Source organism: Schistocerca piceifrons, chromosome 5, assembly GCF_021461385.2.
Source record: "Schistocerca piceifrons isolate TAMUIC-IGC-003096 chromosome 5, iqSchPice1.1, whole genome shotgun sequence".
Taxonomy (NCBI): domain Eukaryota; kingdom Metazoa; phylum Arthropoda; class Insecta; order Orthoptera; family Acrididae; genus Schistocerca; species Schistocerca piceifrons.
In genome coordinates this window covers 256,185,235-256,257,323 of record NC_060142.1, presented here as the reverse complement: position 1 = coordinate 256,257,323, position 72,089 = coordinate 256,185,235, and the positions used below count along the sequence as shown (strand labels likewise).

Genomic DNA, 72,089 nt, shown 5'->3' with positions numbered 1-72,089 from the left:
GTACATTTGTACAGGTAATGTGTTTAAGCGGTTAACTTGCAAGATCACGAGTTAATGTAAGACTGAGATATGCCACTACAAATGTGAAATACTCGTACATTAATAACCGGTAAACATTACCAAAATGTTGAATGCAAGCACTCATACGTGCATGCATTGTGTTGTACAGGTGCCGGCTGTGAGTTTGTGGGAAGGAGTGCCATGCCTGTTGCACTTGTTTGATCAAAACAGGGGCGGTTAATCCTGGTTGCGGATGGCGCTGGAGTTGTCGTCCGATTATATCCCATATGCGCTCAATTGGTGACAGTTCTGGTGATCGAGCAAGCCAAGGAACCATGTCGACCCTCTTTGGGACATGTTGAATCACAACTGAGGTATGTGGGCTAGCGTTATCCTGTTAGGAAAAGATACCTGGAATAGTGTTATTGAATAGCTGCACAACAGGTTGAATCACCAAACTAATGCACAAACTTTCGGTCAGGGTGTGTGGGATAACCACGAGATTTCTCCTGCTGTCGTATTAAATCGTATACCAGACCATAGCTGCAGGTTACGTCCACTGTATTTAGCACGCAGACAGGCCTTAACGGGCGACCATATAACTAACACATGGCCATCACTGGCATCGAGACAGAACCACCTGTCATCAGACAACGCAACAGACTTTACCCTGTTCTCCAGTGAGCTCTCGCTTGACAACACTGAAGTCGCAAATGGCGGTGGTTTGAAGCCAGTGGCATGCACGCAACAGGGCGTCTGGCTCGGAGCTGTCGTCGAGATATACTATTGTAACAGTTCTTTGTGTCACTGTGGTCCCAACTGCTGCTTAAATTGCTGCTGAAGATGCAGTACGATGCGCCAGAGTCTTACACCGAACGCGATAGTCTCCAAACTCAATGCTACCATGCGGACATCTGAAGCCCGTTCTTGTTGCAAACGTACATTTCCGTAACCACCACAGACAGAAATCATGTGCAGGGACTATATTTCTGCCAAATCTTTCTGCAGTATCGAGGAAGTATCATCCCGCTTCTCGTAGCCCTATTACACGACCTCGTTCAAAATCAGTGTGGTGTTGATAATGGCGTCTTTGTCGCCCTGAAGGCATTCTTTATTAACATCAGCTCACCACGTCCACTCTCAAAGGTAAGAAACGGTATCGACCGTAGTAGCGTGTTTTTAAAGCAGACCTGAGTTTCATTCTCATAGAGGTGCTACTAACGCCAGTCTTTTGAGGCTGGTGCGAGATTTAAATAGACATCATCTATCAGATGTATACGTGTGACTGCCAACTTCCGTTTATATCGCACATTTCCCTCTTTGTATTGTAATGTTATTTTCGTCCGTGTATTTATGAAGCCTGTCTAAGCTTTGTCGCCAGTTTTCATATATTCAGGCTTTCACTGTAATGAGACATTACATTCTATTTCTCCGAAGATATCAGTGTGAAGTTCCCTGTTGAAAATCATTTTTAATACTATTGTCCTGTATATATACACTCAAATATTCATATACTGTGATGTAACTCCTTCGGTGTACTTGTGGAGACTAATATAACTAGCGTGACGAACACAGTTTACGGTGATGTGTTACAGATTTGAATACTGTAAAAGAATTCAAGGTATTTTAAAAGCTTCATTCGATTTCAGAAGACTACCCTTCGAGATGAAGGGTCAAACATGGGGCGAATTCTTAACTACGCGTAAGACTATAAAATCTTTATTTCCAAAAGAACGATCTGATTTTAAAAGGCTGTAGCTTTTACATGTATGATTGTACAAGCTTGGAGTATTTTACATAATTGTGTTGAGGATCAAAGATTTCATTAACCTGTAATAAATTTTCAGTTAGCATCCTCCGAAAATCATCAAACTCGTGTAGTACTTTTGTTATCGTTAGTGGGTTACTGCATTCACTTTTGTTGCTGTTCAAATGGTTTAAATGGATCTGAGCACTATGGGACTTAAACATATGACGTCATCAGTCCCCTAGAACTCAGAACTACTAAAACCTATCTAACCTAAGGACATCACACACATCAATGCCCGAGGGAGGATTCGAACCTGCAACCGTAGCGGTCGCGCGGTTCCAGACTGAAGCGCCTAGAACCGCTCGGCCACACCGGCTGGCCTATTGTTGCTGTGTGCCTATAATTTTTGAGTAGGAGAGGCGCAAGGACGAAGCCTGTCACAAACCACCACAAAAATGACATGCATACCTTGAAATTAGGGCTCTAGGAAGTCAGTGGTGGAGTATGGGATCTGTACGCCCTTATGGCTGATTCTTCGTTGATACAACATGGTTAAGTGATGCTCTTATAAGCAGGTGTTGGTGCGGTCGTGGAGAAGTCCATCAAAAAACGAATTTGTAGGCGTGTTCTCGCTATTGCGGGAAAAGCCAGATCCCAAACATATAAAGGTACATGATTCCTTTAGAGCCACCTTTCCCGCAAGAAAGAACAGGATGCAAGTGTTTTATCGGGAAACGGCGCATGAAGGACACGCTAACCATTTGAGAGCCTCTCGTGCTGCACGATGGTAAGAGAATGCTGTGCTGCCCTTATTCTTGCGTTGTTGTGGTTCATTTCTTCCAGTTATATGGAACGTATCCTCATCACCGTGCACTAAATGTGAAAGGTAATTGCTACCATATTTATTCACATAGGTAATTAATCCACGAAGTCTCTACAGATATTTGTTTATGCCATAAAGGGCTTGTACCAGCCGAACTCTGTGTGGTTTGAATCAAAAACATTGCTGTAAAACTTTTCGAGACATACACAGAAGGAATGGCCGAGTCTTACCTGAAACGTCAATTAGGCTTCCGTGGATTAAAAGCAAACCTCTGCATCACGTGTTCTGCGCCTTGTAGAAGCACGGGAGAGTATGCTGTAGATTTTACCTTAAAAATAAAAGCCAGTGCCTTCAAACCACTGATGCTATTGTCGAATACTTTGAGCTGTAATATGTGCAGCACCGCACTATCCATGGAAATTACGTTCGTGTAGTTGCAAATGAATTCCATCAGTCGAAACGGAGAAGGAAAATTACTTTATTATGGTCGTCTTTGTGTGATGCCCACTGGGTAATGAACAAGCGACGATAGAGCGAAGGAGCCAACTGCACCAGGAGACATCTGGCGGCTACCACGCCAACCATTAGCTTGAAACTGGCGTCTAAGTAAACTTTCAGTTTCGATGCGTAAAATGAAATTTACCACAGGCTTCCATCTTCGTTCACGTAGCTTGCATTTAAAGCAAACTTGATTTACACCCTCACAGTGACACTATTTGCGTCACTCTTAGGTGACTGGTGCGAAACAGATATTATCTTTCAGACGTAGAAACACGCCTACCAACTTTTATTTATGTCGCACAACTCCTCGCGACTTTTGCTGTCAGTTTATAACCACGCTGTATTTTGGATTGATAGACCGTTTTAGCAGTTTCTGTCGTAGGTGGAACAGAATCTAACTGCAGAGAAAAACGGAGCAAGTATCTGAAGTTTCATCCAAACGCTTCAGTAATTCAGCACATAAACTAGAATGAAATGAATAGGGTTCACGATGTTAGGCAAGAGGAAAGCTTTTCAAGATATGAAGAAATGATAGGTGTCATGAGATGTAGTCTTTCATGAAAATGTTTTGTTTTGTAGAAACAGAAATAAGAAAAGGAAGTTGTAACAATTTTTGGAAAATGATAAAGGAGATTTTACACGAAAAATAGCAGACAAAATATAGGAACCTAAATCTACCAGTATACAGAGTGTTCAATAAAATTATTAGCAGCTATAGAGAGAAAAAGAAACAGAAGTTGGACAGTAATAAAACAAAGAAGATACTGCCTCTAGACGTGTGTATTGGACACTGGACTAGTTGATAATCCTGGAAAAAAAAAAATGGAATGGAGCAATGAGAATCATTTGCCTTTTAGCCAGGAAATTTTGGAGAGCTTTCGGTTTGCTAATAACAGCCCTTATAAGTACAGCATTGACTCAAACAGTGGTAGAATGTCGTCGCATATTCAGATAAAGGTTAGAGATTGCGTTATCACCACTTTCCGAAATTCAGAACTGAAAAGTTGTCTGGCAAGGAACTTCTTTATTACCAAAAATTATCCTCAGTAGCTGTAAAAGAAGTTTTCATAATCTGTGAGTGTGAATGTGTGGTGTTGGAGTATATGTATGGTGCGCCACCTTTTCTTTGTACTGCTGTTGTTTAGTTCACCTAGACACCATATTGAAGAACGTAACAGAGAAGTTTGTATGTAGGCGGAGTAATAAACTACCTCAAGTTATAAAGTATAATAAACACACCACAAGGGAAACTCTGCAAATAGATAATTAAATCATAAAATAATTACAAGGACTAATTATTGATGAAGGTGGAGAGGACGAGATGGTAGGTTGAATGCAGGGTTGGACTTGTGTCTTAAATATTTTTGTAGGATTAAAAGCATTGATAACAGAGCAAGACGCAATGGAAGTTGTTTAGATGGCGTGAGGAAAGTCTCAGAAGCAAAATGGACGCGTACCTCTGAGTATCCTAACGCACGTGAAACCCAAGAGGAGGCCAACACGCAGCAGCCGTGGGTCAGATGCTTGACGATGATGACACAATTTGCGACACAGATTGACTGCTCTCCCTACTACTGACTTATTTGCTGTTGATTATTATTGCCTGCCTATTTTTCGACTTTGAACAAACATCAAAATCTCACCGTTCAGTGTCAGTGAAATAACAGTTTATAACACACGGGAATACTGTGCTTCCACATGTAGACCTCCTGTACCAACTCACGCTTAACAATTTCATCAGTCTTCTGACTGGTTTGATGCGGCCCGCCAAGAATTCCTCTCCTGCGCTAATCTCTTCATCTCAGAGTAACGCTTGCATTACACATCCTCAGTTATTTGTTGTATATAAGCAAATCACTGTCTTTCCCCACAGATTTTACCCTCTAAAGTTCTAGCACTGCTGACATTATTCCCAGATGCATTAATACATTTCCTATCATTCTGTCCCTTCGTCTTGCCAGTGTTTCCATGTATTCCTTTCATCACCTATTTTGAGGAGAACCTTTTCAATCCTTACCATTGCACCCGATTTTCAACATTCGTCTGCAGCACCACATCTCAAACGCTTCGATTTTCCATTCTCTCCTAGTTCCGGTTACCACACTTCCCATAATTCACTAACGCACAACGATGTGCTTCACGCGTACATTCTCAGAAGGCCAATTTTTGATACCAGTAGGCTTTTGATGGCCAGGAATGTTGTATTTGACCATGCTAGTCTCTTTTATATGTCCTCCTTGCGTCTTCTGTCATGAATAATTTTGCTTCCAACGTATCAGAATTCTTTAACTTCTTCTACTTCGCGATACCCAATTCCTATGTAAAATTTCTTGCTATTCTCAGTTGCGCTACTTCTTGTTACTTTCGCCTTTCTGCGATTTACTCTCCGTCCATAACCTGTGCTAAGTAAACTGTTCCAATAGATGTTGTAATTCTTCTTCACGATCACAGAGGATAGCAACGTTATGAGCGAATCATATTACTGATATCTTGTCGTTCCGAATTTTAAATACATTCTGCAACCTTTCTTTTATTTCTGTCATCGCTTCTTCGTTGTACAGATTGAATAGTAGGACGGAAAGCCTACACCTCTGTCTTACACCCTTTTCAATCCTATCGCTTCGTTCGTTGTCTGCCAGTCTTACTCCTCTTGGTTCGACCACGTATTCTATATTACTCACCTTTTCCTACAGCTTACTGCTATTTTTCTCAGAACTTCGAATACCTTGCACCATTTTACATTGTGGAATGCTTTTCATAGGTGTCTCGATTTTCCTTCAGTCTTGCTTCTGTCACTAAGTGCAATATGAGAACGTCCTCTCTGATGCCTTTTTCATTTCTAAAGCCGAACTGGTCATTATCTAACTAATCCTTTATTATCTTTTCCACTCATTCTAGACATTATTCTTGTAAGGAGGTTGGATGCATGAACTGTTAAATTGATTCAGCGATAATTTGCGCACATATCTGTCCTTGCAGTCTTCCGAATTGTGTGGATAATATATTTCCGGAAGTCTGCAGGTACGTTCCCAATCACATAAATTCGACAAACCAACTTGAATAGTCTTTTGGTCACCACTTCCTGAAATGATTTTAAAAATTTCGATAGGTTGTTGTCTACCCCTTCTGCCTTATTTCATTTTCCAGCGCTCTTTCAAACTCAGATTCTAATACTGAATCTCCTTTGTCGTCCCTACAGACTTCGATTTCTTCTTCTACTACATCATCAGACTCGTCCTCCCCTCCTCCACACGAGAAAGATATTATGTGTTCTCTACCCACCTATGTGCCCTCTCCTCTGGGATTAACAGTGGAAATTCCATTGCTCTGTTAATGATACGTCCCTTGCTTTCAAAGTACACTACTGGCATTAAAATTGCTACATCAAGAAGAAATGCAGATGATAAACGGGTATTCATTGGACAAATATATTATACTAGAACTGACATGTGATTACATTTTCACGCAATTTGGCTGCATAGATCCTGAGAAGTCAGTACCCAGAACAACCATCTCTGGCCGTAATAACGGCCTTGATACGCCTGGGCATTGAGTCAAACAGAGCTTGGATGGTATATACAGGTACAGCTGCCCATGCAGCTTCAACAAGATACCACAGTTCATTAAGAGTAGTGACTGGTGTATTGTCACGAGCCAGTTGCTCGGCCACCGTAGACCGGACGTTTCCAATTGGTGAGAGATCTGGAGACTGTGCTGGCCAGGGCAGCAGTCGAACATATTCTGTATCCAGAAAGGCCCGTACAGGACCTGCAACATGCGGACGTGCATTATCCTGCCAAAACGTAACGTTTCGCAAGGACTGAATCAAGGGTAGAACCACGGGTCGTAACACATCTGAAATGTAACGTCCACTGTTCAAAGTGCCGTCAATGCGAACAAGAGGTGATCGAGACGTGTAACCAATGGCACCCCATACCATCACGCCGGGTGATACGCCAATATGGCATTGACGAATACACGCTTTCAATGTGCGTTCACCGCGATGTCGCCAAACACGAATGCTGTAAATAGAACCTGGATTCATCCGAAAAAATGACATTTTGCCAATCGTGCACCCAGGTGAGTACACCATCGCAGGCGTTTCTGTCTGTGATGCAGCGTCAAGGATAACAGCAGCCATGATCTCCGAGCTGATAGTCCATGCTGCTGCAAACGTCGTCGAAATGTTCATGCAGATGATTGATGTCTTACAACCGTCCCCATCTGTTGACTCAGGGATCGAGACGCGGCTGCACGATCCGTTACAGTCATGCGGATAAGATACCTGTCATCTCGACTGATAGTGATACGAGGCCGTTGGGATCCAGCACGGCGTTCCGTATTACCCTCCTGAAACCACCGACTCCATATTCTGCTAACAGTCATTGGATCTCGACCAACGCGAGCAGCAATGTCGCGATACGATAAACCGCAATCGCGATAGGCTATAATCCGACCTTTATCAAAGTCGGAAACGTGATGGTACGCTTTTCTCCTCCTTGCACGAGGCATCACAGCAAGGTTTCACCAGGCAACGCCGGTCAACAGCTGTTTGTGTATGAGAAATCGGTTGGAAACTTTCATCATGTCAGCGCGTTGTAGGTGTCGCCACCGGCGCCAACCTTGTGTGAATGCTCTGAAAAGCTGATCAGTTGCATATCACAGCATCGTCTTCCTGTCGGTTGAATGTCGCGTCTGTCGCACGTCATCTTCGTGGTGTAGCAATCTTAATGGCCAGTGGTGTGGTTTTTGAAGTTTCCTTTCGCTGAATCAGTGCCCCCGATGATCATTTCTATTTCCACGTCTTTCCTACAGACTTTTCGCCTTGGATGCCGGGCAATTGCTGTTTGTTTCATTCATAAGGGAATCACATTGCTGTATTCCTGTCTTTCGCTGAACATATTTGTACTTTCTTTCTTCGCCGATCATTTTTAGTATCCCACCAATTATACTAAGTTCCTCGTACCTAGATTTGCCTGTTCAACATCTGTAATTGCCGTTTTTAGAAAAGTCCACTCGTCTTCTGCCTACTCTAGTTTTCCTTATTGTAGTACCCACATCCTTAATGAACTTAAAACGCATCTCGTCATTTTTTCGATATTTCAGTATCACACTTCCTTCCACATCGATTCTTTCGGACGATTCTCTTGCAAGTCGACTCTACATCATTACTAAATTGTTATCTGAGTCTATACATGCACTTGGGTACGCCTTAAGACCAAATATCTAAATTTGGAATCTCCATCTGAACATGATGTAATCCAGGTGGAATCTCCTGGTGTCTCCCGGCCTTTTCCAAGTGTATCTCCTTCTTTTATTCGTTATCACCATCCAAAATTTATTGCTGAACTAATTAGCTTTTCTCTTCTCTCGTTCCTGCTGCCAATATCGTATTCGCCCACATGCCTCTCTTCTATTCTTCCACCTACGACCGCGTTACAATCCTCAATGACTGTTAGATTATCATCTTCCTTTAATACTGAATTATCCATTCACTGTCCTCATGTACTTTTTCTACCTCTTAATCTCCTAATTATGATGTTGGCCTGCTTATTATTTGACATGTCGGTGTTGCTTTGCTGTCGAGTCTGTTGAAAACAACCCTATTACTGGACTGTTCACAGCAGCTCACTCTCTGTTCTACCTTTCTATTCATAACGATTCCTACCCTTGTTGTACCATTTTCTGCTGTTGTGTAATTTCTGATACATGAATTTAATGCGCTGCCCCTGAAGTGCTCGATTTTACTGCACAACTATTTGCTACCCTTGAGGTCGTAAAATAACTTGCAGTAATTTTCTTCTGTAATATATCGTTACTGGCACACATGTGATCATTTCTGCCTCTCATTCAGAGTTAAGGGTCGAAAAATAGTTGTGCAGTAATATTACTCTATAGTATATCTTTACTGCACACATATAATCATTTCTGTCTTTGTTTCAGCAGTCAGTGGGGATATATAAACTGTAGCAGAGATTCTAAAATCAGAGCAATGTCTGAGCCAACCGAAGATCAGATGAACATCAGTTTTTGTGAAAAAAGATTATCTATAAAACAGCAACCAAATGAGGTTTATGGTGCTCCTCGATGATACACTGTTCGTACAAAACGTTCTCGGACTAATACGGTGTATAAGCGACATTACCGCAGTAACAACGATGATCGTTGAAAAATTTTCGAGGTTTTTAGCCACATTGCTTTGTGGCAATAAGTGTAAGGGTGCTGATGACCTCGCCATTGAGCGCCCAAAAGCTCCAAACCCACACACTGAACTAATAACTGTTAACAACAGATGTGCATTCGAACAGTCAGTTGTGAGCAGGCAGCGCGTACTGGGTGTGCGACCGTAGTGTGCCAGAGTTGATGTGTCACAGACTCCAGTGGAGAAACATCTCTAAACCAAGTGTGCAACACATTCTCCAGAATGTTTCGATGAAGAAAAAAAGTGTGTGCGAAATTTATTCGCACTCCTTGACTCCTGAACAAAAGCGACCTGTAGACACCTGCCGCGCATTGATTGAAATGCAAAACGAGGACAATTCCAGTCTGGAGAAAATCAGCACGGCTGATGAAAGTTGGTGTTACCACTACGAAGCTACCAGAAAACGACCAAGTGCAGAGTGGATCTCTGGTGAATCGTCAAGTCATAACAAAGTGCGAATGTGAAACACGATTTCAACAACACCCTAAGAAGGACAGTTTCATATGGTTCTGTGAACGCTCTTTTACTTGTATTGTTATACATTCGGGTGACAAAAGTTGTGGCATAGCGAAACGCTCATATACAGATGGCGCTAGTATCGAGTACGCGAGGTGTAAAAGGACGGCGCAAATGCGGTGCTGTCGTCTGTTCTCTGGTAATTCATGTGAAAGGTTTTCCAACGTGATTATGGCCACACGAAGGGATTTAACATATGATATTAGATTTCGGAAACCGTTAGTGAATTCAATATTCCGAGATCCACTGTGTCAAGAGTGTGCCGAGAATACCAAATTTCAGGCATTACCTCTCACCATAGACAAAGCAGAGGCCGACGGCCTTCGCGTAACGAGCGAGAGCAGCGGCGTTTGCGTACAGTTGTCACCACTAACAGAAAAGTATCACTGCGTGACATGGTCGCAGAAATAAACAAGGGACGTACGACGGACGTACCCGATAGGACAGTGCGGCGAATTTGGCGTCAACAGGTTACTGGCAGCAGAGGGCCGGCGCGAGTGCCTTTGTTAACAGCACGATGTCGCCAGCAGTGGCTCTTCTGGGCTCGTAACCAGACCGGTTAGATCTTAGATGGCCGGAACACCATGGCCCGGTTAGAAGAATACCAATTTTAGCTGGCAGGAGCTAATGGTAGGATTCGAGTGTGGTGCAGACCCGGTGAAGCAATGGACCTAAGTTGTCAACAAGGCAATTTTCGAGGTTGTGCGTATGTGAGCATACCTGTGTCCTCATCGATAGAAATAAAGAGCATCTGACGAGGTAATCGTACAGGTTGGTTAAACAGTAGAGTCAAACATCTGTGGTACAAGAGTAATCTCATATCGTGTGTGAGATGACCGGAATCATCCCCAGAAGACATTTAGCTTTTGGATTGAAGTGGCACATGTCACATTCATTGAAACGGAATGTAAACTATAATGCTGAATTCTAGCAGACGCTGTAAATTCGTATGCAGCTTTTCTTCACACTTAAGTTACGATTCGTAAGTCATATCAAATGTCAGAGAACGGGTTCCGTTTGAGGTCCCGTTGAAAGTAGAGTGGTGTATGGCAACAGTGTTAGCATGTGATCCCTAGACGCAGCACCACCATAACATAAACGTGATTATACGTGATAATACCTGAAGGTTTTTATTCACCTGCAATGCTAGGCTTTGGAGGATTGTGATAACTATCGCAGGTTCTAGAATCTATAAGCCCAGTGGCTTCTGGTGTTCGCTTTTGGTGGAGATATTTGAGTCGTTTTGTAGGAAGTGCAGTGTTTGGCTCCAGACGCCACGTACAGATATTTGTAGGTACCTCCTCTGTACTGTACAAATCGCCTATACTGCATCACAGCTTGTAGTCATCAATCGGTTGCAGCAGACAATCGAGTCTCTACTTATTAAATTGAACCAACTCACAAAATGCCTTAGAATTTTATACTAGGTATGAAGAGAAGGAAAACTTTTTACACGTCATGTGGCACACAACGCAGAGTTGATTTGTACATAACATAGGTCGCAAACACGTAAAACGAAAACAATTATTTCACTCACGTAAAGAGATTCATCCAGTACGAAGTTCATCTCAATTTTAGTCGGTAAAGATGTATGAAGTCTGAGTGTGGTAGGGAAACTGTAAAAATCTGAAAAGTGAAATGCAAAGGTTCAGACTAGATATCAGCGACGTGAAATGTAAAGAAGATAAGAATTTCTGGTCAGATATTAGCAGAAAATGTTAGAACGGAAATATAATTCAGGACGAACTGGAAGGTATGGCTGAGAATCAGCTACTGTGAGTAGTATAGCGTTATTATCAGAAACCACAGCAAACCAGCTCCAACAATAATACTTCAATACACGTCCAGATGTCGGAACGAGAAGATGAAGTGAGGGTATATGAGGATACTTAACAGGTAATTAATTATGTAAAAGGAAGATGATAATCTAAGAATCATGGGGCACTGAGTTCTGAAAGGCTGTAAACACTAACGAATATCATAGTAAGAAATTCATTCGAACAACTGAAAAAATGGAAATGACATAAATAGGACAGACAACCGCAGTCACAAGGGAGGTAACTGCGAAGGAACCGTGCGTAACAGAAGAAATACTTCAGACGAGCGACAAAAGATGTGTCATAACGTTTTGGGGAAGACAGGAATTCAACAATATACATCACTTAAGAATGAAATAAACAGGAATGTAGGAAAGCCACAATGAAATGGCTGCAGGGTAAATGTGAAGAAAAAGAAGTGGTCTTTAGAAGAACTGCTTTAGCATAAAAGAAAAGTCAGAACAAAGTTCGGAGAAAGAAGGAAGGGCCTGAGCATTGGGAGTGCAGCTGGTATTTCACCGCTAATGTAGAGGAGAAATCAAACAGGTACAAACAGTAAATTAAATTCCTGTACGAGGCAGTGGACTTGTTTGATTACATGACAGAAGAAGAAACGTGAGTCCATATGGTAGAAATAGAGGATCCTGTAACACCGCCAGAATTAACAAGGTTTTGGAAGACTAGCCGAGATGTGTAACATTACAGCAACAGGTAACCTGTCGAAGAGATATCGGCCTAATTACTTGGGGCCAAAATGTCGACTGCTTCATTCTCAGGTACTTAGCTGCGATCATTGATGCAATCTCAATATAATGAACTCTGATGTAACATAAACAGTTTTGGTAGAGAGGATACTTAACGCTTGTACACCTGGCTGTAGACGGCAGAAGCAGAAGGCCTAGGGAACTACCTCTATACGTAATAGAGCAGTTTAGTAATAGTCGGACAGTGTTTTCCCGGTGACGGCATCGTACCAGTACACGACATGCGCTTGGTTGCTGCAAATTTGTTTTGTGTGAAGTTATGAATTGCTGCACCGTGGAAACGCATTTAGCGAGGACCTTTATTCGGATGTCACTGTGAAGAGCTTGCGGAGCAATACTAGAACCCAAAGTGGAACAATACAAGTACTCCTCGGACTATAAGCGAAAAGCAGACATACTGATGCCAACGACATTCCTAACTTGTAACCTGTCTATTCTGAAACGTTACAATACTCTGTGTAACCACTGTATTAAGGAGATTGATAATTAAAGTATATATTAATACGAAACACGCTTTTTGATTTTATACAGAAGTTTTCACGCAAAATGTACGTCGTACACCAGAACTGCATGCATATAGTTTTTTTAAAAAGGGTCTCAGTCTCATCATATTCCAGTCTTGAGAAATTTTCTGGAATTTTCAACACATATATAGAAAAAGAATATTGCAACAATAAATACCGAAGTGCTGGCAACCAGGACTTTCGAAGTTGCAGGTCAGCAGTGTCTAGGCTTGTTGCTTTACAGCTCTCAGATTTTCTTGTCACTATTTCCTGATCTCATATCGTAATATTATCGCGACGATATGGACTGAGTAAACGAGGCCTATATATTTATACATAAGAGTTTCTGATTCTGTCAGTTACATCCCAGCAATACAGCTTCACTCGTCATAGCTCTGCCGAATTCAGTACTTCTGTACTTTCTTACGCTATGCACTGTCCGTCATAAAAGTCATTCTCAGTCCCAGTGACATCTACATCTACATCATACTCCGAAAGCCACCTAATGGTGTGTGACGGAGAGTACTTACGGTACCACTACCTGATTCCTCCGACCCTGTTCCACTCGCAAGTAGTGCTTGGGGAGAACGATTGTCGGCAAGCCTCTGTATTGGCTCTAATTTCTCGAACTTTCTCCTCGGGGTCAATATGCGAGACGTATGTGAGGGGGGAAATAATATGTTGTCCGACTCCTCCTGAAAAGTGATGTGCCAAAATTTCAATAGCAAATATTTCCATGATGCCCAACACCTCTCTTGTAATGTCTGCTAGTGGAGATTGTTTAGCATCTCCGTAACGCCCTTTCGCCAGCTAAAAGATCCCGTGAAGCAACGTGCCCCTATTCGTGGGATTTTCTCTCTCTCCTCTATCAGTCCCATATGAAAGGGATCCCAGATAGACTAACAGCACTCACGAATCGGGCGAACAAGCACCTTATAACACACTTCTTTCGTGGATGAGTAACATTTCCTTAAGATTCTTCCGATTAATCTAAGTTCAGTGTCTGCTCTCCCACTATCATTTCACTTAAGGTCGCTCTGGGAAGTTTCGCCTAGATATTTTACAACATCCACTGTCTCCGTCTGTTTGCCATCAATAATGTAGCTGTACAGTAGTGGATTTCTTTTCCTTTGTACGCGCAATACGTCACATTTATTTACGTTCAGGGTCAACTGCCAGTGCCTGGACGATTCATCAATTCCCTGCAGATCGTTCTGCAAATTCTTGCTATCTTCTGGCGTTGTTACTTTGGTATAGACAACTGCATCATCTGCAAAAAGCCTTAAAAAGCATCCGACGCTTTCTACTAGATCTTTTACATACACACCAAAAAAAGTTTTGCATCACCTGGTTCCCAGAACCCCTGAAGATAGACGTTGATTGTGAATATTGTATCACAGACAGTCCCTTTGACTGTTCATAGATGTCACTAAACCCACCCAAAGGTGTAAACAACCATGAGTGAGCAAAGTTTTGCATCACCTGGTTCCCAGAATCCCTGAAGATAGACGTTGATTGTGAATATTGTATCACAGACAGTCCCTTTGACTGTTCAGAGATGTCACTAAACCCACCCAAAGGTGTAAACAACCATGCATGAGCAGCGCCTATTAAACGGTGGGGTTCCGACAGCCGATCAGTTCCGGCCATTCCACCAGGAAGGAGGTACATGGCTCGTGTTGTCTACAGTTCAACCATGTCTAGACGGTTAATATCGCGGTTCGATCGCGTCCGCATCGTTACTTTGTGCCAGGAAGGGCTCTCAATAACGGAAGTGTCCAGGCGTCTCAGAGTGAACCAAAGCGACGTTGTTCGGACATGCAGGATATACAGAGAGAGAGGAACTGTCGACGACATGCCTCACTCAGGCCGCCCAAGGCCTACTGCTACAGTAGATGACCACTACCTACGAATCCTCGGAGGAACCCTGAAAGCAACGTCACCATGTTGAATAATGCTTCTCGTGCAGTCACAGGACGTCGTGTTACGGCTCACACTGTGCGCAATAGGCTGCGTGATGCGCAACTACACTCCTGACGTCCATGGCGAGGTCCAACTTTGTAAGCACGACACCATGCAGCTCGGTACAGATGGGCCCAACAACATGACGAATGGACCGCTCAGGATTGGCATCACGTTCTCTTCACCGATGAGTGTGGCATATGCCTTCAACCAGACAATCGTCGGAGACGTGTTTGCAGCAACCCGGCCAGGCTGAGCGACTTAGACACACTGTTCAGCAAATGCAGCAAGATAGAGGTTCCCTGCTATTTTGGGGTGGAATTATGCTGAGCCGACGTACGCCGCTGGTGGTCATGGAAGGCGCCGTAATGCCTGTACGATACGTGAATTCCATCCTCCGACCGATAGTGTCACCATATCGGCAGCATATTGGCATCGCATTCGTCTTCATGGACGACAATTCACGCCCAAATCGTGCACATCTTGTGAATGACTTCCTTCAGGATGACGACATCGCTCGACTAGAGTGGCCAGCATGTTCTCCAGACATGAACCCTATCGAACATGCCTGGTATAGGTTGGACGACGTGACTCATCAACCATCTGAGGTATCTACGCCCAGTCGCCGTTGAGGAGTGGGACAATCTGGACCAACAGTGCGTTGATGAACTAGCGGATAGTATACTACGACGAATACAGGCATGCATCAATGCAAGACGGCGTGCTACTGGGTATTAGAGGTACCGGTGTGTACAACAGTCTGCACCACCAACTCTGAAGGTCTTGCTGTATGGTGGTACAACATGCAATGTGTGGTTGCCATGAGCAATAAAAAGGGCGGAAATGATGTTTATGATGACCTCTATTCCAATTTTCTGTACAGGTTCCGGAGCTCTCGGAACTGAGGTGATGCGAAACTTTATTTTGATGTGTGTATATTGTAAACAGCATCGGTCCTATCACACTTCCCTGTGGCACTCCGGATATTACCTTTCCATCTGTCGATTTTGTTCCCTTAAGAACGATTAATCTCTGCACGCATTCGTCAATGTTTCATTTGTCTTTCTTTTGCAAGGGTCCCTATTATACACGGAGTTATTAAATGTTTTGTTGTTAGCCAATTGTTGAGCATACACTGTCTGTATAAAGTATCGGGCCACCTTTTTGTGGAAACTAATGTGGGGTGTCCATTGTTCGCCTTTGTGACGGCTTGAAATCTGCTGGGCAGAAACTCAGTGAGGTACCTGAATGCCTCTCCATGGATAGCAGCCATTCTTCCTCAAAAACCTAAACCAGAGAAGGCAGTAACGTTGGACGCTGAGGTCTGGAGCGAGGTTGACATGCTGACTCATTCTAAAGCTGTTGAATCGGGTTGAGGTCTGAACTCTGGACGGTCCAGTCTATTTCAGGAACGTTATTCTCCACCAACCATTGCCTCAAATATCATACTTTATGGCTGGGTGCATTGGCATTTTGGTACAACCATCGTCTAACTACTCATCCACTGTGCACAACACAATGCTCTAAAATCTGTTCATATTCCCAGGCAATTAGCATTTTCTTAAGTGCAAAAAGGAGATAACACCCTAATCACGAAAAATACACCCAGACGGTAACACCACATCCTTTGTACTTCACTATTCGCTTTACACACGAGAGCACGCAACGTCCTCCAGGAATTCGAGAAATTCTTTCCATCTTCTTACCACAAGGTATGACATGATTCATTAATCCGAATCACTCATTTCTAATCAATCAATATCCATTGGCGTCGCCCTTTACACCCTGTCAAGCGTCGATAAGTGAAGCTACAGATATGTGTGACTTACGAGAAGCTGCTCGACCATTGGACTCCAACCGCCCCTACACGCAGTCACTGCGCTAGCCGGACTCCTGGTAGCACTCTGAAACTCACGATTCCACCCGCTGATTTCATGCAATGTTTTATAACCACCTTTCGCAATTCTCGACGCCCCCGTCCGTTAGTAAATGAAGTCCGCTCGGTGTGGTTGTTCCGACCGATTTCCACTTCACTATCAAATGACCAACAATCGACTTGGAAAGTTTTAGGACGATGTTTACTACTGGCCATTAAAATTGGTACACCAATAAGAAATGCAGATGATAAACTGGTATTCATTGGACAAATATATTATACTAGAACTGACATGTGATTACATTTTCACGCAATTTGGGTGCATAGATCCTGAGAAATCAGTACCCAGAACAACCACCTCTGGCCGTAATAACGGCCTTGATACGCCTGGGCATTGAGTCAAACAGAGCTTGGATGGCGTGTACAGGTACAGTTGCCCAAGCAGCTTCAACACGATATCACAGTTCATCAAGAGTAGTGACTGACGTATTGTGGCGAGTCAGTTGCTCGGCCACCATTGACCAGACGTTTTCAATTGGTGAGAGATCTGGAGAATGTGCTGGCCAGGGCAGCAGTCGAACATTTTCTGTATTCAGAAAGGCCCGTACAGGACTTGCAACATGCGGACATGCATTATCCTGCTGAAATGTAGGGTTTCGCAGGGATCGAATGAAGGGTAGATCCAAGGGTCATAACACACCTGAAATGTAATGCCCACTGTTCAAAGTGCCGTCAATGCGAACAAGAGGTGACCGAGACGGGTAACCAATGGCACCCCATACCATGACGACGGGTAATACGTCAGTATGGCGATGACGAATACACGCTTCCAATGTGCGTTCACCGCGATGTCACCAAACACGGAAGCGACCATCATGATGCTGTAAACAGAGCCTGCATTAATCCGAAAAAATGACGTTTTGCCATTGGTGAACCCAGGTTCGTCGTTGAGTACACCATCGCAGGCGCTCCTGTCTGTGATGCAGCGTCAAGGATAACCGCAGCCATGGTCTCCGAGCTGATAGTCCATGCTGCTGCAAACGTCGTCGAACTGTTCGTGCAGATGGTTGTTGTCTTGCAAACGTCCCCATCTGTTGACTCAGGGATCGAGACGTGGTTGCACGATCCTTTACAGCCATGCGGATAAGATGACTGTCATCTCGACTGCTAGTGATACGTGGCCGTTGGGATCCAGCACGGCGTTCCGTATTACCCTCCTGAAACCACCGATTCCATATTCTGCTAACAGTCATTGGATCTGGAACAACGCGAGCAGCAGTGTAGCGATACGATAAACCGCAATCGCGATAGGCTACAATCCAACCTTTATCAAAGTCGGAAACGTGATGGTACGTATTTCTCCTCCTTACACGAGGCATCACAACTACGTTTCACCAGCAACGCCGGTCAACTGCTGTTTGTGTATGAGGAATCGGTTGGAAACTTTCCTCATGTCAGCACGTCGTAGGTGTCGCCACCGGCGCCAACGTTGTGTGAATGCTCTGAAAAGCTTATCATTTGCATATCATAACATCTTCTTCCTGTAGGTTAAATTTCGCGTCTATAGCACGCCATCTTCGTGGTGTAGCACTCTTAATGGCCAGTAGTGTATATCCCTGAGAGCCGTTTTACTCACGTGACACCCAATGACCAGTTCACGTTCGAAGTCTCTGAGCATTCCTGATAGATGTATTATGCTGTTAATACTTTCTTACCGACAGACAAATACTCATCGCCTCGTTTTATATTGGTGGGTCCGACTCATGTGAGCTTTAGTGGTCAATTCCGCATTACATAGGTGTATCCGAAAACTTTCGATCACATAATGGACATGGCTTGCCTAGTATCTTCACTTTACAGGTTAGAGACCTTCCTGTGTGACAGCTGCTTTTGTCTGATCAGGTTCGTCAGCGTCGTCCTCTTAACAGTCGGTTAAATTTTACTTTTTCTCTAACATTGGAATTATTGTTGCAAGTGGACTGCGAGCTACATTTCTGAAGAGCGCGCCGGTATTCCATATGCCACGGTAGATCATGGAGCCGTAACTGAAATAGGTTAAAAACTAGAACGGGTTTTCCTTGGAAAACAGTAATACTTTTGGCATATACCGTTCTAAAATTATTCAGAAATTGCAGTAAAGAAAGACGTCGCATAACCTAAAATATACGAAGCTTATTTATACATACACCCAGGAAACCACTTTTTACACACTTAGCCTTCATTTATCATAGACTTTATAGCGAAGCATTTTTCTATAAACTTTGTAGCTGAGTATGTCCTAAAAAATGGTTCAAATGGCTCTGAGCACTATGGCACCATGGGACTTAACTGCTGTGGTCATCAGTCCCCTAGAACATAGAACTACTTAAACCTAACTAACCTAAGGACATCACACACATCCATGCTCGAGGCAGGATTCGAACCTGCGACCGTAGCGGTCGCGCGGTTTCATACTGTAGCGCCTAAAACCGCTCGGCCACCACAGCCGGCCTACAGTATGTCTTAATGAAGATCTTAATAAGCCCCGTCGATCAACTTATGTGTTCTATTTGCCTGCTTATCAGCTTTCTGAAAGGTCCCATGCCTGAAAGAGCATTTTGACTTTATTATGCCACACATCCAATTATAAAATGCATTGCATTTGTTGAAAATTCTTCTTCTTGGAGTGGCTATTCGGTTAGCAGACACGCGTAAGTCTTTCTATTTTGATCGCCGACCGAAAAATCATTGGATTAAGTCTACCTTGACAAGCCCCATAAAATGACTTTTATATTGGCGGCTTTATTTTCAAACAAAAAACCTTCCGCTACTCTTGTTGACTGTGCCACGAGCAGGCTCTGTAACGATTTCCTGTGGAATGAAGTAAAGTCGATTTTAAACGTAGATAACCGCTGTGCTGTAACACGGTGGCAGAGGCGAAGGGCCTTGGGAATTAACTCCACACCTAAGAACGTGGTTGTGTAACAGGAAACCTGTCCGAGAAATACCGCCGTGATTTCGTTGAAGGCTAAAGGACAACTGCTTTCTTTCCCAGTGATAATCAGCGATCTTAGATATACAGTCCATGTAATAAACTGTGACGACAGGAAAACAGTTTATGTAGAGAAAACTCTCATTATGACCCGAACTGTATCTGATTACGACATCAAGGAAACTACGGGCCTCAGAAGCACTTATTTCTTCAACTTGTCTGCTTTTAAGTAAATGCATTTGTGCAATGTTACTACAGTTGATAGATTATCTTCGTCTTCATTCAAGTGTTACGCGTTTGCTTGTTAACGTCTCTTATTTAGCGGCTCTATTGTCTGTTGTCAGTTTCTATTTGACTTGTCCACAGCTTTTGTGCTCTGCCTATTTACTTTTTTTGGCACCGGCCTTGCCGCAGTGGATGCACAGGTTCCCGTCAGATCACCGAAGTTAAGCGCTGTCGGGCGTGGCCGGCCCCTGGATGGGTACCCATCCGGGCCGCCATGCGCTGTTGCCATTTTTGGGATGCACTCAGCCTCGTGATTCCAATTGAGGAGATACTCGACCGAGTAGTAACGGCTCCGGTCACAGAAAACCATCATAACGACTGGAGAACGGTATGCAGACAACACGTCCCTCCTATCTGCATACTTAGTTGAGGATAACACGGCACCCGATTGGCTACTTGTAGCCTGAAGATGAAGTGCTGTATTGACCTTTTCCGTATTGATCGGCAATTCATTATTGTTATGAGAAGTATGTTTTTATTCATTGCTGTGTCATGACTTCTCTATTTAGTTTTGAAGTTTCGATCTGTTCATTTATGCTGATAAGTCCTAATTCTTCTCTCAATGTTGTACTCGTTTTCAGAAAGCGTACAGCCAGCTGCTCTTCTTAGAAGCATCTTTTCCGCAGGTTTTATTCTTTGTTCATTTCAGGCAGTTAATGTTCAAGTCTCACTGTCATTATGTAGTCTCTAACATATAAAAAACGAAGTAGCTTGAGGGAATTACCCGAATGGGGCGTAAATCGGTAGATGTAATGTACGTGTACTGGCCCTTATGCTAGCAGTTATTCGGCTTGGCATTGACTGACAGAGTTGTTGGATCTCATCCTGACGGATATCCTCCTCCTGACGGATATCGTACCAAATTCTATCCTAATGGCGCGTTATATCGCCGAAATACCAAGATGGCTGGAGGGTCCTACCCATAATGCTTCAAAAGTTTTCAATTGGGGAAACGTCTGGCGAACCTTGCTGGCCAATGTCTGAGATGGCAAACATGAAGACAAGCAGCAGAAACTCTCTTCGTGTACTGTTGCGCATTATCTTGCTGAAATGTAAGCTCAGGTTGGCTCGTCATGAAGAGCAACAAGACGGACCGTAGTTTATCGCTGGCGTACCACTATGCTGCAGCTCACGAACAAATGGGATATAAAACGGCATTCCAGACCATCTTTGTGGTTGTCGGGCTGTGCGGCGGGAAACAGTAAGGTTGGTACCCCACCACTGACCAGAGTGTCTCCAGACACGCCTTCATGGGTGATCAGGGCCTGTTTAGAAGCGGGACTCATCATGAAGAGAATTCTATTCCAGGCAATGAGATTCCAGGCCGGTAACATCTCTGGAGATGCCCTGGGCAGCGGTGGGCCAACACCCTGAAGTGTTGCTATGAGGAGCCATTTCATTCCACAGCAGGACACATTTGGTCGTCATCCGTGGCACACTTACAGCGCAATGGCAGGTCGACAATAGTTTGCCCTCGGTTCTGATGCCCTTCATGGGAAGCCATTATCTGCTTTCTTTTCAGCAAGATAATGCCCACCCACATACCGCGAGAGTTTCTACCGCTGGTCTCCGTGCTTGCCAAACCCTGTCATGTCCAGCAAGGTCGCCGTATCTCCTCCCAGTTGAGAACGTTGAGTATTACCGGCAGGGCCCTTCAACCAGGTCGGGATTTTGTCGATCTAACACACCGGACAGAATTTGGCCCAGTATCCCTCAGGAGTTCATCCAACAGTTCTATCAGTTGATGCCAGGTAGTATAACTACTTTTAATAGGGCCAGATGTAGACCAACGCTTTGTTAACTTACTCAGTTTGTGAAGCTCCTTCTCTTGAATAAACCATCCAGTTTTTCTGAAATTGTAACCATTTATGTGTTTGAATATGTACATCATATCTAACGATTTCCGTCCAATTCGGATAATTCCTTCGTGGTGAGTCATTTTTTCGTCTTAAATGTATATAATTGTCAGCGGTACTGTTTTCTAGAACTTTATTAGAGTTTGGTTCCTCACCCTTTTATTCTGTGCATTATGTTCCCATTAGCAGACTTGAATCATTGAATTTCCTCCGCTATATCTTTTCCGTTTGTGAAAGTGATCGTATTTCCAAGAACGTGAATCCATTCACTCTCTCTCTTATACGCTCCTTTATTATAAATTTGATAGGTAGCGGGTCTTGGCTTTTAAAAGCTATTACCTTTGTTTTTCGAGTAGAGACTATTAGTAGGTTGACGTCTTGGCTATTGTGTGTCATTTATAAATGGCTTTTCGGAGACTGTTCTCACTGTCAGCAGTTAGAATTTGGTCATTAGCAAAGAATGTTGTCTTTAGGTAATTTCGTCGTTTCTTCTTATGACAACAGTGCGGTTTGTCTCTGATGTCTTTTAATGTCTACGTTGATAGTACAGACAATGCCTCGAAGAATTGGACCCATAACTAACAATCTTGAAGGTAAAAATACATATCAACTGCTGTTGTAGTTCTCCCCTGCACTCAGAAAACAAATTTCTTATTATTTGTATGTTGGGTCAAATGTCGAGCAAAGGATAGATATTTCACCAATTTTTATATCTGATCCATTGGTTTCTGTACCGTCGAACCACCTACGTGGGCGGATGATTACGGGCTTCATCCCCTGTTTCGACTAATGTTCAATTTCTGGGGTTGACAGGCTAATCTACATCTCAGCCACAGAAATTATTCGCTACATAAAACACTTGGAATAGTTCTAAATGGTCAAAAATTTGCCGATAAAACCAATCATTTATTTTTTAAATTTTGGTCTGTGTTCAACAACTGCTGCTTCAATTTGCACTAATATTCGTAATATTTAAGTAACGATTTGAAAGACACAAATCTTATGGCCTGATTGTCTTTGTTGTCTGCTGGTTTGCACACATATAATCATCGCCATATTGTAATGGATGCCAAATACATCATCTTCAAGACAAGTGCGGATGAATTTCAGTATGCTGTCAAGCATTTCTTATCCATTAAAAAGGTAGGACCCTCTGAAACTTTCTTTGAATTCTCATTCTGTATGATCCATCCACAGAATTCCTGGCAGAATGACGGCAAGTGTTGTTGTACTGGAATATTACATGTGGAATTGCCCGACCGAAGGGCAGCAAATGCTGGTCTAAAATCCCCATGATGTTGCGGTTACCACACAGTTGGCCATCAGTATGTGATTGTTGCACCTTACTGTGGTCACAAGGCAGCTTCTAGCATTTATGTGCCAATTACTGTAGGTACAAAATCTGTCCAGAAAGCACCGTAATCCACCTTGTCATGAGATAGCATTGATATGGTGTTACATGTCTTATGAAATCAGGAACAGATGAAGCCGAATTACAGATAAAAAAGAAATATTCGGATTTACTGGGAATTTTTACTGGAATCTGTCAGTAAAGTCAATGATGAGGACTTAATCCTAGACGAAGTGGTTGCACATGCAGTGAAAACTATGGACACAGTTTAATTTTTTTTTGAAATACAGTTGATGCTCTGACAATACAGGAGACTCAAAGTGTAACTTCCAGATACCAATAGCTATTTAATATTCAGTCTGCTTCAACAGCAGTCCATCGTGTTTTCCGATACTTCACCATAGATCTAAGCCGAAGAATGTGGCGTTTTCCTGTCGGTTCCGATTTCCAGTTTTCGACTGTACAGTTTATTGATATTTGTTTACCTAAGTCACTTCTTCACAATTTATGTCTGGTGTTAGGTTATTAAAAACTTCTGGGGTAAATTAATGGAATTAACTGAAGCAAACTTTATTCCTTTTTTAATGTTGTCAACAAATCACGTGCGTTTAATCATAAACACATTTTTTTTTGGGACTTGTTATTGTTACCGAATGGAATCCATCAACTAAAAAATTTCATGTGGCGGAATTTTTACTTTGTCTGAGGTTGTCTTGGCTTGTTACGCGACATTTTTTTTTTGTTGTGATGCGTTTCAATAGAGGGACATTATTTTTGAAAAATTGGAAGTACGCAGAGAATATAGAGGGCCTGAAACAAATCATGTGTGGAAAATACAGAACAAATAACTACCACATAATTAATTTTCATTACACACAGCAAATTCCAGGATTTCTTACAACATGCAAAGACTTGTGGAAGATACCAGGATATAAAAACATATGAAGAGAAACCTATATCTGCAGACGAACTGCTTCAGTGATACTAGATTGAAGATGTACTGTAATTTATTGTGAGTCTGCTAATTACATCACTTGAACTGAGTAATATGGTAACGCCGGCCGGAGTGGCCGTGCGGTTCTAGACGCTACAGTCTGGAGCCGAGCGACCGCTACGGTCGCAGGTTCGAATCCTGCCTCGGGCATGGCTGTGTGTGATGTCCTTAGATTAGTTAGGTTTAATTAGTTCTATGTTCTAGGCAACTGATGACCTCAGAAGTTAAGTCGCATAGTGCTCACAGCCATTTGAACCATTTAATATGGTAACAATTATCATCTCATGAAAGAAAGGTGAGTACAACATACAAAGCAAGTTCCTCGAAATCTGTGAGTAAAAGACAATGAGCTCTGTGTTTCACAGTTTTCTAGAAGCGTTCCTTGCAGACGTGACGGATCTCCACTGCTCTAAGTGCTTCTTCCTCATCGAGGATAACATTCAACAGTTTGTTTCACAATAATTTTTTACAGTCGCAGCAATCAGATAAAGCTCTTTGCTACACCATTCCCTATAGTCAGCACCTCGATACAGCTGGAACTCTGAATATTCATTACTGTAAATAGAGCGTATGAGGGACAGTCAAATGACAACGGGACAGATGGAAAAAAGTAAGTAAACTGTTTATTATTTCAGAAGTTTTTGCCATGAACACGAGTGTATCCTTCAACGTTTTGCCTGATTACATCTGTCAGTGGCGTCTAGCTGTCGCTGTGAACTTTGCTTCTTCGCGAAAACTGTTGTACACAGCTATCATTGTAAAAAATTGTTGTACCACTATGGTAGGCTCAAAAGAGCAAATTACTCTAGTTATGGTGTAACTTTCCAGCAGTTAATGCCTGCTTATGCTCGATAATGATCATTTGCCCGAAACTAGTAGCTAAGCGAATTGTGCAGAATAAAGTACAGCTGAAGGTGTACCATGAATTTTAAAATTATTTGGCGGGTAAATGTCCCCACCTGCAAATATACATAAATATTAATACATTTATCCCACTGTTAGATAAGACAGTCAGTGCCTTCATGGAAAAATATTTCCAGTTGCCTATAGAACTATGATTGTATCCAGGCGTGCACATCTTCGTGCGAGGCAAGTCGATGGCCACTTATGTCTTTCTTCAGGGCTTCAAAAATATGGAAATATAATGGTGAGAGAGCAGGACTCTATGGTGGAAGTGCAAGAGCTTCCCAGCGAAACTTCGGCAGCGTATTCAAAACAACATTGGCAACTTCCGTACGAGTTGCAGATGTAACAGAGATTGTAGATATAACAGAAAATTTAAGGTAATGTACTGAAATTGTAACATAAATCCTATGGATTTATTGTGATAAGGAACCTGCAAAATACTAGATATATTTTGCTAATAAATTTGCAAAATACTACTTGTAGATGTATATGACAACCTAACGAAAAAGTCAATGACATATTGAGACACGTATCTCATGTTTTACTTGTAATCTATACCTCTCATGAGAGAACGAATGCTCGAAGTAGCGTGGGAGACAGAATATTCCATCTGTATCAAACATGTGCCATATTCTCTACACTCTGTCACGAGATAGCTTCCGTGAAATGACTTACTTGGAGAGGGAGTGAACGTGTAAGGAAATGGATTAGAGTCAGATGCAAACTATGTGTCTAGAAGACAGTTCATTCAGACATTAACCAATTTCCACCACCACAGACCGAGAACGACATCACACACCGCCCATCCTTGTCTTAGAAAGATCCGTGATTGGCTGTTTCTGTTTTTATATTCTGTTTCCAAGAAATTGAACAGAAAAGTGGGGAAGAGAATGGAGGGAAACGTTTAAATGGGGTGGGAGTGGAGGGATAATGGGAAGGGATGGGATGTTGGGAGGGGGACAAGATGGGGATTGGGAAGCTCAAGTTCATATTATATCCAAAGCTATTGCTCTCCTCCCATGATCCAGATCCCTGTTTACTTCCTACTAATTGTTTTCAGGACAGTAAGGATCATAGAAATTTGTTGTCACTTGGTGTTGAAACTATAATATTTCTGTCACTTAAAAGCAGGGAAGACTGACTTCTAGACTTCTACTTTGAAAGAACCAAACAAGAAGTGACAACAGAAAACTGGGAGAAAACTGGGTAGAAAGCAACTCCGTTGTGCTACACAAGAATTATCCTACTTGCTTATGCCCTGAGATAAGCATGCTGTAGCAACTCACAAGCAGATCGAAAGAACTATCAATAAATATATGAAGCGTAAAATTTGAGTAGCTACTTTATTTCCATGGCTGTCTACATGCAGTGTAACAGTTGCCACTTTTGTTACTTATTAAAGCAACTTGCGTTGCTTTTCTAAACCGTTTTGGGTGAATAATGGGCCGGCTCCACCTAACAGGCCACCACGAATTTCCTCCTCCATCCGTAATGACGACGATCATTAATTAATCTTGAAAGAATAGTTTCTGGAAACTTGACAGAATGAAATGGCTTTACGCTTAATGTTATTGCTTTTCTTTTTATTTTGATGTTTAGTTTTGGGACTATGTTTGTTTTGTACCAACTATTTCTGGCTATCTGCTTTATGACGTGTAGTTCTTTTTGGTGGTTCTCTTTGTTGAAAACGAGCGGCACTTCGACCCATGGTCCCAAGAGTTCATGCCACTCAACAAAAAATTACCAAAAAGAAGTTGACATCATAATGCAGATAGTCACAAACAATAGATACAACACAAATATAGACACAAAGCAAAATATGAAATTAAAGAATAACAATGACATTAAACACAGAACCACATACAGCAGCACAACATAACCCGACACACTTAGTACCTTAGCAACAGAGAATAATCAAGAAAATATATAAGAAGACACAAAATAGCAAGCAAAGACATGCAAATACAAACTCACACAAAATCACCAACAATTTCAAAAGACGAGGCAAGAAGCGTTGCATACATAGCAGACAATTCTAAAAATCATACACTCCAATCTACATCTACATCTACATTGATACTCCGCAAGCCACCCAACGGTGTGTGCGGGAGGGCACTTTACGTGCCACTGTCATTACCTCCCTTTCCTGTTCCAGTCGCGTATGGTTCGCGGGAAGAACGACTGTCTGAAAGCCTCCGTGCGCGCTCTAATCTCTCTAATTTTACATTCGTGATCTCCTCGGGAGGTATAAGTAGGGGGAAGCAATATATTCGATACCTCATCCAGAAACGCACCCTCTCGAAACCTGGACAGCAAGCTACACCGCGATGCAGAGCGCCTCTCTTGCAGAGTCTGCCACTTGAGTTTATTAAACATCTCCGTAACGCTATCACGGTTACCAAATAACCCGGTGACGAAACGCGCCGCTCTTCTTTGGATCTTTTCTATCTCCTCCGTCAACCCGACCTGGTACGGATCCCACACTGATGAGCAATACTCAAGTATAGGTCGAACGAGTGTTTTGTAAGCCACCTCCTTTGTTGATGGACTACATTTTCTAAGCACTCTCTCAATGAATCTCAACCTGGTACCCGCCTTACCAACAATTAATTTTATATGATCATTCCACTTCAAATCGTTCCGTACGCATACTCCCAGATATTTTACAGAAGTAACTGCTACCAGTGTTTGTTCCGCTATCATATAATCATACAATAAAGGATCCTTCTTTCTATGTATTCGCAATACATTACATTTGTCTATGTTAAGGGTCAGTTGCCACTCCCTGCACCAAGTGCCTATCCGCTGCAGATCTTCCTGTATTTCGCTACAATTTTCTAATGCAGCAACTTCTCTGTATACTACAGCATCATCCGCGAAAAGCCGCATGGAACTTCCGACACTATCTACTAAGTCGTTTACATATATTGTGAAAAGCAATGGTCCCATAACACTCCCCTGTGGCACGCCAGAGGTTACTTTAACGTCTGTAGACGTCTCTCCATTGATAACAACATGCTGTGTTCTGTTTGCTAAAAACTCTTCAATCCAGCCACACAGCTGGTCTGATATTCCGTAGGCTCTTACTTTGTTTATCAGGCGACAGTGCGGAACTGTATCGAACGCCTTCCGGAAGTCAAGAAAAATAGTATCTACCTGGGAGCCTGTATCTAATATTTTCTGGGTCTCATGAACAAATAAGGCGAGTTTGGTCTCACACGATCGCTGTTTCCGGAATCCATGTTGATTCCTACATAGTAGATTCTGGGTTTCCAGAAATGACATGATACGCGAGCAAAAAACATGTTCTAAAATTCTACAAGAGATCGACGTAAGAGATATAGGTCTATAGTTTTGCGCATCTGCTCGACGACCCTTCTTGAAGACTGGGACTATCTGTGCTCTTTTCCAATCATTTGGAACCCTCCGTTCCTCTAGAGACTTGCGGTACACGGCTGTTAGAAGGGGGGCAAGTTCTTTCGCGTACTCTGTGTAGAATCGAATTGGTATACCGTCAGGTCCAGTGGACTTTCCTCTATTGAGTGATTCCAGTTGCTTTTCTATTCCTTGGACACTTATTTCGATGTCAGCTATTTTTTCGTTTGTGCGAGGATTAAGAGAAGGAACTGCAGTGCGGTCTTCCTCTGTGAAACAGCTTTGGACAAAGGTGTTTAGTATTTCAGCTTTACGCGTGTCATCCTCTGTTTCAATGCCATCATCATCCCGTAGTGTCTGGATATGCTGTTTCGAGCCACTTACTGATTTAACGTAAGACCAGAACTTCCTAGGATTTTCTGTCAAGTCGGTACATAGAATTTTACTTTCGAATTCAATGAACGCTTCACGCATAGCCCTCCTTACGCTAACTTTGACATCGTTTAGCTTCTGTTTGTCTGAGAGGTTTTGGCTGCGTTTAAACTTGGAGTGGAGCTCTCTTTGCTTTCGCAGTAGTTTCCTAACTTTGTTGTTGTACCACGGTGGGTTTTTCCCGTCCCTCACAGTTTTACTCGGCACGTACCTGTCTAAAACGCATTTTACGATTGCCTTGAACTTTTTCCATAAACACTCAACATTGTCAGTGTCGGAACAGAAATTTTCGTTTTGATCTGTTAGGTAGTCTGAAATCTGCCTTCTATTACTCTTGCTAAACAGATAAACCTTCCTCCCTTTTTTTTATATTCCTATTAACTTCCATATTCAGGGATGCTGCAACGGCCTTATGATCACTGATTCCCTGTTCTGTACATACAGAGTCGAAAAGTTCGGGTCTGTTTGTTATCAGTAGGTCCAAGATGTTATCTCCACGAGTCGGTTCTCTGTTTAATTGCTCGAGGTAATTTTCGGATAGTGCACTCAGTATAATGTCACTCGATGCTCTGTCCCTACCACCCGTCCTAAACATCTGAGTGTCCCAGTCTATATCTGGTAAATTGAAATCTCCACCTAAGACTATAACATGCTGAGAAAATTTATGTGAAATGTATTCCAAATTTTCTCTCAGTTGTTCTGCCACTAATGCTGCTGAGTCGGGAGGTCGGTAAAAGGAGCCAATTATTAACCTAGCTCGGTTGTTTAGTGTAATCTCCACCCATAATAATTCACAGGAACTATCCACTTCTACTTCACTACAGGATAAACTACTACTAACAGCGACGAACACTCCACCACCGGTTGCATGCAATCTATCCTTTCTAAACACCGTCTGTACCTTTGTAAAAATTTCGGCAGAATTTATCTCTGGCTTAAGCCAGCTTTCTGTACCTATAACGATTTCAGCTTCGGTGCTTTCTATCAGCGCTTGAAGTTCCGGTACTTTACCAACGCAGCTTCGACAGTTGACAATTACAATACCGATTGCTGCTTGGTCCCCGCATGTCCTGACTTTGCCCCACACCCGTTGAGGCTGTTGCCCTTTCTGTACTTGCCCAAGGCCATCTAACCTAAAAAACCGCCCAGCCCACGCCACACAACCCCTGCTACCCGTGTAGCCGCTTGTTGCGTGTAGTGGACTCCTGACCTATCCAGCGGAACCCGAAACCCCACCACCCTATGGCGCAAGTCGAGGAATCTGCAGCCCACACGGTCGCAGAACCGTCTCAGCCACTGATTCAGACCCTCCACTCGGCTCTGTACCAAAGGTCCGCAGTCAGTCCTGTCGACGATGCTGCAGATGGTGAGCTCTGCTTTCATCCCGCTAGCGAGACTGGCAGTCTTCACCAAATCAGATAGCCGCCGGAAGCCAGAGAGGATTTCCTCCGATCCATAGCGACACACATCATTGGTGCCGACATGAGCGACCACCTGCAGATGGGTGCACCCTGTACCCTCCATGGCATCCGGAAGGACCCTTTCCACATCTGGAATGACTCCCCCCGGTATGCACACGGAGTGCACATTGGTTTTCTTCCCCTCTCTTGCTGCCATTTCCCTAAGGGGCCCCATTACGCGCCTGACGTTGGAGCTCCCAACTACCAGTAAGCCCACCCTCTGCGACTGCCCGGATCTTGCAGACTGAGGGGCAACCTCTGGAACAGGACAAGCAGCCATGTCAGGCCGAAGATCAGTATCAGCCTGAGAGCCTGAAACCGGTTCGTCAGACAAACTGGAGAGGCTTTCCGTTCAGCCCTCCGGAATGTCTTTCGCCCCCTGCCACACCTTGAAACGACCTCCCACTCTACCACAGGTGAGGGATCAGCCTCAATGCGGGCAGTATCCCGGGCAACCACAGTCTTAGTCCGATCAGGGGATGCGTGGGACGAGCTGGCCGTCCCCGACAAACCCCCATCCGGACCCCCACAGTGATGCCCATTGGCAACAGCCTCAAGCTGTGTGACCGAAGCCAACACTGCCTGAAGCTGGGAGCGAAGGGATGCCAACTCAGCCTGCATCCGAACACAGCAGTTGCAGTCCCTATCCATGCTAAAAACTGTTTTGCAAAGAACGTCTGAACTAATCTACAGAGAGCGCAAACAAATCGACAAAATTTAAACGGTTATTAAAATACAAGATTGCCTAGTAAATGCAGTAATGCTGCTACTTGCGCACTGCTGACACTGCTCGGCGGCGGAAGGAGACTAAGCGAAATTACACTATTCAGGTACAATAGTGACAAGAGCCGTAAACTTATATTGCACAGCAGACATATATCAATTACAAAATAGCTCTTGCGATGGTTGACATGTTGGGAATCAGAAAGTTCAGTGTCACATACGACGAACTGATGAGAGCCTGGAAGTATGGGGCAAACACCTTCACATTTGCAAAGCATCTCAGAGAACATCATCGTAAGGCTACTTCTAGAGAAGAAGAGACGCAAATTATGAGAATAATAAATAAAAGACAACTTGTAACCTTCCAAAGAAGTTAGATGCACAATGAACCAAAGTTATGATGAAAACCATTTTAAATTACCAAGTGTACAAACAACTCACAATTTACGTTAATAAAACAAATAGTAGAATGGCACCACAATATATGATTATCAGAACACCGCTACATAAACACTTTCCCCTCACTCTTCCATGGCCCCCTCCTACCAACTTTTAAACTACAAATCCAATCTCCTGAACACCTAGCACTGTCTACCCACTGTATTATTACATCCATATAGAACTTTCGGAATCTCCGTCCCACCTTTCCAGATGTCTTAACAAAATATCAACAGAAGAAAACCACTTTCGTGGACATATAGAAACACAGACACACACACACACATATACAAACATATAAACATAGAGAAAGAGAAGGAGAAAGTGAGTAGAAGTGAACAGTCTAAGGTCTGCACTTCGTTACATTGGAAGCACTTACGCTAGTAACTAAGAAAATAAACATCGAGTGAACACAGATTTGCGACAGATATTACAGTGCTCGTAAGAAAAACTGAAGTTAGTGCCAGACTGGTAGTTGTGTTTCACAGCAGTTAGCGTGCAAAATGTTAGCACACTGGACTCGAATTCGAAAGAACGACAGTTCAAATCTACGTCCGGCCATTCAGATTCAGGTTTTCCGTGATTTCCCCAAATCGCTCCAGGCAAATGCAGAGATGGCTCCATTGTAAGGGCACAGCCGGTTTCATTCTCCATCTCTGACACAATCCAACTTTTGTTCCGTCTCTAATGGCCTCTATATAGACGGGACGTTAAACTCCATCTTCCTGCTTACAAATATGAAAACTACATAACAAGAATATCATGAAGTTACAATACATCGAAGATTATTAAGTGAAGTAACAGAGCAACATCTAACTTACAAGCTTAGAGGAAATGCAGATTTCGCCGGACCAATAAATAACTGTAAATGGTATTTTTTCTACAATAATTAGAACGCCAATCGTTCCTTAATCTACAAATATCTCATATAAAAGAAAACTCTATGATTCCAAGCTAAATTCGCTGAAGACATCTTAATGTAAAAGACGAAATGCGTATAGAGCAAACAGAACACATTGCTGGAAAAAAGATTTTAAATTTATGAAAGGAAAGTACTTGTGGTTTTTTTTTTTTTGTATTTTCTAGGTTTTCATTCAAAGGTATAAGAGTTGAAACATGAATGAAACAAATTCGGTGTCATGAAAGATAACGGGTTGAAATCTGAATGTTTTACATCGGTTAACATGTTACGATTTATTACTTGGTTTAAGCTAATAACGAACAACTTCATTCGTCAATCAGTAGAATCATTGTATTTCAATCCTTCTAGCCCTATGAATATGTTTTCCTCGTTACATAGTTACATTTTTCATCTTCTTTTGGGACAGTCGTTTGGTTGTTGGATAATTTGTATCATTATTTCTGTTTTAATTGTCACTATAGTCAATATTAGAGCTCTATCAGAGCTTATCTTTATCATATGCTCGAGGAGAGTATTTTGTTACTTTCTGAAAGAACCTTGTTTCCCCTTCCTCTGAGGTATTGTTAAGGTCTATACTTGGCTACACACGTTGTTCCTAATTCTATACTTGTCTGCTGTTTTAATATGAAAGATGATGGTCCTCTGGATCCTAAACCTTTAGATTCAGTTTGCTCTTTGGGGCAGTATGAATGCACCCGAAGATATGGCTTATGTTACTCTAGCATGTTCCATCAATTACTTTTTCCTGAAATCCACTTCTTATTATTACCGAGTGGAATCCCGTGACATTAGATATGTTTGTACAGCAGAAAACAGAGATGTGCGGTATGATCCTATTTTAATCTGGATTTCAATATGAAACGATGTTAGTAACAAACTGAACACAGTCAAAGGTCTGCATCATGTACTGCCTTACACTGGAAGCACTTACGCAAACAAATAAGAAAAGAAACATCGAGTGAACACACATTTATGACTGAAGCCGTCAGACTAGTAGCGAATCAATCTGAACGGAACATCATAGTTCTGAAGTTGTTAGGTCTCGCGGTTGCCTTAACCGCGAGACCTAACAACTTCAGAACTATGATGTTCCGTTCAGATTGATTCGCTACTAGTCTGACGGCTTCAGTCATAAATGTGTGTTCACTCGATGTTTCTTTTCTTATTTGTTTGCGTAAGTGCTTCCAGTGTAAGGCAGTACATGATGCAGACCTTTGACTGTGTTCAGTTTGTTACTAACATCGTTTCATATTGAAATCCAGATTAAAATAGGATCATACCGCACATCTCTGTTTTCTGCTGTACAAACATATCTAATGTCACGGGATTCCACTCGGTAATAATAAGAAGTGGATTTCAGGAACTGTCCGGAACCGCGCGACTGCTACGGTCGCAGGCTCGAATCCTGCCTCGAGCATGGATGTGTGTGATGTCCTTAGGTTAGTTAGGTTTAAGTAGTTCTAAGTTCTAGGGGACTGATGACCACAGATGTTGAGTCCCATAGTACTCAGAGCCATTTGAACCATTTGAATCTGAAGTTGTGATGTATAAAATTTCCTGACACTTGGCTAAAATTGAAAACCATTACACATGAGATGCACGTAGTTTATATTGTCATACAGAACTTCAATTATAAAGTATACACTTACTAAAAGACAGGTTTTTGAGTGTATGACAGGAAAATTCTTTCAGAAATAAGCTGGTTGTTATTAACACATGAATACGTCTTCCCAGAGATGAAAGCAGGCATGTTGCAGAACTGTAGGTGCGTGTCAGGCTGCGATTCTAATCTTGTCCAGTTGTTCGCCAGTGGGGTCGTACTTGTCGAGGAACTGCTTGAAGAGTTCGGGGTGTTTGCGCGAGACGTGCCCAAAGTACTTAGTCATCGAATGCTTCTGTTTCTCGCTGCACTTGGCGCATCCCGTGGCGAGCATTTCGGGCAGCAGCTCTGTCAAGTACAAACAAAAACAGAGCAAGTTCAGTACAACAAGTAAAAGTGAAGCGGGGAACAGGGTGTAAGCGAGGAGAGTACTTGCACAGGGTAAACTCCAACTGTACCAGAAAAATTTAGGAGGTTGTTCAGGGGTATTTTCTGAGTGGCTTGGTATTCCACACACAGTTACCGTTTCATTTAGTACCTACATTTCTCTCTATATCTGTACTCTATTAATAGTAGCTTTATAAGAGTTCAGTGTAGGTGGTATGTGCCGTGTGTCTCGCTTGCAAATTTGTTCGCTCATGTTACTCGCTGTTTAGAACAGTAGTTCCCACTTTACTTTTTGCCCACATGCTTACATTAATTTCCCACAGCGATGTAAGTTCTGGAGTTCGGAAAGTAAGTGGTGTTCTTTATTGATTTGGTAGCCTTGTACACGACAATGATGCCAGAAATTTTCCATCACACTCAGTTTTCTTTGCACAGGTACCCCTCCCGCCAACCTACTGCGGGATATTTACAATTTAATAGACTTGTAATACTACTGAAGGCTGTTGTAGTCTGCCCTAAGTAAGCACAGTAGTTTTTCAAGTAGCTTTGGTCAGTTACGGCGGTCCTCACGTTATCTGTACGTTACGTGTATTGCGCACCTATTGAGCGTAGGCTCATAACGACCGCTTTCTTTGCGTATCCGATCTGTGTCTAACTAGATCCCCCTAAAAATCAGTTGTGATGAATTGTCTAGAAACGGAGTGAGGATTTATAATGGGCCGAGTAATCCAAGGAAAATTTTTTTTTTTTAGTAGTTATCCTAATGCCTGTTACTTGAAAGTAAAGAGTATTTCTAGCAAAACTGAAATAGCTAACTCAGCTTTCATCCGAAAACTGTTGATTTGTAACGTGAAACAATGAGGATGTTGTAGTAAAAATAAAGAAAACAATATCTACTAATCATATACAGCGCTAGAAAACCCGATTTCCTCAACAAAAATGTAAAAAAACCGGAAAACAAAAATACATCAAACATTGCTTCAATACTTCGTTGAACTTACATAAAATATGTTTCTATTATTAGCAAACAGCTTCTGCATTCATCAATAACAACAGGAAACTTTTGTCTTCGATCTGATGAAGAACGTTGTATTGAGTACAAAGTAAAAACAATAATTAAATATATTTTTATGCTTGTGCATCTAAATTGTGCTTGCATCACATGTAATCTCTATGGTTAGACAAAGGGGCAGAAGTCAAGCGATCAACTAATTTCATTACTTATAAAATGTGATTTATATTCTGTAAGGATATTAAATCCACAGTCTATTAATACTGAATGGTTTGCAGCTCTAATTATGTGCAAAACTAACAATCAAAGATACAAAGCGAAGTCGTCGGCTCACAGTTCTCTGTTACCCACTCATTTATGTTTCTTTTCCTACCTTTGCTACAAATACTACCCAACTTCTTATTTACCACATCATTTCATTTATGAAGTGTACCAGAACTACTGAAACGTAGTTCCCTTAACGCAACTGTACTGTTATCTGTCAGCTGCGGAATCTGTGTGATGTAGCAATATTGTTTGTTTGTAGGATACCGAAGTAGAGGGGGAGAATTAACTTAGAAGCTGACGTTTCCTTATGGTAGCAGAAATATAGAGTTGTGTGTATACGAGAGCAAGAAGAAGGTGCTTACGCGCCTTGCTGTGAGTGGTGCTATTTCATCGAAGCTGTGTTCAAAATGACAGGAAAGCAGTGGGTGAATGGCCCAGATATATTTTGTTATATATGCGGAACTTATGTTGTAGGTAAAATACACAGACAAATAACAGAAATCGTGCGGAAGTCACAGTTTGCTTACTTTCGCATGAAGCTCAGGGATCAGAACAAGTCATTTAGTCAATACATTGTGTGTCGTAATTTCGTGAAACAGTTAAGTGTGCAGTGATGGTAAATTGAAATGTTTGAACGTCGCTATTCCTATGGTACGGCGCGAACAGAAGAATCACGTAGATGACTGGTACTTCTGTATGATGAAAGTATTGGGATACAACAAAATAAACATGAACAACAGAGTCTTATATCTGAACTTAGGTTCGGCGATTAGATCTTTCCCTCATGGTCTAGGGCTGCTGATCCACTCCCCACCGACGTCGCTGGATACATTTGATTTCTCTGAACCGGAAGTAAGTCGCGAAAGTACTGAACCTGAATACTTCGAAAGTGGTACCAATTTTGTAACCCAAATCTCTTACACAAACAGGACTTAATAATTTCGTGAAAGACTTGGGACGGTCAAAAGACTCAGTACAACTTGTGCAAATAATTTACTCGTACACCTTGCATCATATCCAGTGCTGAGAATTCGTGATACAGGCTTTAGGAAATTATTTGTTGAAGATGGTTTAAGATGTTCTCAAAAACATCGACGGATTAGTGGTGAAAGAAGTAGCTGAAAAGCATGACGGTAAGTAATGAAGTTTATTTATAGATCCGTCGAAGCGAAGTTTGAAAGCAGTATTCGTACATCTGGAAATAAGCTAGCATTCCAACTGCGTGTTCATACACTTAAAAAAGACATACAGTGACTCGAATGTACTCATTCAAAATGAAAAACACCAATGTCTTATATGAGGTGATTTTGAAGTTACTCGCATTCTCCTCATCCAGCAAACAGGGTACAACAACATGCATTTCCATATATATGAATGGGACAGTAGGACACCTCATAAGCCTGAGAGAATGGCCTAAGAGAAACGGTTTGATAACGGGATCGATGAGAACTGTGAATGAACATTAGGGTAATCCAGATAACATTTTATTGTCTCCACTGCAAATTAAATCAGGACTGATGAAACAGAATGTGATAGCACTGGACAAAACAGGAAACTGTTTACAATACGTGCGTAGCAAATTCCCAAATCTATAGGTTGTAAAGTAGAAAAAATGGATGATTGTTGGACTAGACATATGTAGATTGCTGATGAATATCTTTACATGCCAATGATGGGAACAGAGCAGCAAGCTTGGAGAAGATTAAAAAATATTATGAATCGTTTTCATGGCAAGAATAAGCAGACTGATTACAAGGACTTATTGGAAGATTGTATCACAGTTGTTCAAACAGTGAGGGTACAAAGTCTCCCTACAACTACTTTTTTCTAGTGTCATTCCTAGATAGCCTTCAGCACAGTTTGGCTGCTGCGTCAGAGAAACAAGGTGAACGGTTCAATCAAGAATTTAATACTCTGGAACATCGTTATCAAAGTCCAGGGAAATAAACATGATGGCTGACAACTGCTGGTGTATCACACGTGAAGGAAAAGTGATACACAAAAGGAAGGACATAAAGGGATCAAACACAGGCAAACATAAACGAAAGTTATGCCGCCAGCTATTAAGTGTCCAGTTCACCAAATTTGTTTCTTCTAGTTCATACGCTACTTTTTACCACTTTATGAGACCATTTCGCCTCCATCTTTCTGTAATTGCCTCGCGATTTCATTAGGTTCAGACACTGATGATGCTAATGATGACAGTGAAAAAACCTGACATGTTTTAGAGAAAGAGACTCCAGCTAAATGCAATAGATTTAGTCAGAAATTCATGCTTTCATTCAAAGCCCAGATCAAAAGTCAAAATTCGTCAGACTGTGGTAATGACGGATTCTGTCTAGGGTTTGTTTTCCGGTAGTATTCGTCGTTTGTAATGATTCACAGCGGTTTGGACAAGTTTATTGATGAAGAGTTGACCGACATACAGCTCGTGTTCTGATTAACTGAATGCTATGGAAGAGCGTCACAACGAACTATGCTGAGTTGTGGCCGCTGCAGTGGCAACAGCTTCACAACACTGTAGCGTCAGAGTCCTCTGCCCCTTGTATTGTACATTTTGAGGACTGAATATCACAGGCTTGATGGGCTTTATGGGCTCTGGCTGCAGATGGCCGACGTGAATGCCTTTGCTAACAGCACATTAGCTGCATCGCCTCTCCTGGGCTCATGACCATATAGATTGGACCCTGGATGACTGGAGAACCGTTGTCTGGGAAGATGATTCCCGAGTTCAGTTGGTACAGGTTATGGTAAGGTTCGAGAGTGGCGCAGACTCCACGAAACCATGGATTCAAGCTATAAACAAGGCACTGTGCAAGCAGCTGTTGGCTTGATAATGGTGTGGGCTGTTCGAGTAAGTCCTCTGGTCTAACACAAACGATCATTGACTGAAAATGGTTATACTCGTTTACTTGGAGACCAAGTTCCCAAACAAAGATGGAATTCTTATGGATGGTAATGCTCCATGTCAGCAGGCCGCAGTTGTTCGAGATTGGTTTGAAGAACATTCTGGAAAGTTCGAGCGAATGATTTGGCCTCCGAGATCGTGCTCTGGAAACACTTGCGCAATTATAGACGGCTGCAGAGGCTGCATAGTTCATTATTTCTGCAGGGGACTTCCGATTTGTTATGACTTTTGTCACCTCAGTTTATATTAAACGAGTGTGTAATCTCATCTGGTATACAATGCGTTTTTACGAACATGGCTATTACATTGAAGCTCCAAAGAAACTGGTATAGGCATGCGTAATCAAATGCAGAGATATGTAAACGGACAGAATACGGCATTGCGGTCGGCAACGCCTGTATAATACAGCAAGTGTCCGGAGCAGTTGTTAGATCGGCTACTGCTGCTGCAATGGCAGTTGCAGGACCTTGACCATGATGCTCCAAACGTTCTCAATTGGAGAGAGAACCGCTGGCCAAGATAGGGTTTGGCAAGCACGAAGACAAACAGTAGAAATTCTCGCCATGTACAGGAGGGCCAACAAAATGGAACGTAGAACATCATCGACGTACCGCTGTGCTGTAAGCGAGCAGCGGATGACAACCCAAGGCGTCCTCCTGCTTGTCTGCCAGTATGGTGGTCGAGACTCGGATTGGTATCCCACTGCTGTCTCGGACCTCGCCAGACGCGACTTCGTTGGTCATCAGGGCTCACTTCAAAGCAGGACTCATCAATGAAGATAGTACTACTTCAGTCAATGAGACTCCATGCCGAATGTGTCCAACAGAACTCCAAACATGCTTGACGGTATGCAGAGGTCAATGGTAGTCGGCGCAAGTGGCGCCGTCAACTCAGTCCCCTTTCGGTGAGCTGCTTATTAATGGTCCTTGTGGTCAACGAAGCACCAGTTGCACGTCGGATCGACGATAATGATGAATTCAGTACTCTGAGTACCTATCTGACAACTCCTCGGTCCTCACGTTCTGTCGTCTCTCGAGGTCGACCGCTTCCTTCTTGACGCTGTCTTTGGCCATGGTCTACCTATTACTGCCAACATCGTCTAATAGTGGCATCGCTCCTATTCAAACGTCGAGCGATTCGCCAATTACTCCAGCTGGCTTCTTCGAGCCGAACCACACCTCCGCTCTCAAATGTATTGTTCAGTCGCCTGTGTGCGATTCACAGTTACTGTCCAACTGAGTACATGGAATGAAATTCTTGGAGACTTTATGCCTTGGTATGCACATGCCCTCTGTTTACACACCGAGCGGGGTGGCGCAGTGGTTAGACACTGGGCTCGCATTCGGGAGGACGACGGTTCAATCCCGCGTCCGGCCATCCTGATTTAGGTTTTCCGTGATTTCCCTAAATCACTCCAGGCAAATGCCGGGATGGTTCCTCTGAAAGGGCACGGCCGACTTCCTTCCCAATCCTTCCCTAATCCGATGAGACCGATGACCACGCTGTCTGGTCTCCTTCCCCAAACCAACCAACCAACCCTCTGTTTACTATCCTTGGCAGCTGTGCGGTGAAATTGCTCTAGAGCTTCACACATTCATCCAGTGGGCATTACAATTTTGCGCTTTCCGTCGATGCCTGTAGGAATATCCATTTGTCGCCAATTAGCATAACTCCTTCGAGGTGCGCCGTTTCTTTTGTCTTAGAGTGTACATGGAAATAAACACTCACATTCGTCCCAAAGGTAGCTATAACAAAGACCGATAACAAAGACAGAAACCTAAGTAGTCTGAAGAATTGAGTCGTAACTTATGTACAGAAATTGTTTTGAGACAGATGAATGTTTCGTACAGAAATGCTTCTATTTAAAAGAAATGTACATCAGTGTCATGACATTCAGAATCATCACGAATATAGCATATAAAGCAGTCAATATAAATTATACAAGGGTTTGCAGTCAGATGATCGTTGCGAATACAAAATTGGTGTACTGATCTAAATTATGAGACGAATAAACGTAAATTACTATCAAGCTATGACTTGTAATCGTACAGCCTCCAAAATTAAGAGTGAGGTTATATATCAGGTAAGTTTCAGTAAACTTATGTATCAAATGTAGCTTCTTTGGGAATAACTGAGGAACCGGGTTTTCTTCATTTGAAGTTGAAGTACATGCATAATTTAATGCTGTGTGTCCTTGACCCGTTTAAGCTCTAGATAAATGGCAATTAATAAATAGTAAATGTATGATTAAATAAAATAAATCAACAAATAATCAAAAGAGTATTAGCAGTTAAACGACTTTGTGATGAAAAGAAATACCAGGAAACTAAAGATACTGAAAATGAAAGCAAGTTTAATTACGTACAGAGCTCCCAAAAAGAATGTATGATGTCCAGAAACTACATTCATGAGACAATCACTGTCGTTATGAATTACTGACCATTTTCAACCTGCTATCAAAACGAGAGAGGAGGCCTTCATCTTAGTTACGGGTTGGGCTCTAATCGTCAAACTGTGTATTAGAAAACATGGACACAAGCATGACATTTGGTAGCTACTTCGCAAGAGGAGAATGATACGTACGAAAGGGCAGTGCCGTTTGATGATGTAGACTTGATCGCTTCTTTGAAATCAGAATCGTGGAACTGAGGCGCTGGTACAAAGAACCCCGGCTGCACAAGCCTGTGCGAACTGGGTAGTAGTATCTCAGAAGTGACTTTGCAGCGTGAGGGTGTTTCTTATTCGAAAACGCTATATTTCACTGGAGACTAACTACACTGACCGAAAAAAAAACGCAAAGCCAAAAAGAGTTGTGCGACATAAACGAAAACTGTTACTATCAGCTGAAAGATAATGTCTATTAAAATTAGCGCCAGTCACATAAGAATGGTGTCAGTAACGCCACTATGAGTTTCGAATCAAGTTTTCTATACATACGCTGTAACTGTCGTGTGTTAGTCAAGAATGACATAAGGCGGCAAAGAAACCATTATCAGTATCTCATTGAGTTTGAACGAGGTCTTGTAATAGGGTTATCAGAAGCTGGATGTTCCATCTGGGATATTTGAAGAAGACTTAGCATGAATGTATCCGCTGAACATAATTGCTGGCGAAGATAAACACGAGAATGTACAGTCGCAAGAGGACAGGGCTCTGGGCGGCCACGTGCCATTACCTTGCGGGAAGATCATCGTACTCGGCGTATGGCTCTGTCGCGTCGTACTGCACCTGCAGCAGCAATTTGAGCAACATTTGGCACCACAGTGACTCAAAGAACTGTTACAAATCGGCTACTTCAAAATTAACCATGGAACTGAGGCGCTGGTACAAAGAACCCCGGCTGCACAAGCCTGCGCGAACTGGGCAGTAGTATCTAAGACTCCCGGTAGGGTGCATTCCACTGATCCCAAACCACCGCCATTTGTGACTTCATTAGCGCCAAGTGAGAGCTCATTGGAGGGCGGAGTGAAGGTCTGTTGTGTTTTCTGATGACACCTGGCTCTCTCTCGGTGCCAGTCATAGCCGTGTGTAGGTTAGAAGCAGGCCAGCTGAGGGTCTGCAACCAACCCGTCTGCGTGCTAAAAACACTGCACCTGCACCTTGTAATGGTACTTGAATTACGTAACCATTACGGCAGCTCATCTGAACCTCTCGATACCAGCAATATTGTACTGTGTTTCTGTAAAGTAGTTAACATATTTCTGAGACAACATTCAGATTTGATTTCATTAATGTAGAGGTACTTTGATACATAGATATGTTTATGTTGCAATGATATTATTTTTATGTGTATTCTTTCCTTTGTCACTATGACCTTTGACGTACTTGTAACTCTGATTTTTATGCGCGTAAGCGGTTATTAGTTAGTTAGAGAGTCGGACCTTGAGAGGGTCAAGTCTCGGACGCAAATTGTAGTCAGCTCATAAAATATGAACTTTAACAGTGAGGAAAATGTTTTCAAGTATGTTTTGTATTGTGAAGTGATGTTTTGTGATTTACGTGATACTGCAACAAAAGTAATAAAAGATGTGTAATTTAAATTCGGAATGCTGATTATTTTTTTTTTTTTTTACATCGGCATTGTGCTAACTTTCGAAGGTTTAATCTTCAAGAATGGTTTGTGAAACACATCTATAAATCTTTTGAATATAGCAGAATAAAACCTAGGCCTCTTTGCATCCGAGCTTGGAATCATAACCACCTAGATTTTCGACGATTGAGCCATGATTATACAACGAGACCGGCGTGGGAAACACGAAAAGATGAGTGCCTAGTTTATTCATTATTACATGAAATGACTTTATTAACTGTGCTCTAATGACACCTGCCACTTAATAACTTTGTTGTTGCCCGAAAATGCAGTATTTAGCAGCGTGAGCAACACCACAATCATTATTAAATTCTGACCTTTGTTGTGGTAGGTTTGTTAGAACCTGGAGTTTCGGTCTAGGGTGCGATTTCGTATGACAGCAGGAGAACTCTTGTAATTACCCCACGCACTCTGATTACAAAAGTATACGTCACTCTGGTTATTCGGCCTGTTGTGGTGCCATCCATTGTTCCATAGGATGTTTTCCAATAGGATAATGCTCGCTCACATACCGCTGTTGTAGCCCAACATGCTGTACAGAGTGTCGACATACTGCCTTGTCCTGCTCGCTCAACTGATCTGCCTCCAATCGAGCACATATAGAACATCATCGGACAACAACTCCACCGTAATCTACAAAGAGTATTAACCGTCCCTGTATTGATTGGCCAAGTGCAAAAAAAAATGTTAAAATGTGTGTGAAATCTTATGGGACTTAACTGTTAAGGTCATCAGTCCCTGAGCTTACGCACTACTTAACCGAAATTATCCTAAGGACAAACACACACACACCCATGCCCGAGGGAGGACTCGAACCTCCGCCAGAACCAGCCGCACAGTCTATGACTGCAGCGCCAAAGACCGCTCGGCTAATCCCGCGCGGGGACCAAGTGCAACAGGCACGGAACTTCATCCAACAAACTGACATCCGGTGTCTGTACAACACAATACACGATCGTTTGCATGCTAGCATTCAATATTACGGTCACGGCGATTAATAACGTACCACCATTTTACGTTTGCAATGCCTTATCCAGAGCTTACATTAACATGTGATCTTTCAATGTTAATCACTTACATATATTACCTACAGAAATATATTCCCAACGTTTCATTACTCGACATTAATTATTTTTTTGGCGTTGCAATTTTTCTCTGTCAGTGTAATTTGATCCCTTCTGTATTATCAAGTAACACCACCCACAAAAAATTAGGTTAAATGATTCCGTTTTTCAGCATGGCATGATCCACACAGCAGTGTAATGGCGTAATGTCGAACATTCGGAAATGTGAGCAGTGCTATCTGAAATGAGAAATGTCCTGTCACGATACACAGTACATTAAAATAAACACACCTGACAAAAATTGAATCACCTACAGGAGAATGCTGAAGATAAGGTGGGTAGATCACCTAACTAATGAGGAGGTATTGAATAGGATTGGGGAGAAGAGAAGTTTGTGGCACAACTTGACTAGAAGAAGGGATCGGTTGGTAGGACATGTTTTGAGGCATCAAGGGATCACAAATTTAGCATTGGAGGGCAGCGTGGAGGGTAAAAATCGTAGAGGGAGACCAAGAGATGAATACAGTAAGCAGATTCAGAAGGATGTAGGTTGCAGTAAGTACTGGGAGATGAAGAAGCTTGCACAGGATAGAGTAGCATGGAGAGCTGCATCAAACCAGTCTCAGGACTGAAGACCACAACAACAACAAACAGGAGACATCGGGGTAATACCGTGCAACGTCGCTTATAACCTTGGCAGTAATTCGGTGAGGAAGAGGGGCGACAGGTTTCTTCACATATGCTATATCAATAGTCATATCTATCTAAAGACACTCATTGATGATTAAATTCTGTAGATGTACCGGATTGTCGTAATGTTTACTAAATCTACATCTACATCTACATCTACATGATTACTCTGCAATTCACATTTAAGTGCTTGGCAGAGGGTTCGTCGAACCACAATCATACTATCTCTCTACCATTTCACTCCCGAACAACGCGCTGGAAAAACGAACACCTAAACCTTTCTGTTCGAGCTCTGATTTCTCTTATTTTATTTTGATGATCATTCCTACCTATGTAGGTTGGGCTCAACAAAATATTTTGGCATTCGGAAGAGAAAGTTGGTGACTGAAATTTCGTAAATAGATCTCGCCGCGACGAAAAACGTCTTTGCTTTAATGACATCCGTCCCAACTCGCGTATCATATCTGCCACACTCTCTCCCCTATTATGTGATAATACAAAACGAGCTGCCCATTTTTGCACCCTTTCGATGTCCTCCGTCAATCCCACCTGGTAAGGATTCCACACCGCGCAGCAATATTCTAACACAGGACGAACGATTGTAGTATAAGCTGTCTCTTTAGTGGACTTGTTGCATCTTCTAAGTGTCCTGCCAATGAAACGCAACCTTTGGCTCGCCTTCCCCACAATATTGTCTATGTGGTCTTTCCAACTGAATTTCCTTGTAACGGCAAACACTTACTCTGGGTTTAAGATCGGCTGGTTTGTGGGATCCTGGACGTGCGACAGAGGACCCGATTGTTTATCAGACCGGTATGCGTGCAGCCATATTAATGCGAGTGTTGTCATCTTGGGAAGCGAAAGTATTCACAGCATAACTGTGACATGAATGGACTGTTACAGGAAGTTACACGATTTTTATACCTTCTGAAAATATCGGACTCCGCCATGTTATGCTTCAACAATATGAAGACTTTTCATATTCTTGGAACTCTAGCAGCCACTCCATCCAGTTATGGTTCGAGATAGCAACCAGTGTGTCAGCTTTTAGTCAGCTGAGGAATACAGAAGGTGCTATTCAAGAATTTTAGCAGTTGCTGCCCTGCGAACTGTGCTGGAAAGAAAAGTCCTGGGTTGTCAGGTTGGTAATCATGATAGACGGCTGCCTCGAGGATGTTGAGATCTGGAATCAGTAAGTAAGGTGGCAGAGAGGGCGGAGAGCGGCGCGTGGGTCCGCGAGAACCGAGATCCGAGACGTTGGCCTGCAGCCTCTGATTAAGTCTCCTTTTATCTCTGAGCAACTCGCAACTTGCGTGCCCTTTAAATCACAACTAGTGTTGCGTTTGTATTAATTAGAAGTTGCTATTTAGTGTTGAACAGTTTTCTTTAGTTGCATTTGTGATATGCTCAGACCTATTGGATTGTCACCTGCACGTCCGCTAGTAGTCTTCCTTATTACTCCTTTCAATTGCTTGTAAACAGCTGGGCTATAATATGGTCTGACAAATCGATCTTCATTGTGAAGAGTGTTTTTAGTAACTAGCTTAATGGTGTTGCACAAGTTTAACCCTCTTTTAGCATTTTTGTGGATAGTTAACATCCCAAGATTTTTAGTTTCAAATTACTTTATTCTTACTCTACCTTTCTTACAATAAATTCTATTTTTTTAATATTATTGACAGATTATATTGCACACTCTACATCAACTAAATAAACTGGATTAGTTAAAAGCGTTGCATTTAACTTATTTCTTTCAAGTTCATGACTTTGAACAAACGACCGTTCATTATAGGAAATTTGATGAAGATGTTCAGTCACAGTGGCCTGTTTTAATCAGTGCCTTCATTGTGCCAGCAATACTTTGTAGTATAGGCGTCCCCACTGAGAGTAATTTTCAGTGGAGAGATCTCAATGTTCTAATATGTATGTATAAATAATTTTTGAAGACGTGAAACTGTTGGGCAAGTTTTCCTTTTGTTTTCCTGAGTTCATAAATGTGGGGCTCAATCTGTAGGAACGTTAATGAACTCCAGAATATCTCATAGAAAAACAAAACTAATATAAATATAGATAAATCTAGAAGGAGATAACATTTCACGATCAATATGAAGATCTAGACGATATGGGAACCCAGAAACACCGACGTTGTTGAAATAAACATCATGGTGTATGCTTTCGGTAACCTGAATGACTGGGCCAAAAAACTGAATGAAAAACACCACCATAACAGAACCACCTCCGGTCTGAATGACATCCACCATATGCTGCGGCCTAATCGTCTAATTGCACCGTCGGTGTACACGGCGTCTTGCACGATCTGAAAACAAGCAAAATCCAGTCAGATACTGTCCAGCGACTGTAATGTTTGGACCACTGGCGACATACAGCAAAATGTTCGGCTGAGCGGAAAGGCGTCTTGCAATGTAGGAGACTACAAATGTCCATTGTTAGCAGATCCCCCGCAATATTCTCTCTCGGAAACTGAGATGGAACTGCGTTCATTGACAACTGCAGTTTCTGTCGAATTTAAAACAGATAGTCACCAGTAAGATGTTACACTTATTTCTGGTCACCGTCAGTTAACATTTTTTACTGTCACTGTTTTCACCAAGGGGTACTTCATTTCTTGTAGACACGTAGGACAGTCCGTGATGATACACCAGTGTATCGCACAACTTCATTCGAAGTGAGATCATGGCCACTTGCAAGCACAATAGCTCCTTTCTGTCCTTCGGTCATGCGTGGACGTCAGCCCATGGCACTGTGCTGATACCGTGCATCCGGCTGTCACATACGCAGCACTCTGCTTCCCGACTTGTGTCGGAGGTCGAGGTCCTATGGCAGCCTCTGTTAATACATCTTCACCGTCTACAGCTCTCCAAAGCGGCCAGAAGGCTCTTTTAAGAGGGTCGCGAGACCGCGAAATCAAATAGCGTTAACATCAACGGGCGCAGATAAAGAATATTTTTGGCAAGGCATAATACGCGGTTGTGGTCATGACTTTTTGTATTCATGATATTTCATTTTAAGACTTTGACCACGTCGTCCATGTGCGCGTGTGTGCGTGCGTGTGTGTGTGTTTTAATTATTAGGTTGCTGCATACACTCGTAGAGGTTTTGTTTTGCATGTTGGTATTCCGGTTAATATGTGCTCATTTATCAACTGACATTATTATTTATTGCTATTTCAATTAACATGTTGCCATTTTGTTATTTGGAGAGATAGTGAGCGGAGCTGTAGACACTAGAAAATTGTGTGCCAAGTGGAGAAATCTGTTTTGAGTTCGGTAGAGGGGCGACAGCAGCGGAGGGAGGCAGAAACATTTGTGCCGTGTATGGGGATAATGACACTGGACGGAGCACGGTAGGAAAATGGTTTTTTCGTTTTAAGGAAGACAGTTTTCTCATTAGTGATTCTCCATGTGCAGGAAGATCAGTGGGGTTTGATGAAGTTCGTTTAAACGCCATAACCCACAATGATCCACGTCAATGTGATGAAGTGTGATTATCCACCACCGTGTGACATTTGCACACGATGTGGATGGTTAAAAAATCGGTTGTACTGGTACCGCATGCTCTGTCCTGTATCGTTACTGGTGACCAGGAATTGTGTCTTCATGCTAACACAAGAAAAATAAAGGAATGGCTGAGCCAAAACAAACCAGCAACTGCCCGTACAAACACCTTCGCACATTCACAAAAGATCATGTTGCGCGTCAGCTCGACCAGCGACAGTGTGGTGAGCTACTAATTGCTTCCTAATTGCTTCCATCACTGCTGACATTTATTGTCAACAACTGAGACGGCTTGCAGGCGCAATCCAAGAACAACGGGCAGGAGCCTGCCTGATGCTAATTCACGCTAACGCCAGTTACACGACAAAAACACTATACAGGAGCGGGGTTGGCAAGTTATTCCACCCACATTATTCACCTGTTCTTCCGCCCTCGGATTTTCCCCTTTTCCGATTTCTATCGAACAACCTTCAGGGAACTTCCTTTCCGGATGAAAATGCTCTCCGAATTTGGCTCAACGTGCTCTTCGCCTCAAATCCACGCGAGTTCTACAGCAGCAAAATCGAAAATTACCCCAACGTTACGAGACTGTTGTAAACAGGGAAGGAGAATTTAATTATTATTGTTCATTGAAGCCTCTGTTATGTCAGTCTGTTGGGTTTATTAACTTATGGAAAAACGCTACGAACCTACGCACCGAATTTTCCTGTCGGCACCCCTTTACTTTTTGGGAAGAAATATGTGTACCCCAGCTGTATACGTGTTCTGTTAGTGACATGAAAGAGGACGAAAGTTCTCTAAATGTTTGCTGATCGTGTAACTGATGTGGTAGTTGGGTACCAACTGGTATTCTCCTAATGCTGTGTGGAAACAGCGTAAAAACCACATCCAGGCTGGCCGGTGCGCCGACCATACCGGCGGGTTCGATGCGCGGCCGGTGCGTCTCCCCGTCACGCAAGTGGCGCTTTAACACCTGTGCCTATCTTGGCGGCTGGAATACGGGATATCATTATATGCTAATCTTTCGGCATTACTGCGTGGATCGTAACATGCTGCCACATGGAAGTACATAACCGATGTTTTATCTGGTGTTGCGGAATTATCTAGCCGTTGCAAATGAAACATATCAACTAGGTAAATGATCCGCACCATTGATACGTATTTTGTACAATTCGGACCACACATGTCAAGTACTATAGGGTGACTCAAAAGCAGAAATCTTGGAACGTGTTGTGGTAACAATACGACGTAGGTGACACTGAACGGCATATAGAATGCTGCTTGCAATGTCTTCCCATTAAATAAACTGTGAATATGGTACAATGTAACGTTGTGCAGCGTGCCTTTGCGGTAAACGTCTATTACAGGAATGGAAGGGTGGACGCCGCACGTCGAGAATTTCGGCTTCATTTCAACATCGGACGGCGTGGTCGTGTTGCCTCAGCGCACGCAATCAACAGTTGGGTTCGCAGTTTTGAAGCAATTGGTTCTGCCCTCAAGAAGAAATTTGCACGGAGATCCAGAACCAGTCGTACGGGAGACAACATCAAGGTTCTGTGAACTGCTTTCGCCAGAAGCCCACAACTCTTTGTTCGAAGTCAACATTTGTATCTTTCACGTGTTGAACTAATATCGAAAGTGGATTCAAAGTTCCATCCGTAAGAGCTGCAGATCGATTAGCAAATTCAACATAACGATCTGATAATGCGTAGACAATACGCTGAAAGCATGTTAGCAAAAATGCACGACGACGATGAGTATTGTCTACGCATTATCAGATCGTTATGTTGAATTTGCTAATCGATCTGCAGCTCGTACGGATGGAACTTTGAATCCACTTTCGATATTAGTTCAACACGTGAAAGATGCAAATGTTGACATCGAACAAAGAGTTGTGGGCTTCTGGCGAAAGCAGTTCACAGAACCTTGATGTTGTCTCCTGTACGACTGATTCTGGATCTCCGTGCAATTAACAACTCGTAGGTGTCGAACACAGCTCACTTTCGCCTCAGCATCTACGTGAGTAGACAAAATTTTCGCTATTGGTCCAACCAAAATCTACGTCATCGTCATGAGCGTCCATTCCACAGCAGCGATGTTAGTGTATGGTGTGCCATGTCATAGAGTGTCTTTATAAGTCGCAACTTTTTTGAAGATGATGATGGTTGCGACTGTTCGATGCGTCGCCATGATGGTAAGTTCTGTAGCGCATCAACTGCCCCATTTTGCAACAAACAGTCGGTTTCAAGATAACGGGGCAACGGAAAATGCTGCACAGGTATCGATGGGAGCTGGTGACGTTTCAAGTCACGGTGACATTGCACGGCCCCCAAGACCGCCTGGCCTAAGAGCGCGTGAATTTTTCTTGTGGAAGGATTACCGTTCTCGACTTGCTACCACCGAAGAACTGAAAGCAACAATACGAGAGGAAATCTCCGGGATTTGTATTTAAATGTTAGGTCGAGCCATACATAACGTTCCTATCAAGCTGCAGGAATGTGATATTCAAGAAATGAAAATCCTTGTGTAGACTGTGGTATTCCAGAAATAAAAATGCTTGTGACATTCAATAATGGCAAAGTCTGTACAACAATTTCACATACATAAATATGTGTCAAGTAACTGTGCTCATCCATTAACCTCCATTCCAAAATTTCCCGTTCTTTGCAGTGACCCTGCATTTCACAAATGAGGCTTTTTTTATTTATCTGGGGACACCAGTTTCCTCACGTCACTGGGCACCGATCGACCCAAGTTTTCCTTGCAAGAATCTTCCGTATGATCGGCACGGAAATCTTATTGGATTATAATGATGCATCTATGAACACCCAGATGTAAATTTTCTATGGCGTCTGTGACTCATTCTCCTCAAATGTTGGGATTTTTTAAATTTTTCACAGCCAGTTTCCTTCGCAACTGGCGTACAGATCCAGCTGGCGCTTTGATCGATCACCTCACTAACGGAATGTCGATCTGTTACTTTCTTTAGTACTGGACGTGTCTGTCGGCTGCCAAGCGACCAGGTGTATGTTCTCAGCAGCCCTGGCGTAGGAGGTGGAGATATTTTTGAATCATAAAATGTCCACTACAGCTATAAGAGATTTGATGCTACAGAATGTAAGGTAAAGACGATTACATATCGTCCTTGCGATGGGTTTGTCCTCACCTTTGACATGCTTGTTTGCGGGGTCACATACGTCGTCAGTAGCGCTCACCAGGCATTTCATTATGGACTGGACCAAGGTGTCATCCTGGATTATGGTGTCTATGTCCACGTTGTCGTAGGCTGTCTGGTACACGTCCTGCAGAGCAGAATACTCCTTTAGAATAAACAGGTATAAATCTAATTAGCGGCTTGTGTACACCACTCTGCGTCTAGCAACTAGTTATTACTGCATGAAGCACTGAGTATAGCGCACAGTATCCAAATACAGTCACAGAGTGGTATGCGGACCCAGGAAAGCCAATCGATTATTTTCAAATATCTTAAAAATATATGAACAAAAGGGAATGTCCTCATCGTTTAGTGAGCGTATACAGAATCTCTCGAAAAACTTAAGAAGCGCCTACATTTTAAATAAACGTTAAGTGAATGCGGAGATACGACTGGAAGGCAAAGAAGACCACTTAAGACTTAAGGTGAATTAAATTTTACATTGACATTTTATGTCGGGAAAAAGGAAGTTGTGGACAAGGACAGGGTGGTTCAAATTCAAGTGGCATGGACTAGTGGATACGATTGGACACAAACGTATGCAGATAACCACCTCCAGTAGGAGGAAAAGACCTACGCCTGACAGATAGATAGCGGAGGTGAGTCTGGTCGCGGCCCTAGCTGGCCATCTAAGTCACCTGATCCGTCAGTGTGCGATTACTTTGGATGAGGGGCGCTCAAGTTTAATATGTATCGCAACAGCCCTCATATCTACAAGAACTGCAGCAGAACATTTCCAGGAGACTGCAGGAATTTCTATCTGCCTTCTTCAAAATGATGACCAGGGCCAAAAAGTGCCAAGAGATGAATGGCGGTCTCTTTCAACATCTCCTTTATTCAGCTTAGCACTGTATTTACTTTCCTCTGATGTGTTTCTTCCTACCCTGGATCTTTGTTCTCCAGACCACTTTTAATTGTCCCACCCCGTATGATACTGACAGTTTGTCCTTCTGTAAGACACCAGGCCTAATAAAAGTATTTCCTATATTGAAATTTTATACATTTTGTTGGCTATGATCCAGCAACCGTACGTATTTGATTACAAGACGTATATACAGCCACTTCGGTTGCACAACATTTTGTCAATTGACCACGGTTTCGATTGCACTAAGGCAATCTTCATCGGAATAAAAAGTTACATGGAATACATGTAACCACATCATGGTTTTAAACGTCTCAGCATGTAACCTTTTATTCTGATGAAGACTATCCTAGTGCAATCGAAACCGTGATCAGCTGACAAAATTTTGTGCAACCGAAGTGGCTGTATGTATGTCTTGTAATTATTTCCTATATGCAGAGGTAAATGTTCGATATTTTGCAGTAGAAGACGTCAGAGCAACAGGTGAAGCTCGACAAGTATCGTTGGATGATTAATTTTTCCAACCACACTCTTACTGTCGCCGCCTCAACTAACAACGCTAAAAGACTGCATTTTTTGGTGACAAAACAACACCTCTTGCCACTGAAGGGTTATCGAACCGGTCAAAAGGTTTGCTATTTCGCTAGCAGAAGTGAAAAAGTTTCAACAGTGTTACACGAGGATTCTGAGATTTGCGTATAGACGCTAAAAAGAGAACATCACAAGGTAAGAGTGACATCAGGTCGCAGAGAGACAATGTTGTGACAGTTGTAATGGACAAGAATGATTAGAACAACACACAGTACCTACTTAGTGAATTCACACATATGGAACTCAGTTGAGATCCGACGTCAAGGAAGATGATAATGTAGCATCCATAATGGTATACCAGACCAACGACACTGGACGTCTGAAGTTGAATATGCAAAATTATCATCATCTTTCAAAGCCAATGCCGACGTCTTAAGAGTACGTAGCATACTGGCGACGCAAAAGTAAAAATATACCTAGGCATATGTGTCAAATGTTATCCACCGAGAGAGCATACAGCAGATCTACTGAAGAAGAAAAGCAGACATTTGCTCAGCTTTAAGATGGATGCTGGCATCTCAAGTTCTAATTAGATAGCAAATTACCTTCAAGAGAGAAGGTAGGACGTCTTGTTGGGTCTATAAAGCTGGAAATTTTGGACGTCAGCCATGAAATATTTGGTTATGCAGACAAAAGGCTTTTCTGCTACTCGTCATGTGTTTGTTGATTAATTTGCGGTCAATTTCGGAGTAACTACTGCTTCATATTCGAGCTCTTTAGCTCTGTTATCTTTGTGATACAACGCCGCAAGTATATCCTGTTAATTTACCCTTGCATTCTATACGCGGTAACTCATGCTTGGTTTGGAACGATTGATACAGAACCTCACTGTCTTGGTTTTCAGCATAAGGTAGCCGACAGCGTTTGCGTAGCACCCCCATTGCGGCATAACGTAAAAGTAATCGCCTAGGCAGCCAAAGAATGCGCTCTTGACAATGACTCAATGGGAACAATAAAACAGAACATCTATAAGTAGTGCTGTCACAGAATCTCATTTTTAACATTGCTCTGTATTAGGATATCAAGCCACGGTCGAAAAAAATCACGAAAATTTTAGTGAAGAAGTTGGACTTCCACCCAAGAATACCCGTACCTATGTAAAAGTTAGCAGATGTGCTTGTAAAGTTCACGGAGCCATAATGGTACAACAGGATGACATACGACTCTTCACAAAAGATTAGTGTCAGTATCCTCGCGAAAAATTCGTGATGAGGCTGTCATTGTTTCTTCAGGCTGAGACGTTCGATGTTTCTCGATAATGGAAGCCTATGTGACACAGGTCCACCAGTCCAGCTTTCAACAGAGCAAGACGTCGACGATTTGAGGCAAGACAAGTCGTCGACGATTTGAATCCTTGCGGTCCTGAGAACAACTTGATTTGTTTACACTGCCTGGAACACTGTTCCCTAGATGCTATGTACCACTCCTCTTATGTCGGCTGGTTCCTCAAATGCTAAATCATTTACCCGTAAACTGATCAGTCAGACCCTTAGAGACTTACTCCACAAGTAATTTTTACAGTCACGTCAGAAATGTCGCTGCAGATCTTTAGTATATTAATCATTGCTTTTAGCAAAATGTCTACGCTTGTTCACAGTTAATAATTATTGAGATAATCATTTCTCTCTGTTGTAATAATTTGCACAAGAAATAGTGTATTTTTTGCCAAAAAAGAGCAGACTACTAGTTAGGAATCAGCAGTCAAAATGCCTCTGACTACTAGCAGTTATGGACTGAAGAAATATATCTCGGCGATAGGTTCCGTGAATAATGATATCACAATTCTGTGTTACACAATAATCTAGTACTCAGTTTGACGATGCCTGGAATATTAGTTTCCAACTATGTTATGAAAGGTTCCAAATACAACCAGAAAATAAATCGTTCGGTCGTCATTTCAAGGAAATACCCCTGTACAGCATATTCACGTTGCTAGCAGACCACTTCTCTCCCGAGACTGTCAAACTGAATCACCATAGTTAGACGTTCAGCTACTTTCTTGCAGTGATAAATATTGCGAAGTGCTTAACGGCATAGCCAGAGTTCTGCAACAACGCATATTTCGTAGAATACGCATTAATTTCAGCTCCTCTTCGTCCATCATGCTTCGTTTTTGTTTGCGAAGTTGACACTTTTATGATCTGGTCTCATGGGACTGAACATATGAATTGAAAGCACACTATCAAACTCATCTCTGAGGTGGAGAGAGAAATTACCAATTTTAAACGTTTCGCTTGAAACTAAGTCAGATAGGCTGTTTACCGGAAACCACCAAATACTGACCTATACTTCATCCAGGCCAAATGAGAGCTATTTTAAACACGCTGATACATACAGGTAAAACTCTAACTGAGAAGGTCCACCTGGGATCCGAGATCAGATATCTGAAAAAGGCGTTGCAGGAAAGCGGCTACATAAAGTAAGCAATGTCTAGTGATAAACCTATCGCACTCCTTTCATTCGTCAGAGCTACGACAGTTAAAACTGGTTGTCCCTGGCAGACAATGCATTCAGTTCAGTTTTGGACCACGCAAGAAAATTAAAGAGACCCTTGGTCTCAGTGCTTCTGGACAAATTGTGAATGCCGTAGTAGTTTCATTGATCAGATCTTGCGAACGATTTCAGAACGGTGCCCAGAAATACGAAGCCACATTACATTTCCACAACTCTGCTGTTGTTGAGCACAGAATCATATACAAACACAGTTATGTTACGATTGATGAAACAAAAATTTCATCCCATGCAACTGACTACTGGAGTTCTGTCATCAAAGAAGCCGTTGCGATTACAACGTAGGATAACAACTTTAGCTGGGACAACAGTTACACCCTTAGTGGTGCAAGAATGGGTACTAAGTGCTGACGGTTACAAGAAATAAGCTGAGTTATCCGCCACCTAACGGAATCACCATTGTTGCTAGTGTCCTCCATCATAGACACCGACATTATCTTTGGTAGCATATAGAAGTTTTGTCACTTCATGACGTGTCGATATAGAACTCGACGAAGGGTGTTCAATAAGTAATGCAGCACATTTTTTCTCGGTCAATTTCGGTTGAAAAAAATGCAGAATTTGTTGTGGAACGTCATGGAAAATTCCCGCTTCAGCCTCTATAGTTTCGTGGAGTCCCGACAACTAGCAGCGCTATACGCAGCCTTCGAGATGGCGTCTGTAACGAAGGTGCGTTCCAAGCAGAGAGCTGGCATTCAGTTTCTTTCAGCAGAAAAACAGAGCATCTCAGGTATTCATAGGCGTTTGCAATGTCGACGGAGACCCGTTAGTGAACAAATGCACGGTGAATTGTCGGTCGAGACGTCTGTCATCGCAACAACGTCTCGCAAATATGTCCCATCTCTCGAGTTCCGGCCGACTGCGCACTGATGTTACTCCTGCAATATGTTCGTCGCCATAATTTTTATTTTGTCATCACTCGTATTACTGCTTTGATGCAGCGCCCCACAATTTCCTCTCCTCTGACGACCTCTTCATCTCACGTCCTCATTTATTTGCTGGACGTATTTTAGTCTCTGTCTTCCTTTAAGTTTTTACCTTCTACAGCTCCCTCTAGTACCATGGAAGCTATTCCCTGATGATTAACAGCTTTCCTACTATTCTGTCCCTTCTTCTTGTCAGCGTTTTCCACATATTCCTTTCCTCTCCGAATCTGCGCAGAACCTCCTCATTCCTTACTTAATCAACTTTCGTTTGTAGCACCGCATCTCAAATGCTTCGATTCTCTTATGTTCCAGTTTTACCAAAGTCCATGTTTCACGACCATATAACGCTGTGCTCCAAACGTACATTTCCAGAAATTTCTTACTCAAATAAAGGACTATGTTTGATACTACACTGTGTTCATCATATGAATAAACTTGATGTAAACGTTACACATGTATTCTTTCGCGTTTGTACAAATCCCATTTGATTTCACTTCACTTGGACAGAAGCCAAGCTGTGCCCAGTACAGCAAAGTACGATCATAAGGATACTTTTATGCTGTGTTATACGCACAAAGACTAAGCAATAAAGTTGGACAACAGCTTTACCGGCACGTTTAACTTCGAAGCACTGACCAGCCAGCTGGACTAACTATACTGCAATGAGTGTGCAGCTCCTGTTCAAATGCAGAAAGAGACGAGCGGAGAAACAATATAGCTTCGAACACAATTCAATTTTTAAGAGAATGAAATAATATTCGGCAAAACTCCAGCACTGCCACACAGCTCTTAGGTGAGCAGATGGAATGCCATAAAATGCTCTCTTTCTCATCTAACACAGTATTCTAATTACAAAAAAAGAGTGATGAAAATTCCTACCATAAACACACAGTAATTTTTCTGAGCGAGCTATGTGCTATGCAAAAGCATACTGTAAGGATTTCTGCGTATTGTTGAACACTGGAGCCACTGAAGGTATTAATTACCGTCAGTCGTCTGGTAATCTCTTAGCTCCTTCCTTATCCGAAACCTAGGAATACATTTAAGTTATGGAACTGCCATCATGTTCCTATGTCACTTATCACTCTGGTTCGTGTGATACTAGATCTGTGTTATAAAACAATAGACATAGCCCAAATAAAGATCAGTTAGATTTTCACTTTAGCCCTAAAAAATAAATTGTTTTGTTTTGTTAACTTAAGCAGCCTTTGTTAACCATCTCTCATAAAATATCGATAATTAAGAATTTATATGTGAAATGAAGACAGGAACTTCTCGTGCAATATGTACTTAGAAACAAGAAGACGGGCATTACTAACAAAAAATGACGATGAATTTTAAAGTTACGAGATGTAGGTATTTAAAGTTGAACGAAGAAAAAGATGACCAAAGCAAGACTTGAACCCGTGGTCTACGAAATCGCAATAGATTATCTACTTATCACGCTACAGATTCCACCGTACATCCAATGTGTACTTTTATTATAACTGTATTAAGTACAGTCCCTCGGAAAACTTCAAAGCCATGTTTTCTGCAAATTTAGGAAAATCTATTTCTCTGCACTTTTTAACAGCGTTCCACAGGCGTGATTCACTATGGAGCAGGAAGCAGCCTCAGCCATTTTCTACTGCACACTATCAGCGCGACAGTCGGAGCACAACAATACAGAGACTGTGACTGAACATGATTTTTGAAATAAAAACTACGTAGCTAAAGCGTGATTAAGAAATCGTTAATGGCTGTTAATACATTAGAATATCTTAAAGTTTCGTTTGACCTAACTTAGTAATAAAATATCTAATACATAAGTATGACCTACTTCCAAGAGCGCAACACCTGTATACGCGTGCTACGGCTTCTGACCAATCAACGCGTTTGTGTTTGTTTACATCAGGTTTATCTTATGATGAACATTGTATAGCAGATTTCTCTCGCCCATGAATGCCCTATTTGTCTGTGCTAGTCTGCTTTTTATGTTCTCTGTAGTACCACATCGGGAGAACTTAATATTTCATTGTACTCTCTGTCTTAAGACGCCTGTGTGGAAGTGGTTGAAGTGTCAATGCGATGGAAATGTTTTTTAATGTGTTAAAAGCTGGTAGTGGCCAAATGTTTACTTCGCATATGTTTTGAAATGCAATGCATAGTTTTTGTACCTCCAATCTGGACTGACTAAGAAAGCTATAAATTGTTTTATATATTGAAAACCATGACGGTAATATTGACACTCAAAGATATAGCAGCAGCGAGTGGCAGCAGCGATGCTAAAGAGAGACTGTTGTACACTGTATCTCTGGCTTTGTTAGCCGACTTAGATGTCATTTCTTATTTCTTTTTGTTTTGTTTTGTGTTGTCTTCCTAGCAGAAGAGAAGAGATGTATATATTGTTGTACGAAAGAGATAGTCCCCCATTGCAATCAAAATTGTGAATTTAATGTTGGGTCTCTATATAGAATAGGTGGAAGGATTAAAAATCATTGGAACTCATATTGTTGTATGAAAGAGATAGTCCGCCATTGCAATCAAAATTGTGAATTTAATGATGGTTCTCTATAAAGAAAAGGTGGAAGGATTAAAAATCATTGTACCTCATCAAGACCTCATCTTGATGAATAAACGGCTGGAAAAAGGTAATTCATTCTTTTGAAAACCTGGCACTTCATATTGGACATTATGTATGTTTAAGTTTTACCAGCGAGATTTACATCCTGTGGCGACAATAATTTCAAGAGCCTACATCGAATTTATAATAACACGTATCAAAACCAGCGACGAGCGAGGTTGTCGTCTTTTCTCAAAAGTAACATTCAGTAGCCCGGACGTGGATTTATTCTCACTACACGATTAAGGATCTGCTCCCTGTTTCTTTACGCTCCTGTTTCTTTGAGATTGTGCAGAGCCATCAATACTAAATCGCCGATCGCCGCAGCTGTGGAGTCCTGGGATCGACATCGCCGAGACACAGAAGAAGAATTCTTCTTTCAGCGGACCTCTATTGTTTGCGATGAAATAATAACTATAATAATCATAATAATATTTTCAGAGAATCTTCAAGATTTTTGTAAGGAAAAGTTCTGCAATTAACTTCACAAACATTCATTATATTCATGTTTTCTTTTCATTTTTTTTATCTGTACAGTCGCCCAGTACAGGATACATTCATTCCAAGAGAGAATTAGTACATTATTGCAGTTAACTTTGGGAGGCGATAGTATACATCCTTGTTCCGTCCATCATTGGTTATTTTGCTGCCTAGGTAGTAGAATTCCTTAATTTCATCTATTTCGTGATCACCATTCCTGATTTAAGTTTCTCGCTGTACTCGTTTCTGGCACTTCTCATCACTCTTTCTGCGATTTACTCTCAATCGATATGCAGCAGACCACGTAATTCTTCTTCACTTTCAGCCAGGATAGCAATGTCGTCAGCGAATCGCATCAGTAATATCCTTTTCACCTTGAATTTTGATTCCATTCCTGAACCTTTCTTTTATTTCCGTCATTCCTCCTTCGATGTACAAATTGAACAGTAGGGGCAAAAGACTACATCCCTGAATTACACCCTGTTTAATACGAGCACTTTGATCTTGGTCATCCAGTTTTGATGTTTCCCCCTTGGCTGTTGAACATTTGGTATATTACCCGTCTCTCTCTATGGCTTCCCCCTATTTTCTCAGAATTTGCACCGTTTGACATTGTCTAACGCTTTTTCCAGGTCGAAAAAACCTATGAATGTTTCTTCCATTATGAAACTCAACTTGAGAATTGCCTCTCTGCCCTTTTCTAAGGCCGATCTGATAGTCATCTAACACATTCTCAGTTTTCTTCTCCATTCTTCTGTATGTTATTCTTGTCAGCAGCTTGGATGAGTGAACCGTTAAGCTGACTGTGAGATAATTCTCGCTCTTGTCGGTCTTGGACTCATGACAACTGTGTGGATGACATTTTTGTGTGGATGATATTTTTCCGAAAGTCAGGAAATATCGCCACACTCATATTCTACACACCAATGTGAATAGTCGTTATGTTGCCACTCCCTCACAGATTTTAGAAATTCTGATGGCGTGTTGTCCATCCCTTCTGCCTTGTTTGACCATAAGTGTAGCCAAGCTATATTACGAGTAAATTCTGATTCTAATACTGAATCCTCTACTTCTTATAAATCGACTCCAGTTCCTTCTTCTATCACATCAGACAAATATTCCCCCTAATAGAGGCCTTAAACGTGCTGTTTCCACTTATCTGCTCTCTCCTCTGCATTTAACAGTGGAACTACCGTTGCAGTCTTAATGTTACCACCCTCGCGTTTAATTTCATTGAAGGCTGCTTTGACTTTATTATACGCTGTATCAGTCCTTCCGACAATCATTTCTTTTTCGATTTCTTTTCGTTTTTAATGCAGCAATTTTGTCTTAGTTCCCCTGCACGTCCTATTTATTTCAGTCCTTAGCGACTTGTATTTCTTTATTCCTGAATTTCCCTCAATATTTTTATAATTCCTTCTTTCATTGATTAACTGAAGTGTTGCTTCTGTTACCCATGTTTCTAGGCAGATACGTTCTTTGTACTTACGCTTTTCTTTACTCACAAAAGGAAAGGGAAGGGGAAACTGGCTAGGGTAATAGCAGGAAATTTAAGGGGGGGAGGCACTGCCATGAATGGTAAAATACCAGTGGTTACAGGTGTTGGAGCAGCACCTTTTTTAGGATAGGTAAGACAGAAAGATGTCAAGTTCTACGAGAGGTCAGGATTGAAACAAATCTTCAGTTTAGGAAAGAAATTAAATAGCACAATTCTAGCACATTGGATCACCAATCACAGCTGTCAATTATAAATTTTCACCAATCACCAGAAATTTTATCTCCACCAAGTTGTATCTCAGTCCTAGGTAATTGCATTGATGAATTAAAGTCACCCAACCAAGTTGACATAATCTGCCTCTCTGAACACCATGTGACCACTGGTATAGCAACTAGGCCTAAGCACAATGAGAAACTCAGACAGGAGAGTACTGCAAATGTTAGAATAAGGAAAGGTTCTCATAAAAGTATAATTAAAAATAATGTAAGTATATTTCATCAAAATATTGGGAGTTTAAAGAATAAAATAGATGAGCTTCTGGTTTGTTTAGAAGATTTAGAAGCTGAGGATGAAATAGATATACTGTGCCTGTCTGAGAATCACATTGTTACTGATATGGATAAGGTAAATGCAAGTGGATATAAGCTCTCTGCACATGTAATGAGAGAAAATAAGGAGAAAGGAGGAGTTGCGATATATGTCAAAAGTTATCATTGTGCAAAAAGTATAGAAACAAAAAAGTTTTGTGTAGAGAAACATATAGAAGCATGTGCCTGTGAGCTTAAATTAAATAAAGGGACATTTATAATTGTAATTGTATATGGGTCCCCATCAGGAAATTTTCATCTATTTCTGAAAAATTTGGACTCCTTGTTGTGCTATCTGTCAGACAGGGGGAAGCAAATTATTATTTGTGGGGACTTCAATGTAGATTCTCTGAAAGAGGGTAATAGGAAAAATGATCTTGAAGTATTACTCGGTTCTTTCAATTTGACACCCGTTATTGATTTTCCTACTCGGGTGGTAAAGGATAGCAGCTCACTGATAGATAACTTCTTTATAGACCAAGATAAGTTTAACCAGATAAATTCTCAGCCTGTTGAGAAAGGTCTTTCTGATCATGGCGCACAGCTAGTTACAATATATGACATAGCTCCATTCAGCAATACTATACAGTCCTCCAAAGTAGTACGTTCAGTCAACGATTTAACAATTGCAAATATCAGGGAAAGCCTACAGCAATTAGACTGGGATCAGGTGAACCTGAAGCCAATTTAAAATATAATTTATTTCACTACATTTTTGTAAATGCATTTGAAAACTGCTTCCCCAAGAAAATGGTTAAATATACTCGTAAGAAACCTTGTAACAAACCATGGCTTATTAAGGGTATAAAAATATCTTGTAACCGGAAATGGGAAATGTATCTGACAGCAAGAAAGAGTAGTGACCCAGAAACTATCAAACATTATAAAAACTACTGTGTTATATTAAGAAAAGTTATTAAAAAATCCAGAAGTATGTGTATCATGTCTGAAATAAGCAACTCCGATAATAAAATTAAAACAATTTGGAAAATTATTAAAAGAGAAACAGGTCAACCAAGAGCACAGGAAGACAGTATTACCATCAAATTGAATGAAAACTTTACAAACAAAAAGTCAGAAGTTGAAAATATTTTTAATAATCATTTTCTAAATGTTGTGGATATAATAGGATCCAGGTGTTCATCAGAAGATGCTAGGCTGTTAATGGAAGAGGCCATACCTATGCAATTTGATACAATTGAAATCTCACCCACTTCTCCCTCTGAAATTAGGAAAATAATAAACTTGCTTAAAAGCAAAAACTCACATGGAATTGATGGCATTTCCAGCAAAATACTAAAAGCTTGTTCTCAACAGATAAGTAAGATTCTCAGCCACCTGTGTAATAGCTCTCTGGAACAGGGCATTTTCCCTGATAGACTGAAATATGCTATTGTTATACCTTTGCATAAAAAGGGGGACAGATCTGATGTCAACAATTACTGTCCAATCTCCCTTCTAACAGCTTTATCCAAAATTTTTGAGAAAGTAATGTATTCAAGAGTAGCTTCACATATCTGTAACAATGAAGTACTAACAAAATGTCAGTTTGGTTTCCAGAAAGGTTGTTCAACAGAAAATGCCATATATGCTTTCACCAATCAAATTTTGAATGATCTGAATAACCGGACACCACCCATTGGGATTTATTGTGATCTCTCAAAGGCTTTTGATTGTGTAAATCATGAAATTCTGCTAGACAAGCTCAAGTATTGTGGCATGAGTGGGACAGTGCACAAATGGTTTAATTCGTGCCTAACTGGAAGAGTGCAGAAAGTTGAAATAAGTAGTTCTCATAATATGCTAAGATCAGCACATTCCTCAAACTGGGGAACTATCAAGAATGGGGTTCCACAAGGGTCAGTCTTGGGTCCTTTGTTGTTCTTAATATATATTAATGACTTGCCATTCTATATTCATGAAGAGGCAAAGTTAGTTCTCTTTGCTGATGATACAAGTATAGTAATCACACCTGACAAACAAGAATTAACTGATGAAATTGTCAATACTGTCTTTCAGAAAATTACTAAGTGGTTCCTTGTAAACGGACTCTCACTGAATTTTGATAAGACACAGTACATACAGTTCCGTACAGTGAATGGTATGACGCCATTAATAAATATAGTCCTTAATCAGAAGCATATAGCTAAGGTAGAATATTCCAAATTTTTAGGTGTGTCCATTGATGAGAGATTAAATTGGAAGAAACACATTGATGATCTGCTGAAACGTTTGAGTTCAGCTACTTATGCAATAAGGGTCATTGCAAATTTTGGTGATAAACATCTTAGTAAATTAGCTTACTACGCCTATTTTCACTCATTGCTTTCATATGGCATCATATTTTGGGGTAATTCATCACTGAGGAATAAAGTATTTATTGCACAAAAGTGTGTAATCAGAATAATAGCTGGAGTCCACCCAAGATCATCCTGCAGACATTTATTTAAGGATCTAGGGATATTCACAGTAGCTTCTCAGTATATATACTCTCTTATGAAATTTGTTATTAACAACCAAATCCAATTCAAAAGTAATAGCAGTGCGCATAACTACAATACTAGGAGAAAGGATGATCTTCACTATTCAAGATTAAATCTAACTTTTGCACAGAAAGGGGTGAATTATACTGGCACTTAAGTCTGTGGTCACTTCCCAAATAGTATCAAAAGTCTGACAGATAACCAACAAGTATTTAAGAAGAAATTAAAAGAATTTCTGAACGACAACTCCTTCTACTCCATAGAGGAATTTTTAGATATAAATTTAAAAAAAACAAAAAAATATTTAAAAAATAAAAAATAAAAAAAATAAAAATAAAAAAACACAAAAAATGAAAAAGTTGTTATAGTAACTTAAGTATGTTGTTAAATTAACTTAATTATGTCATGTATTGGAAAATTTGACTCGTTCCACATCATTACAAAATATCATATTCATGATCCATGTAACTAGTATGAATCTAATCTAATCTAATCTACAACGTATCTGACTGCTATTTTTAGAGATGTCCATCCCTCTTCAGTATACTGCCTACTGAGCTATTTCGTGTAATAGTGTCTACAGTCGTGTAATAGTGTGAAGCGTATATCTTCATACCTCAGTACTTAGTTTCTCACTTCTTTGCCTACTGAGTCTCACTGACTAGTCTCTTTAACTTCAACCTACTCTTCATCACTGGTTTATTGTGATTTGCAGTATATCTCCTCCTGTGTACGCCTTACAATCAAGTATCTGATTTCGGAATATCTGTCTGACTGTGATGCAATCTAACTGAAATCTTCCCTACCTCCTGGTCTTTTCTAATTACACTTCCTCCTCTTGTGATTCTCGAACAGAATATTTATATTACCAGCTGAAATTGAATGCAGAACTCAATTAGTCTTTCTCCTGTCTCGTTCCTAGTACCAAACGCATATCCCTCCGTAACTCTTTCTTCTACTCTTTCGCGTACAAGCACATCCCAGGCCACTAAAGTCAATAGGCATTTGTCTCCCTTTATGCTCCGCATTATCTGTTCAATATTCTCATATACTTCCTCTGTCTCTTCATCTCCGGTTTGCGATGTTGCCATGTATATAAGAACTGTCCTTGTCCGTGATGGTTTGCTGTCAATCTGGTGGGAAGAACCCTATCATTGAACTGTTCACAGTAACGCACTCTCTGCCCTGTCTTCCTGTTCAGGACGACCCATACTCCCGTCATGTCATTTTCTGCTGCTGCTAATATTACGACCAGATATCTATTTCTACTTACCATTACACTTCACTGAGCCCCTCTATATCTACAATGATAATTTTCAGATTTTCTAAGTTTCCTTCCACGTTCAAGCTTCTGACATTTGACGCTCTGACTCGTAGAATATTATTCTTTCGTCGGGTATTTACCCTTTTTCCCATGGTCAGCTCCCCCTTGGCAGTCGCATCTCTGAGATCCGAATGAGGGACAATTCCGCAGTATTTTACCAATGGAGAGATCATCATGACACTTTTTCAATTATAGCCACATGTCCCGTAGATACACATTATGTGTCTTTAATGCAGTGGTTTCCATTGCCTTGTTCTTCCTCAGGGCGTTGATTATCAGGGAGGTAATGACAGTGTCACGTAAAGTGCCCTCCGCCACACAACGTTGGGTGGCTTGCGGAGTATAAATGTAGATGTAGATGTAGATGTAATGTGGTGTATTGGAATGTCCAATAAACCCATCCTGCTCTCACAAAAAAAAAAAAAAAGTATTGCGTTACTTTTGGAATCCCCTCGTAAATAATGTACCGCACGGCTGACAAATAACTCCTGATGATGAAGACAAGGAAAGTCGATGAAACCTGGCGTATTCATAAAAAACAGAGGTGGCATGAAATCCGTGAAACATTTATTCATGAAATACCACTGTATTCATATGAAGTTAATGGGAGAAACCACGAATAACCAGTATTTAATTTGTCAGAGGGGAAACTTAGTCCAACCATCGGCAATTACACAAGGTTTTCCTTTTGTCGACTCATCCTTACTACTGGACGGTTTACGAGGACATACAACATCGAAATGACAAATTTTTCAGTGACGAAAAATGTAGGTAACTTGGGGGTAGCCAAACAGACAGTGTTCGTCGCAACACTCTCTTTAGGCAAGTGACACCATTTTCGTATTATTACTAATCTATAAAACAACCTAAATAAATTTTCACTTGTTACTATTATCTTTTGATATCGAGGATCAGAAAATGTTTTCAGCTAGTAGCTAAAACAGTTTATCGAACCGTCAGTAAGTTTTTTCTGAGACCACTGCCCAAGGGAAGTTCCATTGTTAAAGAATACGTTTGTTCAAATGATGAGTCGCGATAAAGACTCATAACGTGGCGCACCAAAGAGACACACGAAATTTGTTGTTTATTCATCTGTTGATGAAAGTACTAAAAATTCTGCAGAAGTAGTAGTAATTCTGGTAGACTTCATCAAGTACGAGTTAAAATAATACGTGTGAATCAAGCAAACGAATTACAATAATTAAACCTATAGGTTCAGTAGTTATGTATGTGGCATAAGGAGAATAAATGTACTGTCTTATCCATAGATGAAGTAATTGTAAGTAATACTGTTACAACCGTGAAAACTACATGTCATATCTTGTTCAGAAGCTATAAGAATTGTAACTGTTTGATTCAAGCCCACCCCAAACTGTTGTTACGTCTCTAGCGACCAGTAACTGCTGCCGCCTGCCAGAAGAACTCTGTGACGTATTATCTTAAGGTACCTGGGTGGATTAGTCAGTGGGTACGCGTTAAAACACTTTAATTATCCTTGCACTTGTGACTTAGAACTTTGGTTCAGTTAGTGGCCGACAGCTAAATTTGCGGCGGTCTAACAGCACTTTTTCTTGTGTACAAAATACGACATTGTGTCGACCAAAACTTTGAAATTCTTTAGACCATCACAAGATAGTAATAGAAAATGAGCGACTTCGGTTACAACTACCGTTCTCAGATTTCATTGCCACACTATCAATTTGTATGTAGGCTTGTCGAACCCTTTTCGCATTTTCCTTTCGACAACGAGGGCGCTTAGAAGATCCAAGTCTTCACTCATGTGCGGTGGAGGTAATTATATTTCACAATTCGCGCCCTGAATCGGTGACTATATTATTTTTCTCTGCCTCGTGATGACTGGATGTTGTGTGTTGTCCTTAGGTTAGTTAGGTTTAAGTAGTTCTAAGTTCTAGGGGACTGATGACCATGGATGTTAGGTCCCATAGTGCTCAGAACCATTTGAACTATATTATTTTTAGATGTGATACGCCAAATGGACAGTCAACAAACATCGTGTAAGCTTTTAAAAATTTTCATTTCATATTGTAATAACCTATAACCTAGCTCGAATGATGGATTTCCTCCGGAATGTTGGAGAGAATAAACTGTGTTCTTCAACTGGAACGCCTTCTGGCTTCATAAACGAAGAACAACGTCGAGGTATCAGGATTTTTTTATATTATGTATCATTGTTTCCTTTTCTCGAAACCATCTCTATTTGGTTCTGAGGATATCAGGGGACAATCATTCCGGAGAGAAAGAGGACATTTCCGGCACTGTCCTGACTACTAACTCAATTATTGGTGTACTTTTGCACATAAAAATATATTGCGTTACTGATTCGAATTCTGGGCAAGGAACTCTCACAACATTGCTGAACCCAGATGGTATGAAAACATTTTGTACTAGAAAGTGTTACTGAAAGTCAGCAGAGAAACGGTCCGTTTTAGAATATTTATAGGAAATTTAAATTGAAATTCCAGTTGTTTCTGAAACCCTTACTCATGTGTGATATCGCTTATGATAAGACTTACATATTGTATCTTTTAGCCAGAGCACAGCGCACTTCAGTTTCTCTACTGAAACTGACATCTCTGTAGTGTCCAATAAAGAAAAGTGGTTAAAGTGGTTAAAGGACGAATGCTTTTTAGGTAAACGAAGAAATGAAGAAGAAGAAGAAGAAGAAGGAAATCAATAAACAGAACTGACGCAACCAGTTCAAGTTGTTTGCGCCATCCACATGTAGCATTTGACATAACGGTCACTTCAAATCTGATTCTTGTTGCATTAAAATAACATTTGGAGACATAGATTAACAAAGAAGCCAATAACTGCTCTCTTCTTTAACAAAACTCTCAACTTACTTGTAGGTTAATTTAGAAGATTATGTAGTTTCTACCACGAATGATGATGGTACTATAATTACTACTCGTAAATGCGAATCTCTTTGGCTAGTAAAGGCTTTGTGCGATTATTCTTACGTAACCCGCAGTCAACACGCGAGAATAAAACTAAAGGCAAAATAAATAACAAGAGCGTTTTCAAATTTTAGTATTATCAAAGCACTATAACTTTCTGGGTATCATAGAAACGAAATCCATATCTCTGGTAGCAACTTACCTGTGCCGACGCAGATGCTATGACGGCAACGAGGAAGCTGAGGAACACCAGAAAGGGTACTGCAGACGACATGTCGGACGTGTGGTGGCGCAAAGAGGCCGCGTTCTGTCTTTATATTGGTCGCGGTCACTAGAACCTTTGTTGATGGAGTCTGTGCGTCACACTCTTCGTGACACTGGGCAATTTTCATACGTTTCTGCCTCTCGGTGCACGAGGTGTGTCATTTAGAAACAGACTCTCCCTTCGGCATAGTGTTTTTCTCACGGTACACGCGAGTCACTTAACAAACTGATGTTAATAGTTTCGGCCCTGAATGTCGTTTGTAAGAAAAAAAGTCTTTCTAGAGACATTCTGCCGAGTCAGTTTGCTAACGCTAATACGAAACGAGCGGAAGAGTGGTTCACTTACGCTCAGTCTTGCATTCCGTGTGTATTATGAATATAGGGATACCTACACACCAACCAGTTTCTTCAGACTACATCGTTGTTCCCCTTCTTCCTGGAGTTGGTTTCCGATACATTAGTTCATTCGTTTTGAAAGTAAAGAATAAGAAAGGATAGGGTGTGACGTCCTTTGGAAGACCGTGTTCTGACGGCAGATGAACTTCAATATCTGGGCTGTGGTCTTTCCAAAGGTATCATCCCGGAATTTTGGCTGTACGTATTTTCGGAAAAATGGCATAAAATCTATATATGGCTGGCTAGATGGAGATTTGAATCTCAAATACCGGTTTCGAGGTACCATCCTATGTTGCAACACTACCAGAAGATCGCGATGACTAAGTGACCAAAGGAATAGAAATTGATATCGATACCAATACCTAAAATGATGTTGATACTTGGATTATCTCCCAACATATGTGTTGCAGGGACAGTTTCTGAAGATTTTTTTGTATATACAAGAGTGAATCAATAAATAAGTCACAAATGCCAGAATATCGCAGAATTTCGCACCTCAACGAAACTAGAAAGTGGCAGTACATAACAAATTACGTGGAATGTAGTGATTAAGCAATATTCCACGGCCACTGGTTAATGATCTGCAATCTAACATGGTAGGTGTTCTATGAATTTGTGCCCGACTACAACAACGCGACTTCTGTGACCCGAGGGACTGTCCGCATGATCGCCCTTAGCGAAATTCGTTCCGTATACGATTAGAAATTTTATAGAAATTTGTTTTCAGTTGGATGCAGGAATTCCGCAAAGGACAAGGAAAACTATCGAAGAAGGAGCGTCCTGGCCGCACTGGTTATCCAGTGATTTCACTTTGTTACACCGTCAAAGGGTACTTCGCTACCCCCAGGACACATCGGTCTTGCCGACTGTAGCTGTTCAAGGAACCGAATAAAGCTGTCTGATCCCGATAGGTCATTCGTTAGATACGAAAACTGTCACAAGAATTTTATACTGCAGTATTTAGCGCCTTGTTGAACGATGGGATAAGTATTTAAATTTAGCAGCGGAGTAAACGCAAGCACCCGTGGTGCCGGCCACTGTGGCCGAGCGGTTCTAGGAGCTTCAGTCTGGAACCGCACGACCACTACGGTTACAGGTTCGAATCCTGCCTCGCGCATGGATGTGTGTAATGTCCTTATGTTAGTTAGGTTTAAGTAGTTCTAAGTTCTAGGGGACTGATGACCTCAGATGTTAAGTCCCATAGTGCACAGAACCATTTGAACCATTTGAGCACCGGTGGTCTAGAGGTAGCGTCATTCATAAACGTCTCGATCCCAGGCTCGAAACCTGCCACCGCTTAAATACTAATTAATAATCAGAATTGGTGGCAGAAGACTTCCGGCATAAGAGGTCACCCTCATTCAGCCAGCGGCCCCGTCAAAAGAGGGTGGAAGCGCGGACAGGGGTTCAGGTCACTCTCTTGTCCATAGGGTGGAAATCTGCCCCTAAAGGCGGCAGAATCAGCAACGATCAAATGCATGAGGATGCAGAAGGCAATGGAAACTACTGCATTAAAGATACATAACGCGTATCCACAGGACATTTGGCCTGTAATTGAAGAAGTGTCATGATGATCTGTCCATTGGCAAAAGACTCTGAAATAGACCCCATTCGGATCTCCGGCAGGGCACTGCCAAGAGGTAGGTGACCGTGAGAAAAAATATGAATAGCAAAGAAAGAAACTTGAAGCTGGTAGGGAAGTTGGAAAATCTGAAAAGGGGAATTCAAATGATCGATCTATATATAGTAGAGGTCAGTGAAGTAAAATGGAAAAAAGAAAGAGATTTCTGGTCGGATAAGTATAGGCTAATATCAACAGCAGCAGAAAATGGTATAACGGGAGAAGGATTTTTTCTCAACAGGTAGGAAGGGCAGAGACTGTGTTACTGTGAAAATGCAGTGATAGAGATGTTCTTATCTGAATCTACAGCAAACCAACTCCAAAAACGATAGTTAAGGTATACATGCCAACGTCACAAGCTGGAGATGAAGAGATAGAGTATATGAGGATATTGAAACATAATACAGTACGGAAAGGGAGATGAAAATCTAATAGTAATGGGGGAATGGAATGAGGTTGTAGGGGAAGTAGTAGAAGAAGAGGTTACAGGGGAATATAGGCTTGGGACAAGGAATGAGAGAGTTCCGTAAAAAATTTCAGTTCATAAGAGATATAACTCTGTTCAAGAATCACAAGAAGAAGAGGTATACGAGGAAAAGGCCGTGCGATACAGGAAGATTTCAGTTAGATTACTTCATGATCAGACAGAGATTCCGAAATCAGATGCTGGGTTGTAAGGCGTACCCAGGAGCAGATATAGACTCATATCGCAATGTAGTGGTGATGAAGAGCAGGCTGAATTTGAAGAGATTAGTCAGGAAGGATCAATACGCAAAGAAGTAGGTTGTGGAAGTATTAAAGAATGACGAGATACACTTCAAGTTCTCTAAGAATAGCCTAGTACGCAGTATGGTTGGAATGGATATCTCTAAAAAGGCACTAACAGAAGTTGGAAAGAAAAACACAGTCACAAAGAAGGTAACTGCAAAGAAGCCTTAGGTAAAAGAAGAAGTACTTGAGTTGATCGATGACAGAAGAAAGTACAAAAATGTTCCGGGAAATTCATGAATATAGAAATAAAAGTCACTGAGGAATGAAATAAATAGGAAGTGCAGTGAAGCTAGGACGAAATGGCTGCATGAAAAATGTGAAGAAGCTGAAAAAGACATTATTGTCGGAAGGACTGACTCGGCATACGGGAATGTGAAAATAGCCTTCGGTGAGATAAGTGTTGTAAGGGTAAGAGTGCAACGGGAATTCCGCTGTTAAGTACAGAGGAGAGAGTGGATAGGTGTAAAGAGTACATTGAAGGCCTCTGTATGGGGGAAGATTTAACTGATGTTATAGAAGAAGAAACAGGAGTCGAATTAGAACAGATGGGGGATCCAGTATTACTCGTAGAAGCAGAATTTGAAAGAGCTTTGGAGGACTTAGGATCAAAAAAGGCAGAAGGGATCGATAACATTCCATCATAATTTCTAAAATCATTAGGGGAAGTAGCAACAAAACGACTATTCATTTTGGTGTGTATAATGTATGAGTCTGGTAAGATACCGTCAGACTTCCGGAAATTCCTCACAATCCCGAAGACAGTAAGATGAGAGGTTGGCACAGGAGAGGAATTCGTGGCGGCCTGAATCAAATCACTCAGAAGACTGACGGCTCAAAAAACCGAAAGTTGAGAAGGAAAGCAAAATTCAGGCTTGTACAAGAGGCTCTGATGTGACTTACAAGTGGACCCTCCATACTATAAATCACGGGTTTTGATGTTGAGGCACTTACCCTTAGTACCTGGCTGGTTTTTTAGGGAAGGGCCTTGGTTTTTGAAAAAAATCTATTTTGGAGTTCATTGCACGCATTGTACATCCGAAACATTACATATATTCCAAGCAAGTCAGCGTAGCGCAGCGGA

At 41.6% G+C, this 72,089-nt stretch overlaps 1 protein-coding gene across 1 annotated transcript; it reads right to left on the bottom strand.

Moving 5' to 3' along the window:
- Nucleotides 1-34,018: 34,018 nt before the first annotated feature.
- On the bottom strand, nucleotides 34,019-68,288 carry LOC124798464 (ejaculatory bulb-specific protein 3-like). The gene is made up of 3 exons (XM_047261892.1): nucleotides 68,159-68,288; nucleotides 51,127-51,262; nucleotides 34,019-34,375 (listed from the first exon to the last, which is right to left on the bottom strand). Exons 1-3 carry the CDS (start codon nucleotides 68,228-68,230, stop codon nucleotides 34,200-34,202), a joined length of 384 nt encoding a protein of 127 aa, XP_047117848.1. The 5' UTR covers nucleotides 68,231-68,288; the 3' UTR covers nucleotides 34,019-34,199.
- Nucleotides 68,289-72,089: the final 3,801 nt, after the last annotated feature.

What these genes read in the sequence shown, in the direction of transcription:
- LOC124798464 (XM_047261892.1), bottom strand. Translation starts at nt 68,230, where the DNA reads ATGTCGTCTGCAGTACCCTTTCTGGTGTTCCTCAGCTTCCTCGTTGCC. An exon ending in TAGCATCTGCGTCGGCACAG is followed by an intron (nt 51,263 to 68,158) that starts GTAAGTTGCTAC and finishes TCTGCTCTGCAG; the next exon opens with GACGTGTACCAGACAGCCTA. An exon ending in CGCAAACAAGCATGTCAAAG is followed by an intron (nt 34,376 to 51,126) that starts GTGAGGACAAAC and finishes TGTACTTGACAG; the next exon opens with AGCTGCTGCCCGAAATGCTC.